The sequence below is a fragment of the Nicotiana tomentosiformis genome, chromosome 9 (genome assembly GCF_000390325.3).
Source record: "Nicotiana tomentosiformis chromosome 9, ASM39032v3, whole genome shotgun sequence".
NCBI classification, from domain to species: Eukaryota; Viridiplantae; Streptophyta; class Magnoliopsida; order Solanales; family Solanaceae; genus Nicotiana; species Nicotiana tomentosiformis.
The window spans coordinates 111,240,845-111,302,028 of record NC_090820.1 but is presented as its reverse complement, the minus strand read 5'-3'; the positions used below and the strand labels follow the sequence as shown (position 1 = coordinate 111,302,028).

General features: G+C 38.3%; 1 protein-coding gene across 1 annotated transcript; it reads left to right on the top strand.

Moving 5' to 3' along the window:
• Nucleotides 1-5,564: 5,564 nt before the first annotated feature.
• LOC138899361 (uncharacterized) lies at nt 5,565-42,429 on the top strand (the record flags this gene model as incomplete). The annotated part of the gene is made up of 5 exons (XM_070185528.1): nt 5,565-5,669; nt 5,773-5,931; nt 41,107-41,330; nt 41,682-42,113; nt 42,213-42,429. Coding segments are annotated over exons 1-5 (1,137 nt in total), but the record flags the coding sequence as incomplete, so codon positions are not given.
• Nucleotides 42,430-61,184: the final 18,755 nt, after the last annotated feature.

The window sequence follows — 61,184 nt, the reverse complement described above, 5'->3', positions numbered from 1 at the left end:
TGAATAACAGAAGCATGATGTCTACATAAAGACTATGCAATATGGCTCACAATACAGTAATGGCATTAAAGTAAGAAACAACAAGTATAAACAAAATATCATGAAAATGACGCAAACAAAGTGAATGGAACACAACCTAAATCCGGAATCACGAATACAACAAGGACAAGTAATAACTCAGTAAGTACATTCACTTTTACATCAGGTTTTAGTCAACAACTCCACGAGGTACCGAACCACGGACAATTCACAATCATGGGTCTCAATAGAGCCATTCTCACATAGAAGACAAGTAAGCAAGGGTGAGCATCTATTCTCAAAAATATCAAGAACACCTCTTATCCGATAAGGGTGCTTAACTACGTGTATGCTTGTGCAAGTGTCCTAACATAGTCCCTAAAGATCACACAAGTACGTATACTACTACACAAATATCAACAACAAGAATACCCACAGTCCATAAATCATAACAAATCAATGCCTGATACAGCCCACCTTGTCTCGCCACATGTGCAATAGTAACATAAATGCCCGCCTTGTCTCGCCACGCATGCATAATAATGTTCCCACCTTGTCTCGCCACATGCACAACCCACCCACCCACTCACACACACACACACATATATATATATATATATATATATATATCCTACCTTGTCACGCCGCATGTAAAAATATCAATAGTAACAATAGCACGACAGAAACCTCGTGCAACCCCATAACAACAACCACATGGCAGAAACCTCGTGCATCACAATAATAACAACCACACGGCAGAAACCTCGTGCATCACCACAACAAATACAACAACAACATTGGAAATAATACAAGTACGACAAGTAAATCAATTCAAGAACTTTTAAATCACAGGAAAAATGTGGGACCAAATCACAAAGAATAACCACAATAATGAATGCTACGCGTAAAGAGAACAACTCAACAAAAGGAAACTAATGTGTATCAACGATCCCACAATATGCATTTCAACAACAGGGAAACTAACACGAGTCAAATAATTCCAAATAAAAACAAGTCGACTAAGATATAGGATATCTAAAACTTCTTTTAAGGTTGAGAAATTTCTAAGGATTTTCAACAATTTTATTAAGGATAAGCAACAGAAAGATAATCATAACCTCAATTAAGGCTGAACAAATTATACAATGAAATAATATAAATTTCAACTAAAGATAAGCAGTTATGAAAAGATAGCGTGGCTATAAAAGAGATAACCGTGTCAATTAAGGCACATATGAATCAAGTAACGATAATAGTGGATCATCAAGCAATTTATTCTAATTAAGCAGGTATATGTGAATCTAGTAAATAAGATATATATTCATAACAAGACCAGCTGCATATTCAACGAATACAAGGACCTAAGAACCTTAAAAGGCCAACTTTCACCAAATAAGTCCATGCACGCACTCGTCACCTCGTGCACACGGGCTACAATCAACATAGAAGACTTAAATTCTAAGGAAAAAATCCCCCACACAAGGTTAGGCCAGATACTTACCTCGAACCAAGCTCAAACAATCGGTCACAATGCCTTCCCACGAATATCCGGCTCCGAATGGCCCAAATCTAGCCAAACACAATTGCATAACATGAATACAACAATAATAAACTTATCTAATCAATGAAATTAATATTTTAATAAACATTCTGAAATTCGCCCTAAAAGTCAGCCCGGGCCCATGTATCGGAGTCGGATAAAAATCACAAAATATGAACACCCATTCATTCACGAGTCCAACCATAAAAGAATTACTCAAATCGGACCACAAATCCCCTTTCAAAACTAGAAATCTTTATTGAGAAGTTCTTCCAATTTTTCCCAATTTCAACCCCAAAAATCCGAAACGAAATGGAGAAAACAACTATAGATTAATGGAATACAACCAAAAATAAGTTAGGAATCATTACCCCAAAGCTTCCTCTGAAAATCCCTCGAAAAATAGTCAAATTCCGAGCTCCCAAGTCCAAAAACGAAGAATGAAACCAAACCCTCGATTTTTCCTTTATGTCCAGGCGTGTCTTCACTTGAGCATAATTAGCCGCATCTGCGCGACTGCAAGTGCACATGTCCAAACCGCACACATGTTTCCTCTCGCTTCTGCGCACCACATTCCGCTTCTGCGGAGCCGCTGATGCGCACCATTTCTCCGCACATGCGGAGACTGTCAAGTCTAGCTCTTCATCCACCTGCACAAGTATCTTCGCATCTGCAGGCATCGCAGACGGAATGTTCCTCGCACCTGCGACCCCTGGCACTTTTCCACTTATCCGCTTCTGCGCTTGCCTCTCCATACGTGCGCTCCCGCACTTGCGGCCTCTTCAACGCAGGTGCGAAAATACCAGAATCCTGAAGACTTAGTAGTAACACAAATCAAACTTTTAATTCGTTAAGCACCCGAAACTCACCCGAGGTCCCCGGGACCTCAACCAAACATACCAACCAATCCTAAAACACCATACGAACTTAGTCAAGCCCTTAAAACACATCAACTAATGATGAAACTACGCATCGCACCATGAATCGAACTTATAATTTTTAAACCTTTCAACTTCTAAAACTCGTGCCAAAACCTATCAAATGAACCCGGAATGACTTCATATTTTGCAGGCAAGTCCCAAATAATATAATGAACCTGTTCCAACCCTCGAAATCACATTCCGACCCCAATATCAAAAAGTCCACTTCCGGTTCAAATCTCCAAACATTCGACTTTCGCCATTTCAAGCCTAAATCAGCCACAGACCTCGGATTTACAGTCCGGACACGCTCCTAAGTCCAATATCACCCAAAGGAGCTAATGGAACCGATGAAACGCCATTCAGGAGTCGTCTTCACATAGTTCCGACTACGGTCAAATTCCTAAGACTTAATCTTCCGTTTTAGGGACTAAGTGTCCCATATCACTCCGAAACAACCGGTAACCGAATTCAACCACGCACATAAGTCAATACACATAAAATGAATCTGCTCAAGGTCTTATGACACAGAATGAGACTTAAATTCGCAAAACGACCGGCCGATTCGTTACACCAAGCCAGCATTGGACAACATACACGAAACCTTCTCCAGCAAAGTCCAGTTCACGCGTTCTGCCACTCCATTCTATTGTGGTGTATTTCTAATGGTGAAATGTCTCAAAATGTCATCATCTTCACAAATCTTATTTTAAATATCATTTTTGTATTCTCCACCGTTATCTGTGTGAAGACACTTTACCTTTCTCCCTGTTTGAGTCTCTATCATCGCCTTCCATTTGAGAAACATTACCAGTACTTCATCTTTGGTTTTCATAGTATTCACCCACACTCTCCAGGAAAAGTCATCAATAAAGGTTACAAAATAGTATTTCCCACTTAATGAAGGTGTTTTGGAAGTACCCCAAACATCAGAGTGAACAAAATCCAAAATATCTTTAGTATTATAGATTGTTGTTCCAAATTTAACTATTGTCTGTTTCCCCTTGACACAATGCTCACAAAACTCGTAATTGCAAGTCTTTACTCCTTTTAATAATCCTTGACCTGATAAAATCTTCAAGGATTTTCCTCCAGCATGTCCCAAGTGCATGTGCCATAGCTCGGTTGCTTCTGCCTCCTTGTCATCACCGGATGTAATTGTTGTTGTCCCAATAACTGTACTACCTTGATAGTGGTACATGTTATTAGTTCACCGAATTCCCTTCATTACCACTAGTGCACCGGAGCATATTCTCATTATCCCATTTTTTGCAACGACTTTGAGCCCCTTTGACACTAGGGCTCCTACATAAATGAGATTTGTCGTCAACTCCGGTACGTATCGAACATTTGTTAATGTTCTGATCAATCCATCATGGTTCCTTAATCGGATTGAACCAATACCATATGCGGTAAGAGGATTGTTATTTTCGGTGTGAATAACTCCACATTCTTCTTCTTGAAAATCAACAAACCAATCCTTGTTGGGACACATATGATAGTTACAATTGAATCCATCAGCCTTATGTCAGATGGTTTGAATGGCTCAATTGTAACTAGTGAGAAATCAGAGTCGTCACAATCCGCTATATTTGAATCCATGACAGCCTTTTTATTGTTAGGTTTGGCCTTGTTTTTCAACTTTGGACAGTCTTTCTTCCAGTGCCCCATTTTTCGGCAAAAGGCGCATTCATATTTGCTTAGTCTGGATCTTGACTTGAATCTTCCTTTCTTCATTCTCATATGATTTTGAGAACGACCTCTCACAACCAGTGCTTCTCCATCTCCACTCTTTTGCTTTTCTCTCTTTCTTTGTTCATAGTTGTATAAGGCACAACAAACTTCTTTGAGAGATACATCATTATTCCCATGAAGTAGAGTTGTTTTGAGGTGCTCGTACTCATCGGGAAGTGAACTTAATAACATTAAGGCCATATCTCCATCACTAAAGGTCACGTCCATATTCTGCAAATCTGTCGCCAACTTATTAAAGCTGGTGATGTGATCATTCATTGTAGTACTAGGAACATATGTAAAGCGCAAAAGTCTTTTTTTCATGTAAAGTTTATTATCACTATTTTTCTTCAAACATTTATCCTCAAATGCATTCCACAATTTACTTGCATAAGTTTCTTTTGTGTATGGATACTTCTGTTCTCTTGTGAGGTAAGATCGAATGGTACCACAAGCAACATAGTTGATAATCTTCCAATCTCCTTCTCTGATATTGTCTGGTTTATTTTCTTCCATGTAAATATCTAGCCCTTGTTGAAAAGGGACATCAAGAACCTCAGCTTGCTACATCCCGAAATGTCCTGACCCATCAAAAATTTCAACTACAAATTTTGCATTTGACATAATTCTTGTCATAAGCGAAGATGCCAATGACGTATTACTGACACCCGATGTGGACTCTTCGTTTTTATTATCTCCCATTTTGTACAGATACTATTTATTTGCTGACAGTACAGAACACCAAGTAATTTTTTTCTGATGTGGAAGTTCAGACTATGCTGCAACCACAGAGCATACTAAGATAAAACTTTGGCTCTGATACCAATTGTTGCGTAAGTCAAATATATATAGAGTGATTAAATCATAACTACTATATCTAAAGGTAGCTAATAAATAATAAATGATACAATAATAAAAAGAATACCAGAAATTAACGAGGTTTGGCAAAATTTGATATTTGCCTAATCATCGGACAAAATCAACTCAAACTTTATTTCACTCCAAACAATACAAGTGAAATACTACAAGAGAGAAAGAAGATTCAAATGCCTTAGGAGATAGGAAGGCAAGTGAGAGATATTTTCAAATGAACAAAATCCATGTTATTTATAGAAGGGAAATGGCCTTAATAATATCATGCATGACATCATATTAAGTGGGATCATGTAATGTAAATGCATGAAAAATACATCTACCAATTTCTTCCAAAAAAGAGGCTTCAAGTGTTCACACTAGTTCGCATTAATCTTGTTAAATTCAACACTTACTTCCTACATGTACAGTGTATTTATAGTTATAACTAACTAACCAAAATATTACGCAAACATATGTAATATCTTAACTAACTTAAGATGAGTTGGATCCTAGCTGGAATGTTGCAACTACAGCTTGAACTTTGCCTTCACATGCTCATTGTTCAACACAAACCATGGCCTATTTTGAAGTACTCTGATCATGTTTTCCTCTTTGTTGAATTTCACAAAATAATAGTCAGACCCATGGTCAATCAGTGGAAAGTTTTTTTTATGGTTTCTACAAATCTTGTACTTTCCTTTTTAGGTATTGATGTTGGAATCTTTTTCCTATAAGCTTAATGATCAGCGAGTGCTTCCATGGTTGGTACATGTGATTTTTGTCTTCCTCTGTGAGTTGTATCGACCTTATGCCTTGAGAGTGGCTATATCCATGCTTGCATCTAGTGGGGATTGTAGCTCCTTTGTAATTGCATATTTTGATAGGTCGATGCTCATCATTTACTCAGTTGAGAGGAGTTTTTCTTTAAAAGAAGACTGTTGGTTAGATTCATTATTAATACTTGTACTATTGATATCTGGTTTTGGGAGGTGTCTGGTATTGTTTTTGTTCTTATTTTTGTAGTTTCTCCATAGTTGGATTCAGTGGTAGTTTGGTGAGGTTTGCGTAGATGTTATAGAGAAGGTAGAGCTTCTCACTCTATCAGATTGCGGCGTATATCTATTTTGAATTCACAATGATCGTTAAGATAAGTTGTACACAATTACATTGAGAATAGTTTTTGTTAATACCAAACGTTGCTGAGAATTCGCTGTATTCTGAAGGCTAGAAATGCGATCATAAACATAGCATGTTCAACAAAGTTTTTGGTGGGAACATGCTAGTCCGAAAAAATGCTCGTCCCTAAAACTATATTGTCAAAATTATTACGAAGAATAATAATAAAAACAAGCTACAGTAGAATCTAAAAAGTAACATAATATATATAAAAACAAAAATGCATGAACTTTGATTACAACAATTTAAGAGTCTCTAAACTTTATCTTCGGGGAAGTATACAAACATCCATTCTTAGTACTTCTATTTAGGGATTAATCAATACTTATTTTATCTTGAAAATTAAAATTAAAAATTTTAATTTCAGGACAACTCAGAATTTATGTTCCAAAAATAGAGAAGGAAAACTAAATTCACGGCACATTGGCTAATTCCTAAATAGCAACCCTTAGAGAGGCTACATGATGTCGTTTCTACTTCATCTTCATGTATATGGGCTAGACTGGATAGAAAAATTGGTTTGCTATGAAGATGTACCGAAAACAAGAAACTCAGTCTAATAGTAGGAGAAGGTGCGAGGGATCTTTACACAAATAGCCGCTGATATTCATTATTTATTTTTTCTAGTCATATACACAAATTATACATAATTATACACATGTAATACATAAATTATGTATGTATTATAACTCCACCAATAACTTTTAATTTAAGTGGTTGGATGGCCGGCTATTTGGACTAATTCTTCAAGATGGAGATCTCAGCCATAATGCATAACTATGGGTTTTGGACTATCATTTAGTGCGGTACTTTATTATTTAAATATGATAGATTTTACACAAATAGCCGGTCAAATTCACTATTTAATTTTTGTAGTCATTATACATAGATTTTAGATTGATTATATATTATTATACATATAATATAGAATTATATGAAGTCGAAGAGACAAATATGTTATTTGGCGCACAAGTTAAGAAGGAGTTGAAAGGGTAAATATGTTATTTGGTGCACAAGCGAAAGAGGTTGTAACGACCCGACAGGTCGTTTTAAGTATCACAACCCCATTCCCCCATTTACTGCTCAGTTTATGCCTCAATATTGATTTATGACTTATCGGGTCAGTTGGTTCGGTTCCGAAAGGATTTCGTAGTGAAATGAGACACTTAGTCTAATAATTGAAAACTTAAGTTGAAAACATTGACCGAACATTCACTTATGTGTAAACGAAGTCAGAATTTAATTCGGATGATTCCAATAGGTCTGTATGGTTATTTTGGACTTAGGAGCGTGTCCGAAAAATTATTTGGAGGTCCGTAGTGGAATTAGGCTTGAAATGTCGAAAGTTGAATTTTTGAAAAGTTTGACCGGGGGGGTTGACTTTTTGATATCAAGGTCATAATCCGATTATGGAAATTGGAATAGCGTCACAATGCCATTTATGACTTGTGTGCAAAATTTGAGGTCAATCAGACTTGATTCGATAGGTTTCGGCATCGAATGTAATAGTTGGAAATTTCATAAGACTAAAGTTTCAAGTGAGTTCGCATAATACCTAACTTCAAATGAGTATAACTCTCATGATACGAAGTGTTATATGGTGTATTACCTATGAAATCAAATATATTTGAGTCTAGTTTCTAACGCTTCAAACCGTTCATCATTTGGACATTCCTACAAGACGTTATTACTAAATTACCAAAGGCTGGAAAAATGCAATTCTGCGACCAATTATGCGATCGCAAAACTGCTTCTGCGACCGCAAAACTGGTCGCAAAATGGACAAGAAGATCATAGTTTTGGACGTCGATTTTGCGATCAATTTTGCGGCCCGCATACCCATTCTGTGATCGATTATGCAACCACAGACCTGCTTTCGGAGGGTTAATTTTTCTATTTTCATAACCCGACCGCATTTTGATAAATAGGCTTTGGGGCTTATTTTGGGGTAATTATCTGATGATTTTAGAGAGAAGTGAGAGTGTTATAGAGAGAGGAAGTAAATGAAGTGTCTTGTTCATCATATTCTTGTCCAAGCCTTGAAATCCAACAAGAAATCTCTCAAGTTCTTCATCAAAGAGGTAAGGTTCTAACCCCTAATCTTCAATTTCGAGTTTGGGTAATGATGGGTGATTAAGAGTATGATTCTTGGGTGTAATAGTATTATTTATACGTATCAATAAGATTTATGGAAAGAGTGTTGAGTTCAAATGGGTAAAGATTGGGTTGAAAATGGTAGAAATCTTCAAAGACTTCAATTGAAGATTTGAGGGCCGAGTTGATGTCGGAATTTGGTGAAATTTGCATGGTTGGACTCATGATTGGATGGGCGTTAATATTTTGTAACTTTCGTAGGATTCCTAAATGTGGGCCCCACAGATGATTTTTGGGGCGTAATTTCGGATTTTGTGAAAATATTAGTCTTTTGATATGGAATTAATTCCTATAAATTTTGTGGGCTGAATCAAATTAATTGTCACTAGATTCGAGCCGTTTGGAAGTTGATACACGCAGAGTGGAATTTCTGGGGCATTGCTTAGCTTGCTCGACATTAGATTTTGCTTGTTCGAGATAAGTAACTCTTCTAATCTTGGAGTTGAGGGTATGAACCCTGAATATATGTATTTCGTGAATTGTTGGGAGGTGACGCACATGCTAGGTGACGGGCATATGGGCGTGCATTATAAAAATTGTGACATAATTGTTTCTGTGGAATTTTGTAGTTAAATAATCCTTGCATTTTCCATACGGTTTTATGAGTTAAAGAAATTGAGCTGAAAAGCATATTACAAATTATGTTGAGGCTACGTGCCAATATTATTGGGACCTAAAAAGGTCATATTGTTGTGAATTATTGTTTATGCTGAAAATTCATATTCAGTCATATTCAATTCATTGCATATCATATCTCAGTCTCTGTTGTTATTTATTGATGAATCATAGCATCATTTTTGGGCTATTCTCATGACATTATGAGCCAATGAGAGAGACACTGGAGAGATTGATGACTGAGGGAGGCCGAGGGCCTAATTGTGAGTATATTTTTGGGATCGGGTTGCACGCCGCAGCATGCCATGTTGGCTTTATATATATTATTACTATTATATGGATCGGGGCTGCCCATCTGCAGCAGGCCTTATTGGCTTATATTATACCATGTGAGTTATCCGTGCTTATAGAGCTTGGGCTATAGGAGCCCCTCATGAGTCTGTACATACCCCCAATGAGCGCAGTCGACCATAAACAAGGATCGGGCTGCACGCCGCAGCAGGTATTGTATAGCGCTAAGTGATTGAGTGTGCTAAGCACAGTGAGAGAGAATGCAAGACAATGAGATTGAGTACTCTGAGAGTGTGAGTACATGAGTGTAATCTCTGAGATACATTGTATTGACATTCACACATGACATATATGCATAGAGATGTGTTTTCCTCATACTGTACGATATCGCATTATTCATGATTTCTCACACATGTTGACAGATGGGCATAGTGATGCATTTGTTTTACACTGGTTATCTGAGAAAGAAAATGAGATATTTTATTTATTATTGAAATGGTTTTTTGGAAAAATTAATGTTTTCAAACTTATTCATATTTTTGGTAACTTTGGTAAATGATTTGGGTTTTCATTGATATACTTGAAAGACAAAAATATTTTAGAAGTCATGATTTAGCTGAGCATTTATTCTTTGAGTTACTTCTGGTATTACCTTTTTAATATTGTTATGAACTATTGTTGGTTATGGAAGTTGAACTCTAACCTTGGTAGAAGCTCGTCACTACTTTCAAACTACGGCTAGGTTTGTTACTTACTCAGTATATGGGGTCGGTTGTACTGATACTACACTTCTGCACATTGCATGCAGATGTTAGCTATTGTTGTTGTTGTGCTCGATGGTTGCCGGATCTGAAGATGTACCTGCGTTCTTGTTGTAGCTGCCTCTTGTTCAGGGTAGCCTTAGATTTATAAAATCTCTGCTTATGCATTATTCAAACAGACTATGTATTTATTTTATTTCTGCTTTGTATACTCTATTCTTAAAAGCTCATGATTTGTACTACTAGTTCTTGGGGATTGTGTGAGATTAAGACCTTTATTTACTTAAATTCCCTTAATAATTATTATTGGAATGGGATAGTTGGTAATGGGCTTACCTAATGGGTTGAGTTAAGTTCCATAACGACTAGTTGGATTTTGAGTCGTGACAAAGGTAGTGTAACGACCAGACCGGTCATTTTGAGTGTTACAACCTTGCTTCCCCCTTTACTGCTTAAATTGTACTTTACAGTTGTTGTGTGACTTGTGGGGGCAATTGGTTTGGGTCCAATGAGGTTTTGGAATGAATTGGAATATTTAATTCCAAGGTTTAAAGCTTAAGTTGAAATAGTTGACCAGGGAGGTTCGTAGTGGAATTAGGCTTTAAATGCCGAAAGTTAAAATTTTGTAAAGTTTGACCGGGGAGTTAACTTTTTGATATTGGGGTCGAAATCCGATTCTGGAAATTGGAATAGGTTTGTAATGTGAAATGTGACTTGTGTACAAAATTTGAGGTCAATCGGACGTGATATGATGTGTTTCGGCTCAAGTTATAAAATTTGAAGTTACAAGGTTCAATGATTTCGAACTGAGGTGTAATTCATCGTTTCGATGTTGTTAGGTGTGATTTGAGGCCTCGAGTAGATCTGTGTTATGTTATGGGACTTGTTGATATAATTGGTTGAGGTCCCGTGGGCCTCCGGTGAGTTTCAGACGGTTAACGGATCAAATTTGGTGTGATCGTACCTGCGAAGATTTTGATCGTAGGTGCGAAGCCGCATGTGCTCGAGATCAATCGCAGAAGCGGCCAAGAGTGAGACTGGGCAGTGCTCGCAGGTGCGAGTAATTTGCCACAGGTGCGAAAGGGGAATGCGCATCTGCGAATCCTGCATATGCGAGAATAGTGCCGCAAATGCGAGATTTTAGAGGTCCCGCTGTTTTCCGCAGGCACGCATTTTTGTCCACAAATGCGGATGTGCAGGTGCGAGCCCAGGCACCGCAGGTGCGGAAATGCCTGGGCAGTGTTAAAACGACGGTTCCGAGATTGTTTTCTCATTTTGGACATTTTGGAGCTCGGTTTGGGCGATTTTGGAGAGGAAATTTTCCACACAACGTGGGGTAAGTGTTCTTAACTCCCTTGTGATTATATTCCATGAATTCATCTTCATTTTTGGTGTAAGATTACTGAATCTTCAAGAGAAATAGAAGGAAATTTCTATAATGTCACAAAACAAAATTTTCAAGTTTGAATACCGATTTGAAGTCAGATTTGAGTGAAATTAGTATAGTTGAACTTGTAATTGGATGGGTTGTCGTATTTTGTGAGTTTCATTGTATTTTGAGATGTGGGCCCCACATGTGATTTTTGGGGCGTAATTTCGGATTTTGTGGAAAATATTAGCATTTTGATATGGAATTAATTCCTATGAATTGTGTGGACTGAATCAAGTTAATTGTGGTATATTCGAGCCGTTCGGGAGTTGATACGCACATAATGGGATTTCTGGAGCATTGTTTAGCTTGCTCGACATGGGATTAGACTTGTTCGAGGTAAGTAACTCTTCTAATTTTGGAGTTGAGTGTATGAACCCTGAATATATGTATTTTGTGAATTGATAGGAGGTGGCGCACATACTGTGTGACAGGCGTTTGGGCGTGCACTATAAAAAATATGACATAATTGTTTCTGTGGAATTTTATATTTAAATAACATAATTGTTTCTGTGAAATTTTATAGTTAAATAACCTTGGAATTTTTCCATGTGGTTTTATGTGTTAAAGAAATTTAGGTGTTAAGCATATTAAAAATCTCGTTGAGGCTATGTGCCAGTATTATTGGGACCCACAAAGGTCATATTGCTGTGAATTATTGTGTTAAATTGAAAATTCATACTCAGTCATATTCATTTCATTTCATATGATAACTCAGTTTTATAACTCTATTTTGATGCATATAAATGTTTTGGGCCGAATGCCCTGTTTTACTGAAATGCCCGAGTGGCTTGAGATATTTATGACTGAGTGAGGTTGAGGGCTTGATTTGTGAGGATGAGTGTGGATTGGGGCAACCCGCCTGCAGCATACTTATGACTGAGTGAGGCTGAGGGCCCGATTTGTGAGGATGTGTGCGGATCGGGGGCTGCCCGCCTGCACCATGGTTTATTATTATCGCACGTGAGTTGTCCATGTAGATTATAGCGCTTGGGCTGAAGGTGCCCCTCCGGAGTCTGTCACACCCCCAGTGAGAGCAGGTACCTACTGAGTGCGAGTGTCGAGTGCTGAGTGACTGGGAGGCGTGAGTGATTGTGAGGTATGCACGAGTGGCAAGAGTGATTGTGAGGTATGCCCGAGTGGCACAAATGACTGTGAGGTTTGCCCAAGCAACGGTATATGAGTGATGTTCTGCTCGAGGGGATGTTTATGATTTTATTATTGAGTTGCATCGCATTGGCATGCACACATGACATGCATGCATAGAGATGTATTTTCCTCATGTTGTACAACATAACATCATTCATGATTTATCACACATTCTTAACAGATGGGCATAGTGATGCATTTGTTTTTACACGGGTTATCCGGAAGGAAAATGAAACATTTTATTTATTATTGACAAGATTTTGGGAGAAATTTATTGTTTTCAAACTATTCATATTTTTGGCAACTCTTACAAAATATTTGAGTTTTCACTGATGGATTTGAATGGAAGAACTATTATTTTTGAAATTCATGATTTGGTTGAGCATTTTTTCTCCGAGTTACTTATGGTATTATTTGCTTACTGATGTTATGGACTGTTGTGGACTATTGGTTTTGGACTAGACCTTGGTGGAAGTTTGTTACTACTTTCAACCTACAACAAGGTTTGTTACTTACTCAGTACATGGGGACAGTTTTACCGATACTACATTTGTGCACATTGCATACAAATGTTGGTTGTTGTTGCTGTGCTCGATGGTTGCGGGACTTGAAGATGTACCTGCATTCCTGTTGTAGCTGCCTCTTGTTCAGGGTAGCCTTAGATTTATAAAAGCTCTGTTTATGTATTACTCAAACAGACTATGTATTTATTTCATTTCCGCTTTGTATACTCTATTCTTAGAAGCTCATGATTTGTACGACCAGTTCTTGGGGATTGTACATGATTTAGACCTTTATTCACTTAAATTGCTTTAATAATTATTATTGAAATTGGATTGTTAACAATCGGCTTACCTAACGGGTTGGGTTAGGTGCCATCACGACTAGTTGGATTTTGGGTCGTGACAAGGTGGTATCAGAGCACTAGGTTCATAGGTTCTACAAGTCATGAGCAAGTGTCTAGTAGAGTCTTGCAGATCAGTATGATGACGTCCATACTTATCTTCGAGAGGCTACAGGGCATTTAGGATATATACTTCCCATATTTCTTTCTTTATCTTGCGAGATTGATTCAGCTTGGGACATAACACTTTGAATTCCTTCCACGTATTTGTATGCGCACATGAGCGCTCGGTATCAGCAGTGCATCGCCGGCTTGTGATTCTATGAACGAGGTTCGAGGTGAGTATTATATGTTTTGGTGCTGGGCTATTCTGGAGGACTTGAGGCCATGGTTAGACCTTAGCTTAGGCTCGGTAGCTTCAGTTGTAACCTGTACAATTGGACTCATATGTTCGGTAATGACCCTATAGTGGAATTTGTGGCTCGATGAACGGCGAAATGGGTTTGTGATGAGTATGATGTAACTATATGATATTTTAAGACGATGTGAATATGGAGAGGAGTGTTTCCTTGATGTGTAAAGGAAGGTCGTTGGGTGCTTGATTTTCGTTTTGATGTGACGTATAGTCTCGAGTATGAATATTTTGAAGGATCTTTTACATTGTTAAATTTTGGGACAGTCTAAATTCTCGTGTATTGTTAATAAGTTTGGACTTTGAAAGGTTTAGTGATTGCGTAGAATTTGTGGTCGCGAAAATACATAACAAGATACTAGTTTGAGGCTAAGCAGGTGGGTTATCCCTTGCAGAGTAATCTACCTAGGTGTATTCCTTATGATGTGAGTAGAGAGTTTCTTTTATGCTGATGGGGTGTATGGGTGGAGATTGGAATCTGAATCTGGTTGAGAAAGTTGACTTATGTGTTAAGAGGATGAATACGAGCTTAGCGGATGATTGAGGTATTTTTATGGTTGGCGTTGTATGAGCCTGAGAAGAATTTTTCGTTGAACTGACTAAAGCATTATGGTAGTAAGAGAGTATTGGTATTGTGAATTATGGGATGATTTGTTCTATGGCTTTAAGCCAAGTGGGGGAGTCTGCTATTGACAATTCAAATTCATGGATATATGCTAAAATTTAGTTTTGATTTGAGGCATATGTGTGGGTTAGTTATGACTTACAGAGGTGAAGATAGAGGATGAATCGGGTAAGTAAATTCTTGGTTACGGGTTACATTTAACTTTATGAAAATATGGAAATTATAGAATGATTAAGTTGTTAATTTGAAGGATGTAGTGCGCACGAAGTATGAATTCGATTGGTCGTGTTAAGGCAGAGTTACTTCTTTGAGTGTTGATCGTGCTAAAATAGCACATATCTTTCAGCCCGTTTGGGGGCAGAGTAGATTAGATTTGAGCAGAGTCGATGACTCCCGAGAGGGTTTTAATGGATTCAAAATGTATATATGGAAATTGAATTTTTTTCGAATTTGTATATCACTAGAATCAGTTACTTACATTGGATGGTATCATGATGCGCAGTAATTCTGTTTGACCATGAATTCTACATTTAAGTATACGAAAGGAAAGAGGAACAATTTTAGATTTGCATAAGGTATTTTCAGAGTGAGTGTTACAGTTGAGGTATTTATGGAGGTGCTTAAGGAGAATACAGTTGCTTATGGGCCATAGAGCGTTATGGTTCTATGCTAAGGTTTGTGGGGTAAGTTGTGGTTAAAGATCAAGGTATTTTAGCAAGAAGAAGTATCGATCTGAAGACAAATTCGGAAGAAACTCATAAAAAAATAGGACAACTGGGTAGTAGGTTGGATCAGTATAGTAATTAATAAGATCGGTTCTTTGGGTGCTTATGATGTGGGGGTTTTCTATAGGTGCTTTGTGGCAATACTCTTGGGTTTGGTGACCTAAGTGGTTTGGTCGAGTTAGAAGAATTTAGTTCTAATAGATTGGTTATGTGAAAATGGATTCCAAAGTATTCTTGATGGTTTCTACCGATGTACGGAACGTGTTGTGTGTTATGATTTCCTCCTTGAAAGAAGCAAGAAAGAGGTTTCTAACTAATAAGGTATGTAATTTTCTAGTGACTCAGAGATGATAATGGATTTATTATGCTTGTCACAAGATGGCATAATAGATGTGATGTGTTGTGCGGGAATAGGATTTACATGTACAAGGTCACAGTTTAGTTTTGAAGGGGAGGACATAAATTCTTAGGCAGCATGAATGGTTTCTGATGACTAGGTAAATGATTTTACTATCTGGTATACCTTGATGATAGTGCACATTACAGAAGGGGCATTGTGTTTTGATTTATGGGTACTTCGCTGGTATTGCGGCACTCTCCTGGTTTATCGACTATTGATATTCAAATTTTTGCCATGTGGTGCAGAAGAACTTTTAAAGTTCATGGGATGATCGTGTATGAGACAAGTGTTAGGCATTCGATCGGTGGAGATGGAATCAAATATGATGATTCATGCGTTCTATGGATTCAGAGATTGAGAGTTCCAGGAGCAGAATGTTTCATGGTTGTGGACTGTGAAGTTGTGGCCGGAGCTAGTCAAATGATATAATGTGTTATGATTCAGTCATTATGGATTTTCGGAATAATTTTTATCTATTTGTGGGTAACCCGAGTTGATTTGGGGGTCCATAGGTAGGCCCAATTAAGATGTGTATTCTACACTGAGCCGGAATGGTTGGCTCCATGCTGCTATTGTTGAGGGATGTATCATTCGGTTGATGTCGAGCTTATTCGTGTTTTGAGATGATCTGTGAGTTACTCCCTTATGCTACGAGGAGTTGTGACTCATTGGTTATGTGCACAGATGGTGCGGTTCTATTGGGGGCCTTATGGTAGAATTTGAACAATATGAGCATTTGCGTATTTCATGATTGATTGCATATGGATTATGTTCTTTTGGATTTGTGTGTCATTGTGTCATTTGCTTCTACATGGTTACGGTAATGCACATTGAGTACTTGATGTCAGATTGTGCTTGGTTATTGATTTTGAGCAGGGTGACTCGAGGTAGATAATATGGACCAACATTTGGATAGGGTCACGCATTGCAATGGAGTTATGTTAAGGTATGAACCTTGTGTTAGAATCGGGTGATGGCTCTACGGTGTATGATGAATTTTCAGCACTTCGTTGTAGCGGTACTTGTTAATCTTGCGGGGCAGTTCTCTCATTTGAGCACATTTGAATTGTTGCGTATTGGTGCACGGATGGCACACGTTGTGGCTCTGAGTATTATTTGTACCAGATGTGTGTGGAATAGTTGTGTTTAGTAATATAAGGTCATTGGACCTAGAATGGGTACTATCAGGTATGATTTCGGTATATTCGGGATTATAATAATGAAAGTCCGCTCAGAAAGGGATTATGGTTCTGGTTGGGGCGAGAGGGCTCTGTGACTTGCTGATCTGGTAAGTGGTCATGAAATTTCACGTGTTTCTTTTATTATCAACATTGTACGAAGGTTTTGGAATGAGGTTTGGTTCGATATGGGTTTAATATTAGTATGTGGTTGGTTTTGGAGTAGTCACTGCAATCAGGAATGGTGCTACGAGCATGCGAGTTGTGTAATATGTTGGTTGATTATATCTGTGGTTATAGTTATAGCTCGATGAAACTTGTTCGGACTTATACGGTGTGTAAATGTAAGGTTTGTATCTTGAAAGAAATTCTAAAGGTTGGAAATTAAACTTTAAGGTTTATAGGCTAAGGTTAAATTAATGAATTCAGTTGGATTGTGTTGTCAAGCCTATATGGAATAGGGTGACGTGGGTTCACCCCCAGGCACGTGTGTGGTAAGATGGAACAGTGATTTGATGGCTTGGAAACAACATTTGGCACGTTCGAGGACGAACGTATGTTTAAGTGGGGGAGAATGTAACGACCCGACCGGTCGTTTTGAGTATTACAATCTTGCTTCCCCCTTTACTGCTCAAATTGTACTTTACAGTTGTTGTGTGACTTGCCGGGGCAATTGGTTTGGGTCTGGTGAGGTTTTGGAATGAATTGGAACACTTAGTTCCAAGGTTTAAAGCTTAAGTTGAAATAGTTGACCAGATATTGACTTATGTGTAAACGAACTCGGAATTTAATTATGATGATTCCAGTAGCTCCGTATGGTGATTTTGGACTTAGGAGCGTGTCCGGAAAAGTATTTGGAGGTCCGTAGTGGAATTAGGCTTGAAATGCCGAAAGTTGAAATTTTGGAAAGTTTGACCGGGGAGTTGACTTTTTGATATCGGGGTCAGAATCCTATTCTGGAAATTGGAATAGGTCTGTAATGTGAAATGTGACTTGTGTGCAAAATTTGAGGTCAATCGGACGTGATTTTGATGTGTTTCGGCGCAAGTTATATAATTTGAAATTTATAAGGTTCTGTAATTTCGAATTGAGGTGTAATTCATCATTTCGATGTTGTTAGGTGTGATTTGAGGCCTGGAGTAGGTCCGTGTTATGTTATGAGACTTTTTGATATACTTGGTTGAGGTCCCGGGGGCCTCTGGTGAGTTTCGGACGGTTAACGGATCAAATTTGGACTTAAGGAAATTCTGGAACTGCTGCCTACTGGTCTAATCGCACCTGCGAAGATTTTGATCGCATGTGCGAAGCTGCATGTGCGCGAGATCAATCGCAGAAGCGGCCAAGAGTGAGACTGGGCAGTGCTCGCAGGTGCGAGGAATTTGCCGCATCTGCGAAGCTGCATATGCGAAGGGGGAATGCGCGTATGTGAAGCCCGTATATGCGAGAATAGCGCCACAGATGCGAGATTTTAGAGGTCCGGATGTTTTTCGCAGGTGCGCATTTTTGTCCGCAAATGCGGATGCGCAGGTACATGCCCAGGCACCGCAGTTGCGGAAATGCCTGGGCAGTGATTAAAACGAAGGTTCCGAGATTGTTTTCTCATTTTGGACATTTTGGAGCTCGGTTTGGGCGATTTTGGAGAGGAAATTTTCCACACAAATTGGGGTAAGTTTTCTTAACTCCTTTGTGATTATATTCCATGTATTCATCTTCTTTTTTGGTGTAAGATTACTGAATCTTCAAGAGAAATAGAAGGAAATTTCTATAATGTCACAAAATAAATTTATCAAGTTTGAATACCGATTTGAAGTCGGATTTGAGTGAAATTAGTATGGTTGAACTTGTAATTGGATGGGTTGTGGTATTTTGTGAGTATTGTCGTATTTCGAGATGTGGGCCCCACGAGTGATTTTTGGTGCATAATTTAAAATGTTTTGGAAAATATTAGCATTTTTATATGAAATTAATTCTTATGAATTGTGTGGACTGAATCAAATTAATTGTGGTAGATTCGAGCCGTTCGGGAGTTGATACGCATATAATGGGATTTCTGGAGCATTGTTTAACTTGCTCGACATGGGATTCGGCTTGTTCGAGGTAAGTAACTCTTCTAATCTTGGAGTTGAGGGTATGAACCCTGAATATATGTATTTTGTAGATTGTTGGGAGGTAACGCACATGCTAGGTGACGGGCGTGTGGGCGTGCTCTATAGAAATTGTGACATAATTGTTTATGTGGAATTTTATAGTTAAATAACCTTGGAATATTTCCATGCGGTTGTATGTGTTAAAGAAATTGAGCTGAAAAGCATATTAAAAATCTCGTTGAGGCTCCGTGCCAGTATTATTGGGACCCACATGGGTCATATTACTGTGAGTTATTGTGTTAAATTAAAAATTCATACTCAGTCATATTCATTTCATTGCATATGATAACTCAGTTTTATAACTCTATTTTGATGCATATAAATGTTTTGGACCGAGTGCCCTGTTTTACTGAAATGCCCGAGTGGCTTGAGATATTTATGACTAAGTGAGGCTGAGGGCCTGATTTGTATGGATGTGTGTGGATCGGGGCTGCCCGCCTGCACCATACTTATGACTGAGTGAGGCCGAGGGCCTGATTTGTAAGGCTGAGTGTGGATCGGGGCTGCCCCCCTGCAACATACTCTATTATTATCGCACGTGAGTTGTCCGTGGAGATTATAGCGCTTGGGCTGAAGGAGCCCCTCCGGAGTCTGTACACACCCCTAGTGAGCGCAGGTACTTACTAAGTGCGAGTGCCGAGTGCTGAGTGACTAGGATGCAAGAGTGATTGTGAGGTATGCCCGAGTGGCACGAGTGACTGTGAGGTTTTTGCCCGAGGGGCGGTATATGAGTGATGTTCTGCCCGAGGGGTTGTTTATGATTTTATCATTGAGTTGCATCGCATTGGCATGCACACATGACATACATGCATAGAGATGTATTTTTCTCATGCTGTACAACATCACATCATTCATGATTTATCACACATTCTTGATAGATGGGCATAGTGATGCATTTGTTTTTACACGGGTTATCCGGAAGGAAAATGAAACATTTCATTTATTATTGACAAGATTTTGGGAGAAATTTATTGTTTTCAAACTATTCATATTTTTGGTAACTCCGGCAAAAGATTTGAGTTGTCACTGATGGATTTGAAAGGAAGAACTATTATTTTTGAAATTCATGATTTGGTTGAGTATTTTATCTCCGAGTTACTTCTGGTATTATTTGCTTATTGTTGTTATGGACTGTTGTGGACTATTGGTTTTGGACCCGACCTTGGTGGAAGCTTGTCACTACTTTCAACCTACGGCTAGGTTTGTTACTTACTTAGTACATGGGGTCGGTTGTACTGATACTACATTTCTGCACATTGCGTGCAGATGTTGGCTGTTGTTGTTGTTGTGCTCGATGGTTGCGGGACTTGAAGATGTACCTGCATTCCTGTTGTACCTTTCTCTTGTTCAAGGTAGCCTTAGATTTATAAAAGCTCTGTTTATGTATTATTCAAACAGACTATGTATTTATTTCATTTCCACTTTGTATACTCAATTCTAAGAGGGTCATGATTTGTACTACCAGTTCTTGGGGACTGTACACGATTTAGACCTTTATTCACTTAAATTGCTTTAATAATTATTATTAAAATTGGATAGTTAGTAATCGGCTTACCTAACGGGTTGGGTTAGGTGCCATCACGACTAGTTGGATTTTGGATCGTGTCAGGTATAGTCCATTTATTAAATACAACCTCTACACGTCTGCTCTAATGTTCATTGTTACAACAAGGAAAGCACATAGAAAGTGTTGAGTGATGACTAAATATCGATCGAATGAATGAAATAAAAAGAAAGAAATAAGGTAATTCGGATTAAGTCATATGATTAGATGGAGTTAGAAACATCATTTTTAGGGTACTATAAATATAATAATATAGACAAAATTTCTAACATTGTGAAATTGTAGTAAAACAACTTTTAATATATAATTACCAGCAATAGACAGGACAAGATACAAACTATATTAATTTACTGAAATACATGCACATAATATTCATACTATAAGCATTAAATAAAATGTCGACCCTGTGATCAGCAAGAGTACTACTCCAGCATACAGCAAACTTTTCTTGTTATCTCCACCAAATGACGTCAATTATTCATCCTTATTAAGAGTTTTGGATTCTGGAACAGGACGGCCACCCAGAATTGCTGGCGATTGAATCGAAGGGTTATTTTTATCGTCTCGGGTTGAATTTAGAACTGGAAACACCAAACCCTTTGGCTTAGATGGTAGTGGTGATGGTGGTGGCTCCTTTGGTACCTTGCTGCAGAAGGTATCATCTGACACTATTTCGCAAAAACAAAGAAGAAGAAAATACATGTATAAGTAGTACTCGCCCTATTTTATTTTATATGTCTTGTTTTGACTGTGTACGAGTTCAAGAATGAAAAATGGACTTTTAAATCACACTACCTTCAACTAAATGCGTGTATGATCTATAACATACTTACCAAATTAGCCTTTGAATCTAGTGGTCTTAATTAAACATGCCAATTTATTTCTATAAGAGACTTCATTAAAGGTAAAATGAGTAGTGAAAGGTATTTTTACAAAAACAGATGAAAAAAGTAAATCACATAAATATAAATGGAGAAAATATTTTTTTCTTTTTGGTAAAAATACATTGTGTAAATATATTTGTACGATAAGCATTTGAAAATAATGGAAATGGAAAATCAATTTGGAACAAGAAACGAAGCCTTATAAACCCCACTAAACTAAAGCCAAGCTATACTAAGAGGCCTCTTAAATTTATTTTTGTAAAATCTATATAATAATAAGACACAATTGAATTTGCCTTTTGATCTAAAGATCAATGAAAATATGACTAAATATAAAGTAGCTAAGTCAGAGACAGTTAGTTAAAGTCAGAAAATATGTCAAAAATATGAAAAGAAATAAATGAACTTAGAGGATAAAAAATTAAAATTGAAGAGGAAGATAAATATGCTAACTACTAAGAGAAAATTTATTGTTATTTGCTAACTCGTCTTGTACAAACTCAACAAAATAAATAAATTGCTTAAACTTGAAATCTCCTATTAATAACTTTTATATAAAAAAAATTGTATGTTACATATAATAATTAATAATATAGTAAACTCCTAATATTTTTGGGGCGTTCTAATTTTGGGGTCGAGCCTTACCCTTCGGCCACCCCTGGAAGCATATATTGATACATTTTTATGAAAATTCACTAAAACTTTCAAATGACTTTAGTACTAAGAAACTTAAAAGTCAAACGGAATAATTTTGAATCTTGGATATTAGATAGGGCAAAAATTACTTCTAGCCCGCGATCGAAATTATTTATATCCATAGCCGCAAAACTTTATAAAATATAAGTATTTTTATAACATATAGAAATGCATATCGATAAAAAATATTATTTTTTCAGCTATTATTTTTCAGTGCAGCTATACGGTGTCATTTTTCCTATTGGATATCCCGCCACTGATTATTGGTTTAATAAAAAATTTAAAATTAAATAGTTTTCAAATATTAAAAGATGTCATTCTTTTGAAAAAACGAAAAAAGAAGAGTACTATATAAAATAAAACAGAGGGACATGTTGATGAACTCGCCGAGGTGACGAGAAGGGTTGATGTAAGGACTCGACCGATCATTTTGAATATTATAATCCCATTCCCCCATTTACTGCTCAATTTATGCCTTGTTCTTGATTTATGACTTATCAGGTTAGTTGGTTCGGGTCCGTAAGGAATTCGGAGTGAAATGAGACACTTAGTCTCATAATTAAAAATAATTAAGTTAGAAAAGTGGACGGCGGTCTTGACATAGGAGCGTGTCCGGAAGAATTTTTGCAGGTCCATTGAGGAATTAGACTTGAAATGTCGAGAGTTGAATATTTGGGAAGTTTGACCGACGGATTTACTTTTTGATATCGGGGTCGAAATCCGATTCTGAAAATTATAATAGGTATGTTATGTCATTTATGACTTGTGTGCAAAATTTGAGGTCAATCGGACGTGATTTGATAGGTTTCGGCGTTATTTGTAGAAATTTGAAATTTCAAAGTTCAATAGGCTTGAAATGGGGCGTAATTCATGGTTTTATCGTTGTTTGTGGTGATTTGAGGATTCAACTAATTTCGTATGATGTTTTAGGACTTGTTGGTATATTTGGTTGAGGTCCCGAGTATTTAGGGTGAGTTTCAGATGGTTAACAGATCAAAAATTGAATTACAACAGCTGCTGTAATTTTCTTCTGTTGGAAATTTCTTCTGCTAGATTCGAGCCCAGAAATCTCTCAGAATCGAGCCCAAAAATCGAGCCCAGATGTGAGCCCATATCGAGCCCAGGGTCAAAGGCCACGATTGAAGCCATGATCGAGCCCAGGGTCGTGGGCCACGATCGAAACCATGATCGAGCCAAGGGTCGAGAGTCACGGTCGAAGGCAGGGTCGAAGACATGATTAAAGGCCATGGTCGAGGGCCATGGTCTAGGATCAAAATCAAAGTCACGATCGAGGCCCATGATCGAGGGCTTGTATCGAGGCTTAGGATTGAAGACCGGGATCGAGGACCACGATTGAAGGCCAAGATCAAGGCAGAACCGAGGTTGTCTGGGCAGGATTATAAAACAGGGACTTTGTTCCATTCGCCATTTTTGACAAATTGGAGCTTGAGGAGAGGCGATTTTTGATATATTTTCAAGGAAAACTTGAGGTAAGTCCCTTGTGATAATTTCTACTCCATAATACTGAATTATCATCGAATAATCTGACTAGATTACATGATTTTGAGGTGTAAATCGGAGATTGGAACTTAGAAATTTAGAAATAAGATTTGTAGATTTGAGGGTCAAGTTGAGGTCAGAATTTAGTAAAATTGGTATGGGTAGACTCGTGGTTGAATGGGATTTCGAATTTTATAACTTTTATCGAGTTCCGAGACGTGGGCTCCACATGCAATTTTTGAACTAAAATTAGGATTTTTTTATGGAAAACTAGCATTTTCTTATGAAATTAATTTCAATAAATTAATTTGACTGAAAAAAATTATTTATGGCTAGATACGAGGTGTTTGGAGACCAATTCACGAGGAAAGGACATTTCAGAATAAGAATTTCACGGGTTGAGGTAAGTAACAATTTTAAATCTGGTCCTGAGGGTATTAAACCCCGGATTTTGGTATCATGTGATTATTTTGGAGGTGACACACATGCTAGGTGACAGGCGTGTGGGCGTGCACCGAGGGGATTGTGACTTGGTTCGTCCCGAGAAAACTGTAAAGTTGAATAATTTGTTGTTTGCTATATGCGCTCTATTTGTTGATAAGATTTTACTGTAAATCATGTTAGAAAGCATGCTTAGGCTATGTGATAGTACTGTTGGGACCCACAGAGGTCGCGTACTTGTTGAATTGCCTGCTAAATGCTATATGTACTCAGTCTCGATTTTTACTTGCATATTTTATCTCAGTCTCTGTTATTATTATTGATACATCATATCATTGTTGTTTGGGCTCATTTCATGATTAATGAGACCCTCAAGGACTAGAGAGATTTTTGACTAAGAGAGAGGTCGAGGGCCTGATTATGAGATATTGATATCATAGCACGTGAGTTGGCCGTGCAGATCCTTATATTATACTATAACACATGCGTTGGCCGTGCGGATCCTTCTATTGTACTATAGCACGTGAGTTGGCCGTGCAGCACGTGAATTGGCCGTACAGCACGTGAGTTGTTCGTGCAGATTGTGGCGCTTGGGCTGTAGGAGCCCCTACGGAGTTTGTACACCCCCAGTGAGCGCAGGTACCCATTGAGAGTGAGCGATGAAGGCTGGGAGCCAAGTGAGTGATTAGGGCTGGGAGCCTAATGAGTGATTGTTGTCCTCAAAGGTTGTACTTGATTTCCAGTTGTTATTGCACTTGGTTGTTATCTGTCATTGTTGTGAAATCTCTTGAATATTTTTATATACGGATTACATGAACAGGAACTGTATAAAAATTTATTTGACATTAAACTGCCAGATTTGATAGCATGTCTATTGTTTGCTGGAATTAATGGAAATGAACCACAACTGTGTAGCTAGTTACTATCTTCAGTTCCTTATTTATTAATGTTACTTGTTGAGTTGGTTGTACTCATACTACACCCTGCACTTCGTGTGCAGATCCAGGTATTTTCGGACATAGCGGGTGTTAATCCTTTTGCGCGGTTGATTTTCAGGAGATTTTGAGGTAGATGCCGTGTTCCGCAGACCATGTCTCTCCTTCTCTATCTCTTTGTTTACTGTATTTGGTCTCAGACTATTATAGACCATATTTTTTCCAGACTTGTATTTATATTAGATGCTCATGTACTCAGTGATACCATGTTTTGGGAAGTGTTCGTATCGGTATTTGTGGGATTATGCATTGTATTTAAAATATTACATTTTCAAACTAAAAGAATTTGTGGTTCATTGAGATTTTCGGCTTGCCTAGTATTGAAATAGGCGCTATCACGAAAAGTTAGGATTTGGGGTCGTGACAGGTCCCGAGATGAAACAAAAAGAAAAGCTAATGTGACCATAGCTAAGCTGGAGCTGCAAAAATATTTGCAATGTAAATTTACTTATATGATAATTACATGTAACTTTCTATGGTAAACAATATTTGATAAGAGGAATCACATTAGAGGCCAATTAATTAACGCATGAGACGATGGTAGTTAGGATTAAGGAGAAAATACTGTATCATTTGAGAAGTAAAGCACAACAAAACGTGCGCAAAAGGCATAAATGCAAGAAATTCGTTATTAAAGAAAATAAAATATTAAGTACCATTATTTAAATCACTAACTAACTAGAAATTGATTTGGGTATTATCCACACTAAATGTGATGATCTCTAATAAATTTCCTCTTTGTCATTCTAATTTTTGTTTTTGTTTTTGTTAGAGAATAGTTTCTCTTTTATTTTGGAGAAACAGATATTTTATTAATAAACTACTAAGGTGGCATTACATCACTAGTACTATTAGTAGGAATAACACTTAAGTTTCCAAACATTGCCAGTTTGTTACATATGGAATTTGATATAAGTCTAGTAGTAGCTAGTCCATCTTTGTCCTATTCGATGGTTGTCTTGACAAGATCTGGGGGTGAACAAAATATTTGTGCCAGCAAGAGGTAGTTGTTTGGAGCCTAATTTACTGAAAACGTGTGCCACCTTGTTCCCTTCGCGGAAATTATACCGGATCACTGGATTCCCCAATCTCTTCAATAAGCACCTGCATTCAAGGACAACGTTAGTATATGCTGGGTAGCTATTATGCTCAAATAACTGGATTATCTCTGTGGAATCAGTTTCTATTTCCAGGGGAGTTAATCTTCTATCATATGCGAGTTTTAACCGTGCTTGGAGTGCTAGTAACTCTACATGTGTAGGGGCGTAAGCTCAGACTACTTTAGTGAAGCCTACTACCCAGTTACCTTGTGTGTTTCTAATAATTCCTTCAATGCCCCCAGCATGATACCTATCCAAAAACGTTCCATCTGTATTTAATTTGTATGTCTGAGGTGGTGGTAATTTCCACTTGATGAGGATGGTTTTTTTGTGCGTGCGGCTCGTATTGTTTTCTACGAGCAGTTTGAATTCGATGGTACGTATTTTGACCAATTGGTAGTTTAGAGGTCTGGAGAGGTTGTGAAAGTAGTTGTTGTTTCTATTTAGCTAAAGTTGCAATAGTACAAGAGGAAATACATCTTCCCAAGTTATATAGTTGTAGTTGGTAGGTATATGGAGATCCTTAAGCAAAAGCATCCAGTGCTTGCCATTTGGGAGGTTTGAGTATCAATTTCCAGGCTACTCCAGAATGTATGGGCAACTATACAATGTAGGAAGATATGTGTGATAGTTTCTTCTTCATTCTTACATATTGGGCACAGGTAGTCATTGGTGACTCCAATTTGATGAAGATATGACTTTGTGGGAAGGGTGTTACGATAACATTGCCAAAGGAAGAATTTTATTTTATTTAGGGTACTTAGTTTCCAAATCCATTCATAGTGAATATGTGTTTGTTGGTGTTGGTGAAGTAAGGTATAAACAAAGTGTGTGGAGAAGGTGCCATTTGGGTTTAAAGACCAAATGGGGTTGTCCATGGCCATTGGGTTGTTGGAAAGGGAAATGAGGGAAATATTTTCTCTAGTATTTTCTAGTAGCTCGAAGGAGATTTGTTACCAGTTCCACTTGTCGTGCTACCACAACTGGGAGACTGTTAGGTTAGTTTCGTTGATACAAAAGGACCCTTGAGTGATCGAACGGATACGAGGAGTGTTGGGGGATCCAATTTCCATAATAGAAGTGAATGAATTTTCCGTTGCCAACTTCCTATGTGATGACTTTTGTAACAATTTCCCATCCTTTCAACATATTTTCCCAAATGAAAGAGTTGGTCTTGGCATTAGCTCGCCCACAGTACTTTTGGATTAGGGTAATAGCACAAACTGTAGAAGGGATGGTGAATAATCCCCATGCTAACCTTGCTAGTACATCTTTATTTTTATGGATTGCATTATGAATTCCTAGACCCTCCGGTTTTTAGGGAGAGTTACGATATCCCAGGCAACATAGTGAATTCTCTTATTATGAGAAGTAGTGCCCCAAATGAAGTCACCCTGGATTTTGTCAATTTGTTGTTGAGTTTTCTTGGGAGGTACATGTATTGCATGATATGATTTGGTATAGCGTTGGCGGAATATTTTGCTAGAATTGTACGTCCCACAAGACTTAGGAAAGTTTATTTCCAATTTGACAGCTTGTGACACATATTATCAATAACAAATGGGAAATCGCCTGGCTTTGGTTTGTTGTTGAGGATAGGGTATCCCAAGTATTCTTCAAACTGTGTGGTTGGTTTAATGTTGAGCAACTCAACTGCATATTCTCTTATGGCAAGTGAGCAGTTGTTTGAGAAAAGAATTTTTGATTTTATATTGTATCATGACCCAAAATCCCACCACAGGCGCCGTGATGACACTTAGTCTCAAAGAATAGGTAAGCCGATTATAATAACAATTCAAGCCATTTTTTTAAATATAAACCAACATCAAAAATATTCAAACAAACACCCAAGATTGGTAATACTGAGTCACGAACTCTAACTGAATACATAAAATGATCTCAAGGATCGAAAACTCAATACTGTTTGATTAATAATTAACAGTACAATAAAATGGAAAGACTTCAAGGGACTGTGACGACCAAGCAGCTCTACCATGAATCCTTACGATCACACTTTAACTATGTCCGAGTCAGATAGCTCCAATACCTGGCTCTACACAAAAATGTGCAGAAGTGTAGTATGAGTAAACCACAGTCGGTATCCAAACCTCAGTGGAGTAGTAACGAGGTACAGCCAACACATTCACTAGTCTAATAACATGTGCAATATAGTATACAAAAATAATAGGAAACAAATAACAATGATGAAAACAATAATCAACCAGTGATATACACATCAGAGCGACAAGAACACTATAAATATTGCGCAACAAATAATGAATATAAGTATAACCAATTAATCAAGTCCTTCCAATATAAATCTTTCGCCTATATATTTTTCAAATAGAAATCTTCAGGATATAATACTTTCAAATAAATCTGTTTCAAATATAATTCCTTCAAATAAATATCTTTCAAATAAAATTCTTTTAAATAAATTTCTTTCGAATAAAAGTCACCCAGTGACACAACATTTCAAAATCATAAAATACGGATCTCGGCCCACTTTCATATTTCCATGGCACCTCGTACCAATTTCTGTATCATAACCACACAGACAACTCACGTGCCAAATATCATCATCACTTAACCACGGCACCTCATGCCCATATTTTATATCATAACTTGTCACGACCCCAAATTCCCTCCGTAGGATGTCGTGATGGCACCTAGTCTCTAAGACTAGGTAAGCCTATCAATGCGAAATAATAATAAATATTTGAAATAAATAAACTACAATTCAAACAATTTCAACTCCCAAAACTCGGTAGAAATAAGTCACAAGCTTCTAAGAATTTATTCTTAATGTCTCTATATGTCAAGGTCTAGATAAAATATAAGGAAGCAACATAAAATGATAGAAGGGGACTCCGGAGTCTGCGGACGCTGGCAGATATACCTCGAAGTCTCCGTGCGCAGGTAACTCAATGATGTCTAGGCTGGTAAAAATGTACCTGGATCTGCACAAAAAAAGATGTGCAGAAGTGGAGTATGAGTACACCACAGCGGTACCCAGTAAGTGCCAAGCCTAACCTCGGTAGAGTAGTGACGGGGTCAGGTGAGGCCCTACTAGAATATAATAATGGCATGGTAAAGTGTTTATCAATGTAGTAAAATAAAATGACATTGATAATGAATCAAATAGTATGTCACATTTAATGACACCAAATAATTGCAAATAATATCTCGTGGAAATCAAAACAGAATTTCCTTCAACTTTATGAAAATCACAATAATAATCAAAGGCAACTACGGCCATAAATCAATATCAACAAGGGCACTCCCGAGGTACCGCCTCGTAGTCCCAAATCATAAATAAATTCACAATATCTCATTTCCTTATATCACCGCGGGAGCCTTCACAATTTATTTAAAGAAAACATTTTCCCGAAATAGCATACCGCGTTTTAGCCACCCTTATCACACCGCATGACTTCTAGTAGTTCCCCTACTAGCCACGCGTATCAAGCCACCCTTATCTCACCGCATGCGTTTCAACACCCAGACCTTATACCACCGCATGCGTATCAATATCACAATATATCACAATTTGCACCTCAAGTGCTCAAATAATTTAACTTGCCAAAATAATTCAACAACAATATTTTTCCACAATAAAGAGCTCACGGCTCATGCCAAAATAAATCATCAATAATAGTTTTCCACAATAAAGAGCTCACAGCTCATGTCAAAATAATTCATCAATAATATTCTTCCACAATAAAGAGCTCACGGCTCACTCACAATGAGTATAAAAATATTCAGGAGTAAATAATTTAGGAAAATAATATTTCAAAATCTTTACTACGTTGCTTCAATATCAAAATTAAAAATGTCAAATACTTCATATTAATAATATTTAATTTAAAGAAAATCAACCTTCAAATAATGCACAGAATAAAAGAAACCAAGTTTCAACTAAACAGGTAAAACAATTAGTAAGAAAAGATCAAACAAATTTGAAGTATATATCTCACATCAATGATGAAGAATATAACAAGATAAAATAATTTAATAAATGCGCAACCGTGATCTACACAATTTAAAAATATAATCTTTCGCAAATTAACCCGTGTACACACTCGTCACCTCGTGCACACGACTTTCAACACATTTCAATAATCACATCAATACCAATTCTAGGGAAATTTCCCCACACAAGGTTAGACAAGTCACTTACCTCGACTTGCTCCAATTTAATCAAGTATTATGCTTTTTCCTCGATTTTCCGACTCCGATCGACTCGTATCTAGTCATAATTAATTCGATACAGTCAACAAAAATTATAGTAATCAATTTCATAAGCAAATATTACATTTTCATTAAAAATCCGAAATTAGCTCAAATTTTGCCCGTGGGGCCCACATCTCGGAATTCGGCGAAACATATAAAATCCGACAACCCATTCAATTACGAGTCCACCCATACCAATTTTACCAAAATCCGATAACAACTCGACCTCCAAATCTTAAATTTTTGTTTTTGGAAGATTTTACAAAAATCTTAATTTCTTCCATTTAAATCCGAAATAAATGATGAATATGACCATGGATTTATTAAATATAATCACATTTGGATATAGGACACTTACCCAAGTTGAAGTCTTGAAGAAATCCTCAAAATCGCCCAAGAACCGTGCTCCAAAACTCCAAAAGGAAATGACCATTTTTGGTCCTTAAGTTTCTGCCCAAAAAATACTATTCTGGTCGCTAAAAGTCCAATCCTGTCGCTAAAAGTGTCACATCTGGTCGCTAAAGGTGCACACCAGGACTATTTACACCAATAGTTTTATTTCACTAAAAAGGCTCTAACTCCATCATACGAACTCGAAATTCGACAATTCTTGTTCCTATGAGTCATAAATAAAACTACGAACCCATTCGTTCAATCGAAACTCAATTCAGAGCTCATTTGCTCAATATGATACCAATTTCACTCGTTAAACAATTAACTCATATTTCGCGCTTAAAACTCAATCGTGACTTGATGAAATTAGACCAAACTTTCCAGATCACTCCTATAATTCATTATCAAAATGTAGAAAGTCTCGAAATCGAATTTCGATCTCCAGAACTAAAAATGGACTTTTGGATCATTACATGCTTATGTTGAAAACATCAAACTCTTCCTCGACAGCCTGTAGTTTATCAATCATAACTTCTTGTACTCAACTCCAACTGCCAAACGGTTTAAAGTTCTGCAAACTAGATACACAGTACTACAACTTTCATGTTTTGCTCATCGCCCAACTCCTTATATATTGCGAGATATAAGCTCCCAAAGTCAGCCCTGTGCAGCAGAAATTTCTGGCGATGCACACTGCTGTAGCAAAAATCTGCAGTAGCAGCTTCAGTCAATTGATCATAACATTTTGTATAAATGTCTGAATGATAAATGGTTTATCATTCTGGAAACTAGAATCAAAGAGCTACAACTTTTATGTTTTGAAAATGTTCAGATTCCTTATAGATTTCGAGTTAAAAGCTTCCAAACTTGGCTCCACGCACGGAATTTGTGCAACAGATTTCTGCTGCAAACAGAAATTTCCAGCACTTTGTCCGAAATCCATTCCGTTTACCTTCCGAAATCCACCCGAGACCCTCGGGACCTTAACCAATTATTCCAACATGTCCCAAAATACCATACGAACTTAGTCGAGGCTTCAAACTACATCAAACAACATCAAAACGACGAATCACACCTCAAATCAAAATCAATGAACTTTGAACTTTCAAATTCTATATCTTGTGTCGAAACACATCAAATCAATTCGGAATGACTTCAAATTTTGCACACAAGTCATAAATGACATAACTGAGCTATGAAAATTTTCAGAATCGTATATCGACCTCGATATCAAAAAGTCAACCTCTCGTCAAACTTCCCAAAAATTCAACTTTCGGCATTTCAAGCCTAATTCTACTACGGACTTCCAAATAAAATTTCGATCATGATCCTAAGTCCAAAATTACCATACGGAGCTGTTGGAATCATCAAAATTCTATTCCGGGGTCGTTTGCATATAATTTGACATCCGGTCATTATTTGAACTTAAACTTTTAATTTTTCATCAAAATTTCATATCTCGGGCTAGACCTCGGAATTTGATTCCGGGCATACGCCTAAGTCCCAAATCACGATACAGACCTACCAAAATTGTCAAAACATTGATCCGAGTCTGTTTGCTCAAAATGTTGACCAAAACCAACTCAGTTGAGTTTTAAAGCTCTAATTCACATTTTAATTCATTTTTCACCTTAAATTTTCCGAAAAAGTTTTACGGACTGTACACTCAAGTCGAGTAATAGTAAATAGTGTTTAGATCACATAATTAATCATTAAATTTAAAGATGACATTTTGGATCATCACATTCTCCACCTCTAAAACAAACGTTCGTCCTCGAACGGAGTTAGAAAAAGTACCTAAGCTGGTGAATAAGTGTGGATAACATATGCGCATATCATGCTCGGTCTCCCAAGTCGCCTCCTCGACCGGATGACCCCTCCACTGAACCTTCCCGGAAGCAATGTTCTTTGACCTCAGCTTTTGAACATGCCTATCCAAAATAGCCATTGGTTCCTCAACATAAGATAGATTCTTGTCCAACTGAACCTAATTGAAGTCTAGCACATGAGACGGATCCACGTGATATTTTCGAAGCATAGAAACATGAAATACCGGATGACCAGTAAAGAGACTAGGTGGTAGTGTAAGTTTGTAAGCCACATCTCCAATTCTCTCAAGAATCTCAAAAGGCCCAATATACCTAGGGCTCAAATTGCCCTTCTTCCCAAACCTCATCACACCCTTCATAGGCGAAACCCGGAGCAATACCCGCTCATCAACCATGAATGCAACATCACGAACCTTCCGATTCGCATAACTATTCTATCTAGATAGGGATGTACGAAGTCAATCCTGAATCAAGTCTGTACCCAATACCCTAGCCTCGCTCGGTTCGAACCAACCCACTGGGGACTGGCACCACCTACCATACAAGGCCTCATACGGAGCCATCTGAATGCTTGACTGACAACTGTTGTTGTAAGCAAGATACGCAAGTGGTAAGAACTGATCCCAAGCAACCCCAAAATCTATCACACATGCACGAAGCATATCCTCCAGTATCTGAATAGTGCGTTCGGACTGCCCGTCCATCTGAGGGTGAAATGCTGTACTCAACTCTACCCGGGTACCCAACTCACGCTGTACTGCCCTCCAAAACCGTGAGGTAAACTGTGTACCCCGGTCAGAGATGATAGATACTGGTACACCGTGAAGTCTGACAATCTCGCGAATATATACCTGAGCCAACTGCTCTGAAGAGTAAGTAGTAATCACAGGAATGAAATGAGCTGATTTGGTCAGCTTATCCACAATCACCCAAACTGCGTCTAACTTTCACTGAGTCCGTGGGAGCCCAACAACGAAATCCATAGTGATCCTCTCCCATTTCCATTCTGGAATCACTAATTTCTGAAGCAATCCACTAGGTCGTTGATGCTCATATCTCACTTGTTGACAATTTAGACACCGAGCTACATACTCCACTATGTCTTTCTTCATCTTCCTCCACCAATAATATTGCCTCAAGTCTTGCTACATCTTCGTAGCACCCGGATGTATGGAGTACCGCGAATTAACAGCCTCCTGGAGAATCAATTCACGAAAACCATCTACATTAGGCACACATAGCCTACCCTGCATCCGTAATACATCTTCATCTCCAATAGTGACTTCCCTGGTATCACCGTGTTGAACTGTGTCCTTAAGGACAAGCAGATAGGGGTCATCATACTGACGTTCTCTGATACGATTACAAAGTGAAGACTGGAAAACCACGCAAGCCAAAATCCGACTCGGCTCGGAAACATCCAATCTAACAAACTGGTTGGCCAAGGCCTGAACATCCATGGCTAAAGGCCTCTCTGCTACCGGTAAATATGCTAAGCTACCCAAACTCTCCGCCTTACGACTCAAGTCATCGGCCACCACATTGGCCTTCCCCGGATGATAGAGAATGGTGATATCATAATCCTTAAGCAACTATAACCATCTCCGCTGCTGCAAATTAAGATCCTTTTGTTTAAACAGATGTTGTAGACTCTAGTGATCAGTGTAGATTTCATAATGGATACCGCACAAATAATGCCGCCAAATTTTTAAGGCATGAACAATAGCTGCTAACTCCAGGTCATGTACAGGATAATTCTTTTCATATACCTTTAACTGTCTAGACGCGTAGGCAATCACCCTACCGTTTTGCATCAACATCGTGCCGAGACCAATACGCGACGCATCACAATACACAGTATAAGATCATGTACTTGTAGGTAATACCAATACTGGGCTGTAGTCAAAGCTGTCTTGAGCTTTTGGAAGCTTTCCTCACATTCCTTAGTCCATATGAATGGAGCACCCTTCTGGGTCAATCTGGTCTTAATAGTTGTTCATAATCAATTACAAAATCATCAATTAACTTCATGTTAACAAAAATCTCGTTTTAAACTTTCACAATACTGATAACGAGATACGAGGCATGAAGACCTCATAATTATTTACCCCAATTAATGAGTCACATTTAACGCCACCTAGGTGGGCACCTACCTCGTATGTTAAAAATTAATAATTACCACACGAATTTGACAACTATGCATAGAGAATTTCATATAGAATTTTCAAATAAGCCTAACAGGCATGACTCCCTATTAGTACTATAGTACAAATTTAATTTCACAAGGGAGAACTTAAACACAAGAATTTTCCTCACAAGGATCTCGTCCTTTTATAACTTCCACCGCAGCTCGTAGCCCGGTTTAAACATATTAATTTATATAAAAATGTGAGGATCTCGTCCTCAGTTCTGAATCACAAGTAATATGCACATCCTGCCAATTGCAAATTTCTATTTTCTCCATTTTAAATAATTTCGGTTACACCAAATCACAACACATAATGAACCCCATACCGGTAGGGCATATAATTCATAATTTGCAATTAATTATTCGGAATTTACATCAAAATTTACCGAAATGAGTAACAGAAAGCCACATTTAGCCTCACGGCTCTTATTAGTGACCAACACGAAATGATAGGCGTAGTTATCTCCATAAAATCTCCCAACAGGGGTAAACACATAAGTAAACTATAGAATTATGAAGTTCACTCATAATTGGAGCACAATAGGAAGACTCATTTCGATATTGAGAACCGAATCAACTTAAGGAAATTATTCCTTATATTAAATCGAGGTCGTACCTGTAACGACACCATCTAATGTAGCGACCTCTGCCATACCGTAAAATAAATATATCAACGGCTGGGTCTCCACATCTAGGATGCCTTTTACCCGTCTGTCCTCCACCCTTAACTGGTCGTGTGGGTGGTGTAGTAACTGCAATGGGGCACGTAGCCTGAGTGCTTTGATGAAATATGTCTCTCCCAAGTTTGGGACAATTTTCTCATGATGTGCCTAGTATCACCGTATTCATAACAACCCTTTTGCGGGTTAGGCTGCTCATATTAAGTCTGTGCAGATAACTAGAATAACCATTGTAGGAACTCATGTCGGTGGTGCATTAAAATAACTTACTAGAGCACCCCGAGTAATCTAATGTGCGGACTCGGCTGGCCGACTGCCCGAGCCCCCTCCATAATGATTTATACTTGCACAGTAGAATCCACTGAATCCCTCAGAACCTTGAGACGTCTTGGTCTCTTTTTTTTTTCTTTTTTCTTTTTTTTTTCACCCCGAACACATTCTAATATCTTGGCAATTTGTACAACTAGCATAAATGAAGTTTATCTTGTAGCTCCCGAGTCGTACAAAATTTTACGATCATAATTAAGTCCTTTAATGAGTCTGTGGACTCGCCCTCTGGTTGTAGGAAGCAAAGTAGGAGTATGATGGGCTAACTTATTGAACTTGATGGCATATTTTGACATCGTCAATGGTGACATGATGCAACCGTTCAAACCCTATGCGCCACGCATTACAGAGAGTCCAGAAAACAAACTCTTTCAAAAGGGTTTCTCAGAACTAACTCGAGTGCGTGGTGTTGCATTGGCTGGTCTGCTCTCTTCATAGGCTTGCCACGAACACCGGTGGATAATTATCTCTCCCAAGGCGAATTCCTTCTTTTGTTATACTGACTCTACACTATTGAGCTGACCAATTTCTTAACATACTCTTCGACTCATCTTTGGGGTAATCCTTACACCTATTTATACACAACGATCACAAAAGTAGAGCTCCATACTAGCGAATCTTGTCACGAACCACATAGTCCAGACTCTCGTCAACAAGTGTACTTACTCCGAAGCACCCCAAAATCTGCAACAGTGACGTCCACGCTGAGTAGACCTTCTATAAATTTAGAGTTCTTTCTATAATGGTATTGAAGTATAGGATTATTAAGGAGGCATACATACCGCAAGTCCTAACATTATCCTCCACAAAATCTCAGGTCTTAAACATGTGTAAATTTTAGGGAACCTTTCATGTTACAACCCAAATTCGGATACCATAGATCACGCCGTACGTTACTCGACATAAATCCAAAAAGATATTATCTTTGAGATGATAAGAAGTTAATCCTATTGGTCTTAAATGATACAAGGGTGTATAAGAGTGGTTAACAAGTATTTGAAGTTAAACGAATTAAGGATGTTGTAACCTGTATTTTCGGGTAACACTAGAGGTGATTAACTGTCCCAAGAGGTCTTGTTTAAATGTATTTGAATCATATAATATCCGTATCATAAGTCTTGAAGTCAAGCGAGTTATGAAACAAAAGTCGATAAAAGTTGTCGCAACTTATGTTTATAATTTTACTTAAACATTAGGTCAAATGTTACTGCATTTTTCTCCCAATGTGCTTAGAATTATGGGGTGATATCCCTATCAAATTGAAGATCTATGAGTCTAGTTTCCAACTCATTAAACCGTTCGTCGATACGATCTCGGAATAGAGAGATATTCGCATTTTCGCGAGAGTGCGCCAAGCTGCTCTCTATGGGGCCCACAAAGGCGGTTTAAGACATTTGGACATATATAAGATACCTCAACCCCGTTTTAAGTCATTATTTTTCAGTATATTCAGACCTTATAACCCTAAAAACAGTCTCTCAAGGTTCTCTCATGATCCAAGACCCAAACAAAGGGCAAACAACACAAATCAAATGTCGGGAATCCCGTGGCGCTAGTAAGTTTCTTGTTCTTCTTGTTGTTGCTGATTTTTGTGTTGTTCCAGCTCGTGTGGGAGGTTGTTTTAAGTGCTTTATGTTCTGTAAATACACCTTAAAGTTTTTAATATCAACCCTAGGTGATTTCAAGTCTTCTAAAGTAATTCTAGTGCCAAAAAAACCCGAATTAATTGCTAGTTTCGCTTCCTTGTTCTTGTGGCAGAATTGAAGGGATATTTCGTGGAAAATTAAGGTCAAATTGGAGTTTTTCTTTCTGTTTGAAGGTAAGGAACCTCTTACTCTATATATATTTAAGATTATCCAAGTTGCAGCTAAGTCGTTGAAGCTAGAACTTGTGAAATATATATCGAAAGGCTTGGTAGTAATGTTGTTCGTTGGTGGACTGTTTTGGGAGGCTCAATATGATGATTAATGATGTTGTTTGGGCTGTTTGGTGATTATATTGACTTGTGTGAAGTCATATAAATAGGGGAGGTGCTGTCCGTTTCATCGTAAAATAGGTTGCGGTCGATACATAATAGTTACGACGCTTAAACGATAATGATAGTGTCATTTCTCTTATTGTAGACTAAGGAGTCGTGACATTTGAATAGCTTGAGGTTGGGCAGTATATACAAGGTATGTGTGGCTACCCCCTTCATTCTTTTGCACGACTCCGATTGTACATAATGTAATGAATGAGCTCCCAAAGATACTCTACTCTTAGAAGCTAGCAGTACTTACATTGCTGCCCTTCTTATGAAACGATTGATATTGATGTTACTTCTCTTATTCTTATATTATCAATGTTGTTGGTAGTTCCTGATTCTTATAAGATTCTTGATGAAGAGTTAATCCTAATAACGTGTACGAAGGATACCGACCTTACGTCACTCTGAAAGGTTCAAAATGTGATTCCAATGAGTCCAGCATGCATCATATATATGTATCTATTTTACTCTACCGAGCCGCGCTATAGTTGGCCGGGTATGGCACCTATTGTGCAACCACTGATCAGTTGGGTTTTACCGAGCTCCACGTGGCCGGGTACGATTCTACCGAGCCCTATGATGGCCGGGTACGTTTTACCGAGCCTATTATGGCCGGGTACGATATGATGATGATGATGCCCACAAAGGCATATGTTTTAAAAGTTTATGTATATATATATGTATGTATCATGTATTTCATGTCAGTAGCCCTCATAGGTACCCAGATGTCACAGGTTTTATATTCCCTATCACTGTTTACATTATTGTTCTTACTTATGCTATTCTGCCTTACATACTCAGTACTTTATTCGTACTGACGTCCTTTTTATTTGTGGACGCTGCATGTCGTGCTGCAGGTCCTGATAGACGGGTAGACGCAGCTCCCCCATCACAGTAGGCTATCCGGTTCAGCGTTATTGGCAAGATCCTTTCTCCGGACTTGCCGTGGTCTTGGTATGCATTTTTGTTATAGACATTATGGGTATGTCGGGGCCCTGTTCCGGCAATGTTGTAGCACTTATGTTCTTTTAGAGGCTCATAGACAGGTGTCGACTCATGTATGGTTTGGAATGCCTTGTCGGCTGATTTTTGTTATATAGTCTTTCATGGCACCATGGTAGCTCGTACCTTATATATAGTTTCTTGACAGTCTTGTCGTCCCATGTTACGTATGTTCATGACATTATCTTTCATTGTTGGATGTTCATGATCCATGTCTACCATTTATATTGGTCTTGTCGACCCTTAAAGATAATAATGAAGGTTAGATAAAATGTACGTTGGTGCTCGGCAAGTATGGCCCGGGTGCTAGTCATGACCCTCCAGTTGGGTCGTGACAAACTTGGTATCAGAGCAGTCTGTCCTAGGGGTTGTCTATGAGCCGTGTCTAGTAGAGTTTTGATTATGGATGTGTAGCGCGCCACATTTATAATCAGGAGGCTACATGACATCTAGGGTTGTTACCTTCTTCCTAAATCTAGATCGTGCGTAGAGTTAAGTCGTAAGTGTTCATATCTAATATTCACATTGTTTTCTTTCAGCGATGCCTTCGACTAGGAAGCAAGCGATTAGTAAACGGCTTGATACAGCTGTGGGCGAGGGTAACATTCAGGTGCCTCCAGCCAGAGCAGGCTAAAGTGAGGCTCAGAGTGAGATGCCGTCTCATACCTCTCTGTCTCCTCCGGAGGTTATTAGGAGGCACCCAGTACATCCAGTTCCTCTGTCTGGCACTACAGACCACGATATGCGCAGTGCGGTGTAGTTGTTGACTAGCTTGGTAGCTGCTCAGGCTTAGAGGCAGAATACCGGTGCTGCTGATAAACCGGTTAGTGCGAGAGTTCGTGATTTTATTAATCTAGACCCTCTAGTGTTTACCGGATCAGACCCCAAGGAGGACCCGCAAACATTTATTGATCAGGTTCATTGCACATTGCGGGTTATGCATGCTAGTAATACGGAGGCAGTAGAGTTGGCTTCTTATCGGTTACGGGATTTAGCGATTTTATGGTATGATAGTTGGGAGAGATCTAGGGGTCTGAACGCTCCTCCAGCCGTGTGGAAGGAATTTTCTAAGGCCTTTCTTCGTCACTACTTGCCAGCTGAGATACGACGAGCTAGAGCTGATAAGTTCTTGAACCTTCGACGGGGTAATATGAGTGTACGAGAGTATAGTATACAGTTTGATTCTTTAGCAAGGTATACTCCTCATATGGTGGCCGAGATGAGTGATAGGGTGCACCTGTTCGTGAACGGGTTGGGACCACATCTGATAAATGAGTGCACAATAGCCTCCTTGGTAGAGGGCATGGATATTTCCCGTATTCAGGCTTATGCCCAGACCCTTTAGGATCATAAGTTATATGCTAAGCTCTCTAAATGTGAATTCTTGCTGAACTCAATAGCATTCCTTGGCCATGTGATATCCGATGAGGGTATTAGTGTCGACACTCAGAAGATCGATGCAGTGAAGAATTGGCTGAGACCTACAACACCGTCAGAAGTCCGCAGGTTCCTGGGGCTAGCAGGATATTATAGGCGGTTTGTAGAAGGGTTTTCCTCTATATCAGCACCATTGACTAAGTTAACACAGAAAACTACCAAGTTCCATTGGTCTGATGCTTGTGAACATAGTTTTCAGGAGCTAAAGAATCGATTGACATCTGCGCCAGTGCTCACTCTCCCAGAAGGAACAGAAGGTTATGTGGTATATTGTGATGCCTCAGGTATAGGTTTGGGGTGCGTATTGATGCAACGTGGGAAGGTGATTGCTTATGCATCACGACAATTGAAGAAGCATGAAAAGAATTACCCGACTCATGATTTGGAATTGGCTGCAGTAATATATGCTTTGAAGATATGGCGGCACTACTTATACGGCGTCCATGTTGACATCTACACAGATCACAAAAGTTTACAATACATCTTCAAGCAGAAGGAGTTGAATTTGAGGCAGCGTAGGTGGCTTGAATTACTGAAAGACTCTGACGTCGAGATATTGTACCATCCCGGTAAAGCCAATGTTGTGGTAGACGCTCTCAGCCGTAAGTCAATGGGAAGCTTAATACATATTGAGGCAGGTAGACAAGGGTTGACCAAAGAGCTTCACCAGCTGGCCAATATGAGAATCAGATTGTTGGACTCTAATGACGGAGGTGTTACTGTACAGAATACAGCAGAATCATCTTTGGTAGCCGAGGTAAAAGCACGGCAATATGAAGATCCTACCTTAGTAAGATTGAGAGAGGGAATTCAGCAGAGTAAGATTACAGCTTTCAAGATCGGAGGAGATGGGACACTGAGATACCAGGGCCGATTATGTGTGCCTAGTGTGGCAGGGTTGCGAGAGAAGATTATGATTGAGATTCATCAGTCCCGATATTCTATCCATCCTGGCTCGACAAAGATGTATCATGACGTTAAGGAGCAGTATTGGTGGGACAACATGAAGAAGTCTATTGCAGAATTTGTAGCCCAGTGTCCTAATTGTCAACAAGTAAAGATCGAGCATCAGAAACCCAGTGGATTGATTCAGAATATAGAGATTCCGACCTGGAAATGGGAGGTGATTAATATGGACTTCATTATTGGATTACCTCGCTCTTATCATAAGTTTGACTCCATTTGGGTGATAGTTGATCGACTTACAAAATCTGCCCATTTTCTACCAGTTAAGACAACTTACACGGCTGAAGATTATGCGAAGTTGTATATCAAGGAGATTGTTAGGCTTCATGGTGTGCCGGTATCTATTATATCAGACCGAGGAGCTCAATTTACGGCTAACTTTTGGAGGTCTTTTCAGAAGGGTTTAGGCACACAAGTAAATCTCAGCACTGCATTCCATCCGCAGACTGACGGACAGGCTGAACGTACCATCCAGACGCTGGAAGATATGCTACGAGCATGTGTTCTAGATTTTAAGGGGAATTGGGATGACCATCTGGCACTTATAGAATTTGCCTACAATAATAGCTACCATTCCAGTATTAAAATGGCCCCGTATGAGGCACTTTACGGGAGGAGATGTAGATCACCAGTTGGATGGTTCGAAGTCGGTGAGACAGAATTATATGGGCCAGATTTGATTCACCAAGCCATTGAGAAGGTGAAACTGATACAAGAGCGGCTGAGGACGGCACAAAGCAGGCAAAAATCTTATTCCGATGTCCGACGTCGTGATCTGGAATTTGAGGTTGGTGATTGGGTTTTCCTGAAGATCTCGCCGATGAAGGGTGTTATGCGTTTTGGGAAGAAGGGTAAGTTGAGTCCGCGGTATATTGGGCCGTACAAAATTCTTCGACGAATTGGACAGGTTGCTTACGAGTTAGAATTGCCATCTGAATTGGAATTTGTCCACCCGGTATTCCATGTATCTATGTTGAGGAAATGTATTGGAGACCCTTCTCGGGTCATCCCTATCAAAGATGTACAAGTTACAAAGGATCTATCATATGATGAAGTGCCAGTGGCTATATTAGATCGACAAGTCCGCAAGCTGAGAACAAAGGATGTAGCTTCCGTGAAAGTATTATGGAGGAACAAGAATATAGAAGAAATGACATGGGAAGCAGAAGAGGAGATGAAGTCTAAATACCCTTACCTATTCCAGAGTGAAAATAACGAGGATACCGGGGGAAAGAAGGACGCATTATAAGGTGAAACGGCTCTATGAGGTAAGCAATAGCTTGTGAATACTCTTTTTTTTAATACAAAATGGTGATATGCAGATAATGTACATATCCATAATGCTTTGTATAGTCTTGTATGGCCATAGGTTGGGTTTAACTGCTTGCAAGTTTGGCTAGTGTCCATTTTATAGGGGAAACTCAGCCGGAAATCTCCGTCGGAATCCACGATGAGTTAGACACCCCATAAACCCTTACATTCGAGGACGAATGTTCCTAAGAGGGAGAGGATGTTACAACCCAAATTCGGATACCATAGATCACGCCGTACGTTACTCGACATAAATCCAAAAAGATATTATCTTTGAGATGATAAGAAGTTAATCTTATTGGTCTTAAATGATACAAGGGTGTATAAGAGTGGTTAACAAGTATTTGAAGTTAAACGAATTAAGGATGTTGTAACCTGTATTTTCGGGTAACACTAGAGGTGATTAACTGTCCCAAGAGGTCTTGTTTAAATGTATTTGAATCATATAATATCCGTATCATAAGTCTTGAAGTCAAGGGAGTTATGAAACAAAAGTCGATAAAAGTTGTCGCAACTTATGTTTATAATTTTACTTAAACATTAGGTCAAATGTTACTGCATTTTTCTCCCAATGTGCTTAGAATTATGGGGTGATATCCCTATCAAATTGAAGATCAATGAGTCTAGTTTCCAACTCATTAAACCGTTCGTCGATACGATCTCGGAATAGAGAGATATTCGCATTTTCGCGAGAGTGCGCCAAGCTGCTCTCTATGGGGCCCACAAAGGCGGTTTAAGACATTTGGACATATATAAGATACCTCAACCCCGTTTTAAGTCATTATTTTTCAGTATATTCAGACCTTATAACCCTAAAAACAGTCTCTCAAGGTTCTCTCATGATCCAAGACCCAAACAAAGGGCAAACAACACAAATCAAATGTCGGGAATCCCGTGGCGCTAGTAAGTTTCTTGTTCTTCTTGTTGTTGCTGATTTTTGTGTTGTTCCAGCTCGTGTGGGAGGTTGTTTTAAGTGCTTTATGTTCTGTAAATACACCTTCATGTTTTTAATATCAACCCTAGGTGATTTCAAGTCTTCTAAAGTAATTCTAGTGCCAAAAAAACCCGAATTAATTGCTAGTTTCGCTTCCTTGTTCTTGTGGCAGAATTGAAGGGATATTTCGTGGAAAATTAATGTCAAATTGGAGTTTTTCTTTATGTTTGAAGGTAAGGAACCTCTTACTCTATATATATTTAAGATTATCCAAGTTGCAGCTAAGTCGTTGAAGCTAGAACTTGTGAAATATATATCGAAAGGCTTGGTAGTAATGTTGTTGGTTGGTGGACTGTTTTGGGAGGCTCAATATGATTATTAATGATGTTGTTTGGGCTGTTTGGTGATTGTATTGACTTGTGTGAAGTCATATAAATAGGGGAGGTGCTGTCCGTTTCATCGTAAAATAGGTTGCGGTCGATACATAATAGTTACGACGCTTAAACGATAATGATAGTGTCATTTCTTTTATTGTAGACTAAGGAGTCGTGACATTTGCATAGCTTGAGGTTGGGCAGTATATACAAGGTATGTGAGGCTATCCCCTTCATTCTTTTGCACGACTCCGATTGTACATAATGTAATGAACGAGCTCCCAAAGATACTCTACTCTTAGAAGCTAGCAGTACTTACATTGCTGCCCTTCTTATGAAACGATTGATATTGATGTTACTTCTCTTATTCTTATATTATCAATATTGTTGGTAGTTCCTGATTCTTATAAGATTCTTGATGAAGAGTTAATCCTAATAACGTGTACGAAGGATACCGACCTTACGTCACTCCGAAAGGTTCAAAATGTGATTCCAATGAGTCCAGCATGCATCATATATATGTATCTATTTTACTCTACCGAGCCGCGCTATAGTTGGCCGGGTATGGCACCTATTGTGCAACCACTGATCAGTTGGGTTTTACCGAGCTCCACGTGGCCGGGTACGATTCTACCGAGCCCTATGATGGCCGGGTACGTTTTACCGAGCCTATTACGGCCGGGTATGATATGATGATGATGATGCCCACAAAGGCATATGTTTTAAAAGTTTATGTATATATATATGTATGTATCATGTATTTCATGTCAGTAGCCCTCATAGGTACCCAGATGTCACAGGTTTTATATTCCCTATCACTGTTTACATTATTGTTCTTACTTATGCTATTCTGCCTTACATACTCAGTACTTTATTCGTACTGACGTCCTTTTTATTTGTGGACGCTGCATGTCGTGCTGCAGGTCCTGATAGACGGGTAGACGCAGCTCCCCCATCACAGTAGGCTATCCGGTTCAGCGTTATTGGCAAGATCCTTTCTCCGGACTTGCCGTGGTCTTGGTATGCATTTTTGTTATAGACATTATGGGTATGTCGGGGCCCTGTTCCGGCAATGTTGTAGCACTTATGTTCTTTTAGAGGCTCATAGACAGGTGTCGACTCATGTATGGTTTGGAATGCCTTGTCGGCTGATTTTTGTTATATAGTCTTTCATGGCACCATGGTAGCTCGTACCTTATATATAGTTTCTTGACAGTCTTGTCGTCCCATGTTACGTATGTTCATGACATTATCTTTCATTGTTGGATGTTCATGATCCATGTCTACCATTTATATTGGTCTTGTCGACCCTTAAAGATAATAATGAAGGTTAGATAAAATGTACGTTGGTGCTCGGCAAGTATGGCCCGGGTGCTAGTCATGACCCTCCAGTTGGGTCGTGACATTTCAGTACCACATATATACATTTCAGGCTAAAACCGATATAATACATGACCTCGCAATCCACCCATTGGTAGTGGACAGCGTGAAGTCATAGGCCACAACGTTCGATGATCCACAACAATAACCTTCACAACTCGTATAAATCAACCAGATGCCAATGTCCGTTGCACCCCGCACATGATTAACTAGGTGATCTCTCAATACGCCCACATATTCAGTCGGAACCACAAGTTAAGGCAATGTTTGAGCATCTCTGGCTCCCTCGTAGTCCATCTGCGGCATCATGAACCGTCGACGCACAACTGATATTGAGTGCGCAATGTCATACACTAGTGGATACAAAGGAATATAAGATATATGTTTCAAGCTAAATCAATGCCGCACGATAAGGAGTCAAAGAAGTGAATATTTCCTAACAGTTCCATAGCCTCTCGAAGATAAGTACAGACGTCTCCGTACCGATCTGCAAGACTCTACTAAACCTGCTTGTGACTCATAACACCTATGAACCTAGTGCTCTGATACCAACTTGTCACGACCCCAAATTCCCTCCGTAGGATGTCGTGATGGCACCTAGTCTCTAAGACTAGGTAAGCCTATCAATGCGAAATAATAATAAATATTTAAAATAAATAAACTACAATTCAAACAATTTCAACTCCCAAAACCCGGTAGAAATAAGTCACAAGCTTCTAAGAATTTATTCTTAATGTCTCTATATGTCAAAGTCTAGATAAAATATAAGGAAGCAACATAAAATGATAGAAGGGGACTCCGGAGTCTGCAGACGCTGGCAGATATACCTCGAAGTCTCCGTGCGCAGGTAACTCAATGACGTCTAGGCTGGTAAAAATGTACCTGGATCTGCACAAAAAAAAGATGTGCAGAAGTGTAGTATGAGTACACCACAGCGGTACCCAGTAAGTGCCAAGCCTAACCTCGGTAGAGTAGTGACGGGGTCAGGTGAGGCCCTACTAGAATATAATAATGGCATGGTAAAGTGTTTATCAATGTAGTAAAATAAAATGACATTGATAATGAATCAAATAGTATGTCACATTTAATGACACCAAATAATTGCAAATAATATCTCGTGGAAATCAAAACAGAATTTCCTTCAACTTTATGAAAATCACAATAATAATCAAAGGCAACTACGGCCATAAATCAATATCAACAAGGGCACTCCCGAGGTACCGCCTCGTAGTCCCAAATCATAAATAAATTCACAATATCTCATTTCCTTATATCACCGCGGGAGCCTTCACAATTTATTTAAAGAAAACATTTTCCCGAAATAGCATCCCGCGTTTTAGCCACCCTTATCACACCGCATGACTTCTAGTAGTTCCCCTACTAGCCACGCGTATCAAGCCACCCTTATCTCACCGCATGCGTTTCAACACCCAGACCTTATACCACCGCATGCGTATCAATATCACAATATATCACAATTTGCACCTCAAGTGCTCAAATAATTTAACTTGCCAAAATAATTCAACAACAATATTTTTCCACAATAAAGAGCTCACGGCTCATGCCAAAATAAATCATCAATAATAGTTTTCCACAATAAAGAGCTCACAGCTCATGTCAAAATAATTCATCAATAATATTCTTCCACAATAAAGAGCTCACGGCTCACTCACAATGAGTATAAAAATATTCAGGAGTAAATAATTTAGGAAAATAATATTTCAAAATCTTTACTACGTTGCTTCAATATCAAAATTAAAAATGTCAAATACTTCATATTAATAATATTTAATTTAAAGAAAATCAACCTTCAAATAATGCACAGAATAAAAGAAACCAAGTTTCAACTAAACAGGTAAAACAATTAGTAAGAAAAGATCAAACAAATTTGAAATATATATCTCACATCAATGATGAAGAATATAACAAGATAAAATAATTTAATAAATGCGCAACCGTGATCTACACAATTTAAAAATATAATCTTTCACAAATTAACCCGTGTACACACTCGTCACCTCGTGCACATGACTTTCAACACATTTCAATAATCACATCAATACCAATTCTAGGGAAAATTTCCCCCACACAAGGTTAGACAAGTCACTTACCTCGACTTGCTCCAATTTAATCAAGTATTATGCTTTTTCTTCGATTTTCCGACTCCGATCGACTCGTATCTAGTCATAATTAATTTGATACAGTCAACAAAAATTATAGTAATCAATTTCATAAGCAAATATTACATTTTCATTAAAAATCCGAAATTAGCTCAAATTTTGCCCGTGGGGCCCACATCTCGGAATCCGGCGAAACATATAAAATCCGACAACCCATTCAATTACGAGTCCACCCATACCAATTTTACCAAAATCCGATAACAACTCGACCTCCAAATCTTAAATTTTTGTTTTTGGAAGATTTTACAAAAATCTTAATTTCTTCCATTTAAATCCGAAATAAATGATGAATATGACCATGGATTTATTAAATATAATCACATTTGGATATAGGACACTTACCCAAGTTGAAGTCTTGAAGAAATCCTCAAAATCGCCCAAGAACCGTGCTCCAAAACTCCAAAACGAAATGAAGGAAATGACCATTTTTGGTCCTTAAGTTTCTGCCCAAAAAATACTATTCTGGTCGCTAAAAGTCCAATCCTGTCGCTAAAAGTGTCACATCTGGTCGCTAAAGGTGCACACCAGGACTATTTACACCAATAGTTTTATTTCACTAAAAAGGCTCTAACTCCATCATACGAACTCAAAATTCGACGATTCTTGTTCCTATGAGTCACAAATAAAACTACGAACCCATTCGTTCAATCGAAACTCAATTCGGAGCTCATTTGCTCAATATAATACCAATTTCGCTCGTTAAACAATTAACTCATATTTCGCGCTTAAAACTCAATCGTGACTTGATGAAATTAGACCAAACTTTCCAGATCACTCCTATAATTCATTATCAAAATGTAGAAAGTCTCGAAATCGAATTTCGATCTCTAGAACTAAAAATGGACTTTTGGGTCATCACATAACTGTACAGACAATTCACGTGCCAATATCATCATTATTTACTCACGGCACTTCGTGCCCATATTTTATATCACAACTGCGTGGACAGTTCACGTGCCAATATCATCACTATTTACTCACGGCACCTCGTGCCCACATTTCATTTCATAATTTGTCTGGCAATAACCACAGGCTCCAAATTTCAACATATATCAAACTATTATCAATTTACCAACAACAAGACAAATTGCACAAGGTATCATCTCTGACAATATCCACCCTTATCTCTCCTATATTAACCCTTATCACTCCTATAATAGCCTCCCTTATCCCTCCGCCCCGACAATAACAATAGCCACCCTTATCACTCCTATAGACACCCGTATCTCTCTTATAGCCACCATTATCACTCCTATAATAGCCTCCCTTATCCCCCCGCCCTGACAATATCAATAACCACCCTTATCACTCCTATAGCCACCCTTATCTCTCCTATAGCCACCCTTATTGCTCCGTCCTGACAATTTCCCAACACACATAACAACAGTAAACTGCCACCCTTATATCCTCAAAATAATAACTCAAATAACACAACAATGTACACGAAATATTATAACGACAACATAACAAAATAAATTCATATCACAATTTTCCCAATGGCCACAACCAATTCCAAAGATATAACAAAATCAATTACTTTCACAACAAATAACCCAAGGCTTCACACAATGTGTAGAAAACCTCAAAACAACCACAAAGTTGGAAAATACTCAGTATAGGGCAACGCCTTCATTAATCCAAATTTTTGATAATTATATAGCTCCTCAGTTTAAACTTATTTCATTAATTATTTGCAGATGCAAAATCTATAATATAATTATTTCCAGAAATATCAAATCACCAAACTCACGGAATTCACATAAATATACAAGCAATAAACACATCAAATTATCATATAAAAACAAATTCAACAAACACGAATTGAGGCATGGCAAATGGATGATTTAATAAATGCCAACAATTATTCAATTTACTACACAATATGCCTAAGACTTTAACCTAATCAATTTTGCACATATAAGCCCGAGTACGTACTCGTCACCTCGCGTACACAGCTTTTCACATTTCACAAATGGCACATAAGACTCGATGCCTAAGGGGTAATTCCCCCACTCAAGATTAGGTAAGATACTTACCTCGACGAAACTAAGTCAATGCTTTAAATGATCTTCGCGAGTGAAGCCACCTCCGGGTGACTCAAATCTGAAATTCGCCCCTTAATAATACTACAGTGGTCCGCCACCTAAATAAATTTCAATCTACAACAATGCAACACAATTGCACCAATATTAGTAGGCAAATTTCTAGAGTTTTAGTCATTTAGGCATTTTATCAAACACCTAGAGTACATAGCATTTTACTACCTCTGGTAATGGTGTTTCTTCATCCAACAATCCCTCCTTCCCACCAACAAGAGATACTAAACCATCCTTTGTCTACAAACAACCTTCTTTAGCACCATTAAAATCATCAATGAACTCACATCCACCCAATTGTTGCTAATTAATTAATTATAAAATATCTACAACACCCAATAATCTAGTTTAAGTATTTATGGATCCCAAGCACCATCCAATAAGTGTTAATACTTATTTCTTGCTCGCATACTCATAATAAATCCATACATGTAAGTCTAAGGGTATAGGTTTACCTTTTTGGAAGAGATATTGCAAAATCCTCCTTTGAGTTCTTGATGAAATTTCTTGAAGATCTAAGTATTTTATGTGTAGATTTCATCAATACTACTGTAGAAATGAAGGAATTCCATACCAAGATATTGGGGATTGATTACCTTGAATAAGAAGGGAGTTGGGGTTCTTGAGAGAGTGGAGAGGGGCTCCAAGAATCGACCAAGAGGAGTGGGAGAAGTGAGCTACCGAAATGGTCTTTGTAAAGGCTTCACGCCTAGCTTGTCCATCCTCGTGCATCACGCGGACATGCACGAGCTCTCATTCACGTTCGCGTGCTGGGGAAATACTTCACTGTTTTGTTGAAATGGCTGGGGGGTCATGGATCGTTCAAACCCGCGCGGTGCACGATTTCACACGAGCTCCCTAGTTGCATCCTTGCTATATTTCTTGTTTTCCATCTTACTCTACTTCGATACCTTGCTATGATGTAGACACCAATTCACTTCCAAACTTTTATATAAGTATGAAACCATGATTACACGATGTTACCCTCATCCATAGCCATCTGGGGTACGCAAGCGAAAAGTGGAGATCCGAGGCGCGATTTAAGGCCTTAAGCCCTTAGCAAAACTTTCCTTGTTTCGCCTGCCTTATTTTAGTAATTTGATTAAAACGTTTTGTAGAAATATCCAAATGGCAAATGGTTTGATGCATTTAAAACCAGACTTGAAGGGCTATTCTTTAGGGGCAAAATTTCATGGAATGTATCTTCACATTATGAGAGTTATACCCATTCAAAGGTAGGTGTTGTGCAAGTAAGACACATTTTCCACTTAATATTTCCAACTTTCGCCAATCTGCATTGAATTGTCCTACGAACTTCCAAATCCAAATCTGGACACATGCCTAAGTCTGAAATCACCATACGAAGCTATTGACATCATCAAAATTCCATTACGGAGTCGCTTGCTCAAGAGTCGAATTCCGGTCAACTCTTTTCATTTTAAGCTTCAAAATGAGAATTGTTCTTTTACTTAAATTTTGAATTTTCCAAAAACTCAACTCCACCACACACGCGGGTCATAATACATATTATGAAGCTAATAAATACCTTAAATCGCTGAATGGAGCATTAATTCTTAAAACTACAAGTTGGGTCGTTACATTCCCCCCCTCTTAAATATACGTTCGTCCTCGAATGTGCCAAGAATCTTTCTAGGGACTTTAAATTACTGAGTGCATTATTTCACACATACTCAAGGGTGATTCTACGTCACTGTAAATTTAACAGGGGTCCAACAACACCGTCTCAGTGGAGATTATTTCCTTTATCCATACTTATAAGTTTTAAATCCAATTCCTTACTCTCTAATCAAATTTCAAATGCATGATTTTTCATATTAGCACACAGTGTTAGTCTCAACCGGTTGTAGAAAATTTCGTGCTCACACACACATTATACGTATGCCCATAACCACATCTCTGGTCGTAATAGCTATTTATAATTAATTCCAGCATACTCAATTAATCTTATAATAACAAAAATCTAGTTTGAAATATTTCTCAACACTGACAGCATGAAGACCTCATAATTATTACCCAAATTAACGAGTCATATTTAATGCCACCTAGGCACTCATCTCGCAGGCTAAAACTCAATATTTACAGCACAAATATGGCTAAATATGCACAGAAAATACATACAAAATTATCAAATAAGCCTAACAGACATGACTCCCTATTAATACTATAGTACAAATTTAAATTTCACAAAGGAAAAATTTAAACACATAAATTTTTACCACAAGGACCTCGTCCTTATATAACTTACACCGCGACTTGTAGTCTAGTTTAAATATTTCACATCATATAAAAAAATGCGAGGGTCTCTTCCTCATCTCTGAGTCACAAGTATTTTGCACATTGTACCAACTGAAATTTTCCATTTCCTTTATTTCTTCTTTTTAATAAATTCCGTGAAATAATTTCACAACAAAAAATGAACCCCATACCGGTAGGGCATATAATTCACACACTTGAACAAAACTATCCAAAATTTATATCAAAGCTCACTGTAGTGAGTAACAGAAAGTCACTTTTGGACTCTTAGCCCTGAATAGTGTACAAAACAAAATGTTAGACACGTCTAACACCATCTAATCTCCCAACGGGAATAAGCACATGAGTGGTGTACAAAATCACTAACTCACCATACATGGAGCATGATAGGAGGTCTAACCTCGTTAATTGGAATTGAATCAAAATAAGAACAGTGCTCCTCTATTATGAATACATCATACCTGTAATGACACCATCTGGTGTAGAGGCCTCATCCATTCCATATCAAATATATCAATGGGTCGGGCCTCCCCCTCTAGGGCGACCGCTACCCGCTTGTCCTCCACCCCTAACTGACTATGCATGTGGGATAGTAACTGGAATAGATCATGTAGCCTGAGTATTCAGATGAAATCTGCCGCTCCCAAGTATGGGACAATCTCTCAAGATGTGCCTAGTATCACTACACTGATAACAACTCCTCTGCGGGTTCGAATGCTCACACTGAGTCTGTGCCAGATAACTGAAATAACCATTATAGGAAGCCCGTGCCGGTGATGCATTAAAAGAACTTACTGGAGCACCTCGAGTATTTTGAAATTGTTTCCATGACCCCGCTGATACTGAAATGTAGAATTATTAAGGATGCGGGAATACCGCAAGTCCCAACATCATCCTATACAAATCTCAGCTCTTAATCATATACAAGTTTCGGAGAACCTTTTAATACAACATATATACATCTCAGGCCAAAACTGATATAACAAATGGCCCCGCAATCGGATCGTTGATAGTGGACTCCCCTCACTTGGCGCGAAGCGATAGGACACAGTCTAATGATCCACAATACTAACCTTCATCGCTCATACGACACCAGTCATAACACACATTAAGCCATTTATGAGGCGCATTTCATCCTCGCGACAGTCAAAATTTCTTCCTCGAGTTCCTTGACTGCTAGTATGTATCCTTCAGTAAATGGAAATCCCATACGAACCACATAGTCTCTAATACCACCAACTATATTAAGAACTACATTCACCTCGTGACCCTACCACGATTGTGACGATTAGGCAACTAATCAAACCTTCTTAAGATCGTCCTTATCAACTAGATGTCAGAACCTGCTGCACCCCTATGTGCACAACTGAATGATCTCTCAATACTTTAGCTTCCTCGATCTGGATGACACATGGTAACAATGGTTGAGAAACCCTGGCTCCCTTATAACCCCTCTGTAGTATCACAAACCATTGGCGCATAGTTGATACCGAGTGCGCAATTTTATACACGAGTGGATGCAAAAGAACATAAGATATATTCTTCAAGCTAAATAAATTCCATACGATAAGGAATGAAATAAGTGAAAATATTTCCTACTAGCTCTATACCCTCTCTAAGATAAGTACAGACATCTCCGTACCGATCTGAAAGACTCAACTAAACTCGTTCGTGACTCGTAAAATTTATGAACCTAGAGCTCTGAAACCAACTTTTCACGATTAAAATTCTGCCACATGCGTCGTGATGGCACTTAGTCTCTAAGACTAGGTAAGCCGATTATAAATAACAATTCAAGCCATTTGTTTTAATATAAACCAACATCGGAAATATTCAAACAAACTCCCAAGATTGGTAATACTGAGTCATGAACTCTAAATGAATACATGGAATTATCTCAAGGATCGAATACTCAATACTGTTTGATTAATAATTAACAGTAGAATAAAATAAAAAGAGTTCAAGGGACTGCAACGACCAAACTGCTCTACCTTGAATCCTTGCGATTACACTTTAACTTCGTCCGAGTATGATAGCTCCAATACCTAGCTCTGCACAAAAATGTGCAGGAGTGTAGTATGAGTACACCACGGTCGCTACCCAGTAAGTATCAAAACTAACCTCAGTGGAGTAGTTATGAGGTACAGTCGAGACACTCACTAGTCTAATAACCTGTGCAATATAGTATACAAAAGTAATAGGAAACAAATAACAATTATGGCAACAATAATCATCTAGTAATATACACAGTAGGGCGACAAGAAAAGCATAAATATTGCGCAACAAATAATGAATACAAGTACAACCAATTAATCAAGTCCTTCCAATATAAATCTTTCGCCTATATGTTTTTCAAATAGAAATCATCAGGATATAATACGTTCAAATAAATCTCTTACAAATCTCTTCCAAATATAATTTCTTCAAATACATATCTTTCAAATAAATTTCTTTTAAATAAATTTCTTTCGAATAAAATTCACCCTATGACGCAGCATTTCAAAATCATAAAATACGGGTCTCAGCCCACTTTCATATTTCCATTGCACCTCGTGCCCAAATTTTATATGACAACTACACGGACAATTCACGTGCCAATATCATCATTATTTATTCACGACACTTTGTGCCCATATTTCATATCACAACTGCACGGACTATTCACGTGCCAATATCATCATTATTTACTCACGGCACCTCGTGCCCACATGTCATTTCATAATCCGCATGACAATAACCACAGCTCCAAATTTCAACATATATCAAACTATTATCAATTTACCAACAATAAGACGAATTTCACAAGGTATAAAACTAAACACAAGGAAAATCACAACATCACATGAAAATTACCAACGCAATAACCCCACACCATCACATATCATCCCTGACAATAGCCACCATTATCTCTCCTATAGCCACCCTTATCACTCCTATAATAGCCTCCCTTATTCCTCCGCCTTGACAATAACAATAGCCACCCTTATCGCTCCTATAGCCACCCTTATTGCTCATATAGCCACCCTTATTACTCCTATAATAGCCTCTCTTATCCCTTCGCCCTGACAATATCAATACCCACTCTGATCGCTCCGCCCTGACAAAATCCCAACACACATAACAACAGTGCAATGCCACCCTTATATCCTCAAAATAATAACTCAAATAACACAATAATTTACACGGAATATTATCACGGCAACATAACAAAATTAATTCATATCACAATTTGTCCAATGGCCACAACCAATTCCAAAGATATAAAAAAATTAATTAATTTCACAACAAATAGCCTAAGGCTCCACACGATGTGTATAAAACCTCAAAACAACAACGGAGATGGAAAATTCTCGGTATAGGGCAACGCCTTCATTAATCCAAATTCTTGATAATTATATAACGCCTCGGTTAAAACTTATTTCATTAATTATTTGCAGATGGAAAATCCATAATATAATTATTTTTAGAAAATATCAAATCACCAAACTCACCGAACTCATGGAATTCACATAAATATACAAGCAAAAACCACATCAAATTGTTATATAAAAAAAACTTCAACAAGCACGAATTGAGGCATGGAAAATAGATGATTTAATAAATGCCAACAATTATCCAATTTACTACACAATATGCCTGAGACTTTAACCCAATCAATTTTGCACATATAAGATCGAGTACGTACTCGTCACCTCGTGTACACGGCTTTTCACATTTCACAAATGGCACATAAGACTCGATACCTAAGGGGTAATTCCCCCACTCAAGGTTAAGCAAGATACTTACCTCGAAGAAACTAAGTCAATGCTTTAAATGATCTTTGCGAGTGAAGCCACCTCCGGGTGACTCAAATCTTAAATTTGCCCCTTAATAATACTACAGTGGTCCGCCACCTAAATAAATTTCAATATACAACAATGCAACACAATTGCACCAATATTAGTAGGCAAATTTCTAGAGTTTTAGTCATTTAGGCATTTTATCAAACACCTAGAGTACATAGCATTTTACTACCTCTGGTAATGGTGTTTCTTCATCCAACAATCCCTCCTTCCCACCAACAAGAGATACTAAACCATCCTTTGTCTACAAACAACCTTCTTTATCACCATTAAAATCATCAATGAACTCACTTACACCCAATTGTTGCTAATTAATTAATTATAAAATATCTACAACACCCAATAATCTAGTTTAAGTATTTATGGCTCCCAAGCACCATCCAATAAGTGTTAATAGTTATTTCTTGCTCACATACTCATAATAAATCCATACATGTAAGTGTAAGGGTGTAGGTTTACCTTTTTGGAAGAGATCTTGCAAAACCCTCCTTTGAGTACTTGAAGTAATTTCTTGCAGATCCAATTATTTTATGTGTAGATTTCATCAATACTAGTGTAGAAATAATGGAATTTCACACCAAGTTAACGGGGATTGATTACCTTGAAGAAGAGGAGAGTTGGGGGTCTTGAGAGAGTGGAGAGGAGCTCTAAGAATCGGCCAAGTGGAGTGGGAGAAATGAGCTACCGGAATGGTCTTTATAAAGGCATTAGGCCTAGCTTGTCCTTCCTCGTGCATCGCGCGGACATGCACGAGCTCTCATTCACGTTCGCATGCTAGGGCAATACTTCACTGTTTTGTTGAAATCGCTGGGGGTCATGGCTCATTCAAACCCGCACGGTGCATGAGTTTACACGATCTCCCCAGTTGCATCCTTTCTATATTTCTTGTTTTCCACCTTACCCTCCTTCTATACCTTGTTATGATGTAGACCTCAATTCACTTCGAAACTTTCATATAAGTATGAAACCATGATTACACGATGTTACCCTCATCCATAGCTATTTGGGGTATGCAAGCGAAAAGTGGAGTTCCGAGGCGCGATTTAAGGCCTTAAACCCTTAGCAAAACTTTCCTTGTTCCGCTTGCCTTATTTTAGTAATTTGATTAGAACTTCTTGTTGAAATATCCAAATGACAAATAGTTTGATGCGTTTGAAACAAGACTCGAAGGGCTATTCTTTAGGGAAAAAAATTCATGGAATGTATCTTCACATTATGAGAGTTATACCCGTTCAAAGGTAGGTGTTGTGCAAATAAGACACATTTTCCACTTAATATTTCCAACATTCGCCAATATGCGTCGAATTGTCCTACAGACTTCCAAATCCAAATTCGAACACATGCCTAAGTCTGAAATCCCAATACAAAGCTATTGACATCATCAAAATTTCATTACGGAGTCGTTTGCTCAAAAGTCAAACTCTGGCCAACTCTTTTCATTTTATGCTTCAAAATGAGAATTGCTCTTTTACTTAAATTCTGAATCTTCCGAAAATCAAACTCGACCACACACGTGGGTCATAATACATATTACGAAGCTGCTGAAGACCTTAAGTCACTGAACAAGGCATTAGTTCTTAAAATGACAAGTTGGGTCGTTACATATTGTTTATCTTCTACCCAGATAGAGAGCAAAAAGTAGATAGAGAGTCACCTTGTCTGATACCCCGTGTAGGTTCAAAGTAGTTGGTTTGGGATCTATTGACTAGAACTACTATCTTTTTAGTTGAGATGCAGCTCATGATGAGGCTTGTAATTTTTGGTGGGAAGCGAAAGAACGTTAGGGCCTTGTAAACAAAAGACCATTAGATTTCGTCGATTGCTTTCTCTAGGTTAATTCTAATAATTAGATGGCCTTTTGCCCCTTTCATGTTTTGAACTGGTTAAGGGATTCTTCAATAATTATAGCATTATCACACACTCTCCTGCCTTTTAGGAAACTAGATTGTCATGGGCTGATGAGATCATTTAAATAGTATTTAATGCGATTAACAATGATTTTTGTAATAATTTTGTAGATAATATTACAAAGACCTATGGGTCGGTAATTTTTGAGGTTGTTCGCATGTTTGAATTTAGGCATGAGGCACAGTAATGTATGATTCATTTTCTGAGGACTTTTTGGCTCTACAAGATTTCTTGGCATAGTTGGATAATTGAGGTACCTACTATATCCCAATGTCTTTCGTAAAAAAATGGGTGAATACAATGGGGGCATGGGGCCTTATAAGGCTTGAAGTAATAGACAACATAAATGATTTCTTGAGTATCTAGGGGCCTATCTAGTGGTGAAAGATCAACGTTGGCAAAATTTGTGGTGGTATTTTTAATGGTTCTCCAATCCGTTTGGGTATGGTTTATAGCGAATGTTTTGAAAATAATGAAGTGTGTGATCAATGATCCTACGATGATCGGTTATCCAATTACCATTATCATCTTGAAAGAAGGATATGTTGTTACGTCTACGTCTATTGAGGACAAATATGTGGAAGAACCTTGTATTGGCATCGCCCTCATTGAGCCAATTGATTCTTGATCTAAGCTTCCAGTGGTCCTCCTCAAGATGTAGGATATTATTATAGTCAACTTGAAAGGTTTGCTTCAAGTTTCGAAGAAAGGTGCTAGTTGTGTAGTCCGGTGAATTCTGGATCCCTTTTTGCCTAGAAAGTAGTCTTTTTTATTAGAGAAAATGTCACCAAATTTTTCTGTACTCCAACTTTTACTATTGGTTTGAAAGTTAGTGATGGCATCACTGAATTTTCTATTATGCCAGCTATCTTTGACTACGTTTGTGAACTCAGGATGATTACACCAATACTTTTCCAGCCTAAAAGGTTTGTGGTATTAGCAGCACTAGGATTTGTTAGCCTAATTAAAAGAGGGTTGTGGTCAGAGTATGTTTTGAGCACGTGTGTTGTGATTACTGATGGGTATGAATCTAACCAATCTTCGTTAGCAAGACATCGGTCAAGTCTTTCTAGGATAAGCCCATGCCTCCTATTTCTATGGTTTGACCAAGTGTAATGACATCCCTTGAACCCTAAATCTATTAATTTACATGTAACGATCCGGCCGGTTGTTTTGAGAATTTAAGTCCCGATCGGTAGCATAAGGCCTTGAGCAGCTTTGTATTATGTGTATTAACTTACGCGTGTGGTTGAATTCAGTTACCGGATGATTCAGAGTGATTTGGGACACTTGGTCCCTAAAACGAAAGCTTAAGTCTTAGGATTTCGATTGTAGTTAGAACTGTGTGAAGACGACTCCGGAATGGAGTTCTGTTGGTTCCATTAGCTCCGTTGGGTGATTTTAGACTTAAAAGTGTGTCCGGACTGTGAATTTGAGGTCAGTAGTTGATTTAGGCTTGAAATGGCGCAAGTCGATTTTTTGGAGATTTGGACTAGAAGCGGACTTTTTGATATCAGGGTTGGAATGCAATTACAAGAGTTGGAAAAACTCCATTATATTATTTGGGACTTGCCTGCAATATTTGACGTTATTCTGGGTTAGTTTGATAGGTTTCAGCACGGGTTTTAGAAGTTGGAAGATTTGGAAATTTATAAGTTCGATTCTTGGTTCGATGTTGTTTGATGTGATTTGAGTCCCTGAGCGAGTCCGTGTTAGGTTATGGAACTTGTTGGTATGTTTGGACGGGTTCCCGGGGGGCCTCAGGTGTGCTTCGGATGGGCTACGGGCTATTTCCTTCTATTTTAGGACTGCTGATATCTGTTATCTAGTTTTCTCCTTCGAGTTCGCGTCTGCTCCTCCGCGTTCACGATGAGTAATTTTGGAGGAGGGAATATTTGTTCTTCACGTTCGCGTTCGCGAAGGTTTGCCTTTTTCCTTTTTCGTGTTCGCATCCTTCCTTTCGCGTTCACATAGTAGAAACCAGGCGCTGAGCGCTGGTGATCATTTACTCTTCGCGTTCGCGTGTCCTCTTCGCGTTCGCATAGGTTCCTGTCTGTTGTGCTTCGCGTCACGTCCATTTGCTCGCGTTCGCAAAGGGTCTTCTGGCCGCCTTTATTTTTCTTCTTCACAAACGTGATCACCCTTCCGCGTTCGCGATGCTTTAAGACTTGGGCAGAATAACTAGTACTCTATGTCGAGGGTTTTCCATTTTCACCATTTTTGGAGTTCTAGAGCTCGGTTTTGAGCGATTCTTTATAGGTTTTTCAAGCAAATCTATTGGGTAAGTGTTCTTCATCTAGAATTTAATATATTCCATGATTTTATCTTTATTTTTGTCATTTAATTTGTGTTTTGAGTTGAGGAAAATGGTGGGTTTTGAAAAAAAATTTCAAAATTAAAATCATGATTTGAGGGACGAAATGGTATCGGAATTTGATGATTTAGTATGGTTGAACTTGTATCGGAATGGGTGTTCGGGTTTTGTGAAATTTGTCGGGTTCCGAGGTGCGGGCCTGGGGTTCGACTTTTGGACCGATTTTTAGACTTTGTTATAGATTGCGGCTTTATGATCCAGAACAGTCTCTTATGAGTTTTATTTGTGCTTTAAAGTTATTTTGATTAGATTTGCGCCGTCCGGAGGTCATTTAACCCGAGAAGTTTATTTTTGAGTATTGGTTTGTCTTCTTTGAGGTAAGTATCTTGCCTAACTTCGTGTGGGGGAAATACCCCTTAGGATTTGAGTCTTCTATGCTAATTGTAGTCCGTGTACGCGAGGTGACTAGTACGTACCCGGACTTATTTGTGGAAAATTGGCCTTTAGGGATTCTTAGGTCCTTGTATTCACTGAATATGTAGTTGTTCTCATTATGATTACGTTTCTTAATTTCCAGTTTCACTTCTACCTGCTTTAATTGGAATTAATTGCTTCATGATCCACTTTTGTTGTTCATTTGATTCATATGTGCCTTAACTGAAATTGTATCTTTTCTATTGTCGTATTGTCTTTTCCCTAAGAGCTTATCTTTATCTGAAATTATAATTATCTCTTATGTAATTGTTCATCCTTAATTGAGGCAAATGATTATCCTTATACCGCTTATCCTTAATTGGAGTTGTTGTATCTCTCTCTTAATTTCCCAACATAAAAAGAAGTTAGATATCCTATATTTTAGTTAACTTATCCTTATTTGGTATTATTCGTCTTGTGTTAGCTCTCTCGTTGTCAAACTGTACATTGTGGATCGTTGTTACATAATATTTCCTTTCTTGTTGAGCTGTTCTTATTATGACTAGCATTCTCTACTAAGGCTACTCCTTGTGACATAGTTCCCCCATTTCTTTGAGTTCAGGAATTTATGAATTGACTTATTTCGGGTACCCTTGTATTATTATCATTGTTGATGTTGTACTTATTGTAGTGATGCATGAGGTTTCTGCCGTGCAGTTGTTGTTATTATGATGCACGAGGTTTCTGCCGTGCGGTTGTTGTTATTGTTATGCACGAGGTTTCTGCCGTGCGGTTGTTGTTATGGGGTTGCACGAGGCTTCTGCCGTTCCATTGTTACTATTAATATTTTCACATGCGGCGTCACAAGGTAGGATATATATGTGGGTTGCGCATGTGGCGAGACAAGGTGGGGACATTGTTAT